The sequence below is a fragment of the Lactuca virosa genome, chromosome 3, assembly GCF_052849685.1.
Source record: "Lactuca virosa cultivar CGN04683 chromosome 3, Lactuca_virosa_CGN04683_v6, whole genome shotgun sequence".
In the NCBI taxonomy this organism is placed as follows: domain Eukaryota; kingdom Viridiplantae; phylum Streptophyta; class Magnoliopsida; order Asterales; family Asteraceae; genus Lactuca; species Lactuca virosa.
The window spans coordinates 50,807,796-50,879,884 of NC_136428.1; the positions used below are offsets into that span (position 1 = coordinate 50,807,796).

The 72,089-nt window shown below is 38.4% G+C and overlaps 4 protein-coding genes across 7 annotated transcripts in view; 2 read left to right on the plus strand and 2 right to left on the minus strand.

The window, feature by feature from the left end:
• Positions 1-7,284: 7,284 nt before the first annotated feature.
• Positions 7,285-15,093, minus strand: LOC145163501 (mitochondrial inner membrane protein OXA1-like). Its single transcript, XM_079082340.1, has 9 exons — positions 14,702-15,093; positions 14,156-14,246; positions 13,915-13,962; positions 13,489-13,547; positions 13,303-13,378; positions 13,057-13,188; positions 12,871-12,966; positions 7,721-7,775; positions 7,285-7,570 (listed from the first exon to the last, which is right to left on the minus strand). The coding sequence occupies exons 1-9, from the start codon at positions 15,091-15,093 to the stop codon at positions 7,314-7,316; spliced, it is 1,206 nt and encodes a 401-aa protein (XP_078938466.1). The 3' UTR covers positions 7,285-7,313.
• A 4,431-nt stretch (positions 15,094-19,524) lies between these two features.
• Positions 19,525-24,843, minus strand: LOC145165658 (serine/threonine protein phosphatase 2A 55 kDa regulatory subunit B beta isoform-like). 4 transcript variants are annotated; one of them, XM_079084442.1, is made up of 15 exons: positions 24,528-24,843; positions 22,727-22,834; positions 22,146-22,249; positions 21,959-22,057; positions 21,768-21,887; positions 21,594-21,680; positions 21,381-21,472; positions 21,182-21,300; positions 20,981-21,104; positions 20,778-20,901; positions 20,618-20,686; positions 20,431-20,522; positions 20,224-20,301; positions 20,045-20,118; positions 19,525-19,959 (listed from the first exon to the last, which is right to left on the minus strand). In XM_079084442.1, the coding sequence occupies exons 1-15, from the start codon at positions 24,682-24,684 to the stop codon at positions 19,790-19,792; spliced, it is 1,617 nt and encodes a 538-aa protein (XP_078940568.1). In that variant the 5' UTR covers positions 24,685-24,843; the 3' UTR covers positions 19,525-19,789. The 4 variants fall into 4 exon arrangements, with proteins under 4 accessions (XP_078940568.1, XP_078940567.1, XP_078940566.1 ...); XM_079084441.1 differs by having other exon boundaries at positions 19,525-19,944; positions 21,567-21,680; XM_079084440.1 differs by having other exon boundaries at positions 21,567-21,680.
• A 40,527-nt stretch (positions 24,844-65,370) lies between these two features.
• On the plus strand, positions 65,371-67,841 carry LOC145165660 (SNF2 domain protein). Its single transcript, XM_079084444.1, has 5 exons — positions 65,371-66,348; positions 66,529-66,581; positions 66,665-66,828; positions 66,949-67,094; positions 67,339-67,841. The coding sequence occupies exons 1-5, from the start codon at positions 65,577-65,579 to the stop codon at positions 67,656-67,658; spliced, it is 1,455 nt and encodes a 484-aa protein (XP_078940570.1). The 5' UTR covers positions 65,371-65,576; the 3' UTR covers positions 67,659-67,841.
• Positions 67,842-69,980: 2,139 nt separating this feature from the next.
• The window catches only part of LOC145165661 (protein NDL2-like), a 3,667-nt gene continuing 1,558 nt past the window's right edge, over positions 69,981-72,089 (plus strand). Inside the window, exons 1-4 of the mRNA XM_079084446.1 lie at positions 69,981-70,112; positions 71,687-71,786; positions 71,882-71,985; positions 72,068-72,089. The exon at positions 72,068-72,089 is cut by the window's right edge and continues 76 nt beyond it. Coding sequence (XP_078940572.1) covers positions 70,044-70,112; positions 71,687-71,786; positions 71,882-71,985; positions 72,068-72,089 — 295 coding nt within the window. The 5' untranslated portion in view covers positions 69,981-70,043. The remainder of the gene's footprint in view (positions 70,113-71,686; positions 71,787-71,881; positions 71,986-72,067) is intronic.

Here is a 72,089-nt window from a genome sequence, read left to right on the forward strand (position 1 = left end):
GGAGCTCGTATGCGAAAGTTATGGATTTTAGAAGTTTTGGCGCGAAAAACGAGAAAAATCCCCAAAACCGAGGAATTTCGCACACGTGGACTTCGGCCACGTGTCCTCGCTTCGCAATCCGACGCGTGTCCGGAACCTGCTGAGTCACCGAAGCCACCTGGCAAGGCGTGTCATGCTCTTCGCGAGTCCGAGGTTCGGTCCAGTAGAAATGCGACGCGTGCCTCTTCCCTCGTGCGTCCGAACCCTCGCAGGTGCCACGAACCATCCCTACTTCGGACTAGACTGCGGTCCACTAAGGAGCTGCCAACAGCCACTTCGCACGCGCATCCCATGTGCGAGCCCTCCCTGCGAGCCCTCGGATCTGCGACGCGTGGCTTCTTCTCAACCGTTGGATCAGGAGGCTCGGCCCTATAAATAGGAGGGTGCGAGACCTCCCGGATATATTTCAGAAAATTGCCACTTTTAGCCCCTCTTTCCATATTTCTTTCATTTTAACGTCCCCCGAAGCCCCGGTACTTATTCCAAAGCCCGGAATACGCCACGAAGTGCCCGAGGAGCCCGGAAAATTTATCTTTTAAGTTTTGAAGCCCGACCTTTCGCAGAGCCCGGTTTCTCAATAAAACTCCCGGTTTTATTAGAAACGATCGTTTTAGGAAACGAATTGCTGCCCGATTTTCATTAAATCAGGTGAGTGTATAGTCACTTTCACGTTACACATAGATATGAAGTATTTACCTTAAAATACGTGCTATGTGTAAATATATTAATTGTTTATTTGAGGTGACTGTTGAATTGATGTTTTATACAAGTTTTTAACTGTATATATATTTTTATCTACAAATATGTTGGGTAAAACATGGGTAGATGAATTAGATGATGTGTGATGAAATAAAAGTGATGAGAGGTATCGATGTTTAAGATGATCTAGTCATCTAGCAGAGTATAGACAACGGCCACAGACTATTTTAGATAGCCCAGTGGAACGTTAGTAGACTTGTAATCGGTACGTATGTTTGAACTATATGTTCATTAGGTGTTTTTGAACAATGTGTTCATCCATTAGTTCTTCCTTTTGACACTATTACTGTAACGCCCCATTTCTGGTATGTGATTTAAATAAAGTAATTTTCATTTTCTTAAGGGATACTCGACGAGTCTGTAGCCCAACTCGTCGAGTAGAGACGGGATGATCACGCATTTTAAGTTGGCTACTCGGCGAGTCCATATGAAGGGACTCGGCGAGTCTGCCTGTCTGGATGAAGCCCTAATTTCAAGGGTTTGTAACCTATATAAACGTCATTATAGCCTCCCACCCCAGCCTCCAGCACCTTTAGAGCATTTCCCCTGTAAACCCTATCCCCCATTGTTGAGCTTGAGTGTGTTTGTGCTAGTTTGGAGGTTTTGGAAGAGAAAGAAAGAAGGAAGGATCCAAAGGAGAAGAAGAAGATCCAGAGTCTCTTGATCATCAGCCTCACATTCTGGTACTAAAGCTTGTACCTTGCTTGTTATTTCCATTTGATAGTCTTGTATGCTTAGATGTGCTTCTTTTTGGGACTTTTTGGATCGAAACTCGAGATTGGGACTCCTATAAGGAAATGGATCTTAGATCTGAGTATATTTGAGCTATAGGAGCTCAAAGTAGCTGCCTTTATGCACCCAAGGTCGAGTTCCAAACCCTAAGACCCCATTGTTAGCTTATTTTGATGTTCTAGCCTCATTTCTTCATGCATGCACGTAAAGTTGGAAACTTTACGTGTAAAACCAACCCTAAGAGCCTAGATCTATGATTTGGAAGCACTGAAATCGATTAGAATCGACTGTATAGTAATAGCATGCTTGGGACTCAGCGAGTTGTTCTTCAACTCGGCGAGTTGTTCTTCAGGCTCGACGAGTTGTTCTTACGACTCGGCGAGTCGCAGACTGGACGTGTTCATATGATGAAGGAGAACTCGACGAGTTGTTCATACAACTCGGCGAGTCGGATGAAGTTAGACTCGATCTATGTATCGAAGAAGAACTCGTCGAGTCTTCGCCAAACTCGACGAGTAGAAGCGAGTAGACGACTAGAACGGATGAAAGGGACTCGGCGAGTTGGCGGCCCAACTCGGCGAGTCCGGTCAACTGGAAGTTGACTTTGACCAGGAAGTTGACTTTGACCGGGGGTAAAATAGTCATTTCACCCTCAGTTTAGTTATCAGTATTTGATTGAGTATATTTATGGGAATTGTAGCCGGGGAGATACCGGAGCAGCAGCAGACAGTTCCCGAGTAGCTTTTTCAGCATCCAGCTTACGAGGTGAGTTTCCTTCCAGTAGGAACGGGTCTACGGCCACAATGCCGGCCCGTTTAGTTAGCAGTAGTTCCGGACTTCGGTCCGATGCAGTAGTCCAGTGTGCTTGATGTCTTTGTGATTCAAGCATGTCTTTATGTTATGTGTTCCGGACTTCGGTCTGATGCAGTATGCAATATATGTCCTATGTTAGTAGTTATGATTATGCTATGCTATGTTCAGTCAGTTTCCGGACTTCGGTCCGATGCAGAGGGCAAGGCCCTGGTTAGTTCCGGACTTCGGTCCGATGCAGTTTCCGGACTTCGGTCTGATGCAGTTTCCGGACTTCGGTCTGATGCAAAGGGCAAGGCCCTGGTTAGTTCCGGACTTCGGTCCGATGCAGTTTTCGGATTTCGGTCCGATGCAGTGGGCAAGGCCCAGTAGTTGTTTTATATGTTATTGTATGGTATGTGGTATATTGGGGGAACTCACTAATCTTTGTGCTTACAGTTTCAGTTTTTGATTTCAGGTACTTCCGCAAGTAAAGGGAAGAGCTCGGGATGATGGCATGGCACACACCACAGTTTCAGTTTTATCCTGGGAGTTTTATTCAGATATTTCGATATGATTGATACTGTATTTGTTTTGACACAGTTACTTGACTTTTGAGTTACTCACTCTATGGTTCTTAGTATGTATGACATTCGATGATGTGATTTTAGTAATATTAAAACAAAAATTTTTGGGTCGTATTTTGGGATGTTTCAATTACGTGTCGGGGTATGGGAGCGTACGGGAGTACTTTATCAGTATTTTCCCTATACTTTTATTTGGAAGAGCTTTGGAGTCTTTGTTCTTTTATGAAGTGATCGGACGAGCTTCATGAGTTAGTGATATAGATCATGAGTTAAATAGTGGGTGTGTGATGAAAAGTGAGTTGGATAGATGAGATGATCAGTTATATAGATCATGAGTTAAAAGTGAGTGGTGAAATATGGGAAAAGCTTTTACCCAAATGTTGGCGTGAGTGGTGCAATATGAGAAAAGCCCTTACCCAACGTTGACCCCTGTCATTCAGTAGAGTAGGGATAACAACCATGGACTGTTCTAGACGGTCTGCGGAACACTAGCAGGCTCGCAACCTATAGGTGTTAATGGACTTGAGTGTTCATTCGCTGTACTCTAAGACCCCCGTCATTCAGCAAAGTATGGATGACAACCATGGACTGTTTTGACGGTCTGTGGAACACTAGCAGGCTCGTAACCTGTAGGTGTTAATGGACTTAAGTGTTCATTCGCTGTACTCTATTCCCCTCATGAGTGCCTTTAGGGCAAGTAAGGCTGGGGAAAACCCCTTAAGTATGTTCATCAGTTGTATGGAAAACTCATTGACATGTATTGCGAGGGGGGGGGGAACTCCCGTGGGAAATACCGTCGATGAATAAGAGCTATGGACTTAGTATATGGAAAACTCATTGACATGTATTGCGGGGGGAAACTCCCGTGGGAAATACCGTCGATGAATAAGAGCTATGGACTAGCACATGGCGACGATGTGACTTCGTGCCTATTTGACATAAATTGTTGAAGGAAAGCAATGTTGTCACCTTGTTGGTTGTTTTATGTTAGGATGTCTTGTTTGACATAACTTGCTGAGGGAAAGCAATGTTGTCACCCCGATGTTTGTTTTATTTGACATAACTTGCTGAGGAACCCCCAAAGCAATGTTGTCACCCCTAGTGATAATCCTTAGGCTAGGTCCCTTATGATAGTTGTTTTAGGGACGTAAAGTGAGGATAATGAGAATGGGTAATTAGGGTTATTTTGGTTGATGGAATTAATAAATTTATTGTTGATTGAGAACTTAATAAGTTTATTATTTATTGTGGGTTGAAAACCCTATATGTTCACCAGGCTCCCAAGCCTGACCCACTCAGTTTAATTATATCACAGGTATCGATACGAAGTTGCTTTACACTGAGAGATTAAAAGAGAAGTAGATCACTAGTGTAAATGAATGTAAGTTTTGTTTATGCTTATGTTTTTGTATTGACAATGACATCCCAATGGTTTAAGTGAATAAAATACATTTCTTCGGAAATGATTTGATAACATATTTATCATGTTTTTTTGGGAACAAATTCCGCAACATTTTTAATCAAATGATTACTCTGAAATTATTTTAAAAGCATAAATTAAACCGGTCTTTTCTGGCCGTGAAATTGGGGATGTCACACTGACATATATTGTCGAGGAATCCCCGAAGCATTATTTTCAATCCTAAAGATAATCCTTAGGCTAAGTCCTTTAAATTAGATGTTTTAGGGACAGAAAGTGAGGATAACGAGAACGGGTAATCGGGTTGAATGATTTGGTGAAATTAAAGAACTTAATTATTGTGGATTGAAAACCCTATGTGCTCACCAGACTCCCAAGTCTGACCCACTCAGTTTCTTGTATTACAGGTAGTGGCACAAGAGCACCGGTGTGATGAACAGATGAGAGAATTATGGATTATTATCCAGTAGAATAATAGATTTCGTAAGGCCTATGTTATTTTCCGTTTATGCTTATGTATTGTATTGACGATGACATCCCAACGTTTTTAATATAATTAAAATACATTTCTTCGGAAATATTTTGATAATATCTTTATCATATTTTTGGGAACAAATTCCGCAATATTATTCTTCAAAAGGATACTCTGATTTTAAATAAAGCATAAACAAATCGGTCTTTTTTTGCCATGAAATTGGGGATGTCCCGTAAGTTATATCTATTTAGTAACAGTTGGTTTTGCAGGGTTGATAATTAAGGAATATTATCATAATATTAATATGGGATTGAAATCCCTATGTATCTCACCAGGTTTTCCAACCTGACCCACTTAGTTTGTATGCATCACAAGTATCAAGACCTAAGCCGTTGGAACTTGATTCGGATGTTGAGTGATAAAGGGAAAGTCTGTCATGGTGTTCAGGACGATTAGGTCTTTACGCTGTAACTTAGGTATCTGTATTGATTATGACATCCTTAGGGTTTTAATAATTTGAGGCAATCACTTACACTCAAAATGTTTAAATATACTGGGATCTTCCGCAACAACGATAAATGATTTTAAAAGCATAACGAAAAGTATTAATTGGTTCTGAAAATTAGAGGATGTCACAACTAGTGTTTTTATCTTTAAGATCTTCATCATACCCAAGATCTTCAACATATTCCAACATCTTAAAACTATTCACAACTCTTCATCTAAAAATCTTTTGTCAACACATAACACCACACATACTAACTTGGTTGCAAAGCTATCAAAATTATTTTTGACAAAAATAATCACCATCACCGCAAATTTGCACCACACCAGCAACCCTTCTTAACCACCACCTCATTTCCCTTCCTCTATTCACGCCTGACGAGTACTATCATATGTTTTTTTTTCTGAAAAATAGCACCACTTTCGTTGTAGATGTGGAGGCTACATATCTACAAGTTAGATACCACCATCGTTGGAGCACCACCTATCTCTAAATAACCATCCTCCGTAACAACACCACCATCACCTGCCTAGGTTTCGAACAACCACCCTCCGCTGAAACCCTAGCAGTTGTGCATATCTTCCTTGATCATCACTTGAAACCCTAGCACCATGATAAAAGCACTTGAAATCATCGATTTTCATTCATACCCTAGAGTTGTCTGAAAATAGATATGAGGTGGTAGTTATGTAGATATGGTGAGGAGATGGACATAAAGAGAGGGAGAGAATACAGGTGCTACATTCCCATGTTCCACATTACTGACGGCGACTTAACAGATTTGGTAATAGTGTTGCTCGTCGAAGATTAGGGTTTTAACGAATTTGGTGATGTTGTTAGTCATATGTGAGAGAAGGGAGAGAGAGAAGTGGTGGCTTCCGGTGGTAGTCGATGGTGGGCAGTGGTAGCCAACGACGGTGAACAGTGGTTTCCGATGGAGAGGTGGTGATCGGTGGTTTCTGATGGAAAGAAGAGAGAAAGGGTCTTTAGGTTTTATGGTTTTGAGAAGAGAGAGTATTCATTCAAAGGGGGTGGGTGTATGTGGTGGGGCCCATTGCCTTTTCTAAAAAAAATTAATAATAATAAACAAATTAGATTAAAATATTTTGTAATATTTAAAATGAATCAGAGACATTAAAAATAACTGAAAAAGAACTTGAAAAGGGCAATAACGTCATTTTATGTTGTTAGGGAATAAGCGTGCAACTTTTTAAGATTCAAGGGACCATCCGAATTAATTTTGAAAATAATATTCAATGTGTCTTTTGGCACCGGTACGAGATAAATTAATCTATATTAAATATAAAATCATTAAATATAAAATGTTGATGTGTTAATTCGTTAAACTTTATAAGGTTATATATGCATTAAAGAATCTTTTAAGAGAAAGTTATATTAGATTGTACAATGATGACGTGATAGTTCTTTAAACTCTAGTGAAATGGTATGCACCGGAGTCCTGAGATGCTCTAAGAATTGCATGGTAGAAAGAGAGGGTGAGCAAAAGCTTCTTTAATAAAATCATGCATTTTTTTTTCTTTAAATATGACTATGTGGATCAATGGATCATACACAAATATTGACCTTAAATCTTTTATATTACTTTTTGTTTGTCCACAATGATCTATAGATCAATCCAGCTGTTTCAGGATTCTTTATATATATAATGATATAAGACAATTTCATAACATTTTTATATACAAAGAACATTCTTTTTGACTTTTTTGTTTTGTTTATTCTACAAGTGTTGTAAGTTAAATACAAAACCAGTTGAATTTTTTTATATATTTGGTTGGATGCGATCGGTTCAGAAAAAGTCTTTGCACTAGTTTGATCCAATAATACCAAATAAAATATGGGTTTCATCAATATACCCCCAGTGAATATATGAAGCCCTAAACAAAGACGGCAGGAAAATTTAATAAATTACAAATATTGCAAAATACACTGATATAGTGTTTAAAAAAAAATGCAACATTTGGTAGATGAAAAGTCAAAACAATAAACTTAGCGGCACCTCTTCTTCCTCTTGTTCTTGTTTCTTCCCTTGAGTTGTTTCTCTAGATTTTTGATCCTATGGTTGAGGAGTAATGATGATGATAGTCTTTGAGTTGTAGATTTACGTTCTTCTGAAGTCGGCTTCTGACATGGAAGTGATGAGCAAGTTACACTCTGGTTCGTGTTGGTGATTGTGCCAGGAGACGGCGGTGGAGGCACTATTATGGGTATATTCAGAAACTTCTTCACAGAAGGTTTCTTTATTGCTGAATCAACAAGGAAGAAGATGAAGAAAATTGTCCGATCAAAAACTAGTATAAAATGAAATACTATAATATTAACCATATATATATATATATACATATATATATATATATATATATATATATATATATATATATAGTGGAGTAACTTACTGAGTCCGAATAAAAGGGAGAACAAGTTGGAGGTGATCCAATAACAGAAGAGAGCCTGCAAAAATATGAATGGGGTGTTTAATGTTGGAATCCTAATTCCTCATTTCACTCCATTCATGTCTTCCACCCACAAATAAAGTAGGGGACAACAACAAGTTGGTTGGGTCTCATGTTTATTATTATAGGATTGGAAATGATTTAGTCCATCTTATAAATACAGTGCATTATCAAGAGGGTAATACACACCAACACAGAGAAACAAAAACACACTGTAAACTAATTTGGTTTTTGAGTTATATTTCCAAATTAATCAAAGAGTAGTTTGATACATATTGTGTGCTATTACATTTCTGTAAAGCGTGAATTGGTATCAGAGCTCAAGAACAGGGGCCTTGAATTCAATACATGGTGATCAAGAAGGACACCAGTAAAAGAAGATGTCAGACGTTGAAGATGCTGGAGGTACCGGTGCTGCTACACCTCCGGTCAGAATCAAAGAAATTGGAACCACATCAGTGGCTTGCCCAATGCTAAACCAGACCAATTACATGGTCTGGTCCCTCCGTATGAAAGTTGTCCTACGAATTCATAAAAGCTGGTCAGTAATTGATCCAGGAGAAGAAAATGAAGAAAAGAATTACCTTGCCATGGGATTGTTGTATCAGCAATCCCTGAGAGCTTGATAATGCAGATAGGGGACGTCGATAAAGCGATGGTCCTCTGGGAGTCGATTAGGGCTCGACATGTTGGAGCCGACAGAGTAAAAGAGGCCCGACTTCAAACACTCACCGCCGATCTAGACCGACTGAAGATGCAGGAGACAGAGACGATAGACGCTTTCGCCAGAAAGCTCGCTGGAATCGCCTCGAAGTCAGCGTCACTGGGAGAACCCATCGGAGAAACGAAACTCTTGACGGTGGTACCTCACTGGTTCATTCAGATCGTCGCCTCCCTCGAGCAAGTGCTCGATTTGAAGACGGTATCCTTCAACGACGTTGTAGGACGTCTGAAAGCATATGAAGAAAGAATCAAAGCAGATGAGGACGGAGACGGGCAACAAAAGGTGTTGATGGCTAGAACGAGTGGTGGTGGCGGATGGAGAAACGATGGCGGAGGAGGTTCTGGATCGTCGGGGAAGACGAATTGGGGAAAACGGGGGAAGGGTTCTAATGGCACCGAGTCGGGAAGCTTTAATCGAAACGGCTCAAGCGGGTCGGGTAGCGGATCCGGGTCAACCATTGGATCCGGGTCAAAATCGACCCAACCCAATAATAAGCCCAAACAGCCCAATAACCGGCCCAATTCCAATTCGGACTCAAACCGAAACCCGAAAAAAGATCTGTCGAAGATTATATGTTACAGATGTTATAAGTCGGGCCATTACGCATCCAAATGTCCGGAACGAATTCAAAAATTCCAAGAAAGCAATTTCACCGAGCAAGACGACGCTGGTGAAACTGTATTTTTTCATGAAAAAGTGTTTCTAAATGAAGAAAAGGTGATGCCATCCAAAGACAACTCACAAGACAACGATGTGTGGTATTTGGACAACGGGGCGAGTAATCACATGACGGGAAATCGTTTATTTTTCTCCGAACTCGACGAAGGAATAACCGGAAAGGTCAAATTCGGTGATAATTCGTGTGTCGAAATAAAAGGGAAAGGCTCAATTGTTTTCCAAGGAAAATCGGGGCAACAACGATTGATAACGGAGATTTATTTTATTCCGGATTTGAAAAATAATATTTTCAGTCTCGGACAAGCAACCGAAGCCGAGTGCGATATTCGGATGAAAGACAACTATTTGACAATGCATGATGCCGACAACTGCTTATTAATGAAGGTACAAAGAACTCCAAACCGTCTTTATAAAATACAATTGCCCATTGGAGTACCTATTTGCCTTCATTCAAGACTAAGTGAAGACACGTGGCGCTGGCATGCAAGACTTGGGCACATCAATTTCGAGTCTATGAAGAAGATGTCCAAGAATGGTCTAGTTAAAGGGTTACCACATTTTGACAATGAAAATCAATTATGTGAGTCTTGTTTGGTGGGCAAGCAAACAAGAAAGTCATTTCCATTAATGACGACGTACAAAGCAACACGGCCATTGGAGCTAGTTCACGGTGATTTATGCGGTCCGATAACACCGTCAGCGAAGGGTCAAAATCGGTACATTTTCACACTAATTGACGATTTTTCACGGTATATGTGGATTTTTCTCTTAAAAGAGAAAAGTGAGGCGTTTTCACACTTCAAAAAGTTCAAAGCTTTGGCGGAGAATGAGCTTGGAAAGTCTTTGAAGGTGTTTCGAAGTGAACGAGGGGGTGAGTTTACCTCACTCCAGTTCAATTCATTTTGTGATCTAAATGGAATCAAACGTCATCTTACCGCCCCATATTCACCACAACAAAAAGGTATTGTGGAACGAAGAAACAGAACACTTATGGACATGACACGAAGTATCATGAAGGCGATGCATGTTCCAAACTATCTATGGGGAGAAGCGGTAAAACACTCCACAAACCTGATCAACCGTGTTTACACAAGAGTACTTGGTAATACAACTCCGTACGAGAAGTTGTATAAAAGAAAACCTAATTTGGAGAACGTACGCATCTTTGGGTGTCTAGCGTATGCAAAAGTTGAACCGGTAAACGTGAAGAAGTTGGATGATAGATCAAGACCACTGGTGCATCTTGGTTCCGAACCGGGTACGAAAGCTTATCGTCTTTTTAACCCGGTTACACAAAAAATAATCGTAAGTCAAGACGTTATTTTTAATGAAACCAAAGGGTGGAATTGGGTTAACGAAGCTACACCCGACAATGAAGAACCAGGATCATTCATAGTACCATGGGATTTACCGGAAGATAAGGCGAACAACAACCAAGGAAACGATGTAAACAACGAACCAATTGAACCAAACGAATCGGATCACGAGATTGAAGACGGAGTGGAAGTACAAGAAAATGAGCAACCAAGTCCGGTCAACAACAACGTAAACAATGTTCAAAACCAAAGGCCCACAAGACCAAAGGTGCTTCCAATTCGATTACGAGATTATATACTTTATGTTGATGATATTGAAGAACTTCTCCTAGCAACCAATGACGAGCCGGTATCGGTTGAAGAGGCAAAGAAAGAACCACAATGGGTCAAAGCCATGAATACAGAGATCAATTCGATCAACAAGAACAATACTTGGTCTCTCGTAAACAAGCCTATGGGGGTGAAGCCCATTGGACTCAAATGGGTGTTCAAGCTGAAGAAAAATGCAGATGGCACCATAAACAAACACAAGGCAAGATTGGTTGCTAAAGGGTACGTACAACAACCTGGTATTGACTTTCAAGAAGTATTTGCTCCGGTATCTCGCATCGAAACCATACGGTTTCTCATTGCCTTAGCCGCTACCAATGGATGGGAGCTTCACCACTTGGATGTCAAGACGGCTTTCTTACATGGAGAGTTGAGAGAAACCGTCTATGTGTATCAACCGGAAGGCTACATAAGGAAAGGCGACGAGCACAAGGTGTACCGTCTTTTAAAAGCACTATATGGTCTTAGACAAGCACCGAGAGCATGGAATACGAAACTTGATGGGATTTTGAAAGGAATGAAACTTCACAAGTGCATGAAAGAACCATCGGTGTACCGGAAGAACGAAGGATCCAACTTGCTAATTTTAGCAATCTATGTTGATGATTTGTTTGTCACAGGTACAAATTTGAGCATGATCAAAAGGTTCAAATTTGAAATGTCCAAGAACTTCGAGATGTCTGATCTTGGAAGATTAACTTACTACCTGGGCATTGAAGTCAAACAGGATGAATCGGGGATTACAATAAACCAAGAAGCGTATGCACAACACATTCTGAAGGAAGCCGGTTTACATGATTGCAATCCTACCCACATTCCCATGGATCCAGGAACCAAAATGTCGAAGGCCGAAGATGAACCCGAAATCGACCCGACACAATACCAAAAGTTGGTAGGATGCCTTAGATATCTCTTGCAGACAAGACCCGATATGGCATATGCGGTTGGAGTTGTTAGTCGATACATGCAAGATCCAAGAGAATCACATGGTGTTGCAATCAAACACATCCTAAGGTATTTACGAGGAACAACGGGATACGGAATCAAGTACGAGAGGATGGGACAAAATCGAATAATTGGTTACAGTGATAGTAGTCATAATGTTGATCCAGATGGCGGAAGAAGCACAACTGGTCATATTTTCTACTATGGGTTGTCTCCAATAACATGGTGTTCGCAAAAGCAAGATACTGTTGCTTTATCATCTTGCGAGGCAGAGTTCATGGCAGCCACTGCGGCTGCATGTAAAGCAATATGGCTTCAAGATTTGCTGGGAGAAATCTTGAACAAAACGCAAGAGAAGGTGGTTCTTAGAGTTGATAACAAGTCGGCTATCGAACTAACAAAGAATCCCGTTTTTCACGGAAGAAGTAAACACATTCACACTAGGTTTCACTTCATTCGTAATTGCGTTGAAAAGGAACAAGTGGAGGTGGAGTACATTCCAGGTGAAGAACAAAAGGCAGACATTCTCACAAAACCGTTGGCTCGAACCAAGTTCAAGATAATGCGGGACTTGATCGGGATTGAAGACATCTCTAGAAGGACTTAGAGATTCGGGGGTGATTGTTGGAATCCTAATTCCTCATTTCACTTCACTCATGTCTTCCACCCACAAATAAAGTAGGGGACACCAACAAGTTGGTTGGGTCTCATGTTTATTATTATAGGATTGGAAATTATTTAGTCCATCTTATAAATACAGTGCATTATCAAGAGGGTAATACACACCAACACAGAGAAACAAAAACACACTGTAAACTAATTTGGTTTTTGAGTTATATTTCCAAATTAATCAAAGAGTAGTTTGATATATATTGTGTGCTATTACATTTCTGTGAAGCGTGAATACGTAATTTTAGAAATCAATAGAGATATAACTTCCTCTGTTTCATTCAGACGAGTATCAACTATCAACCAATTGTTTCATTCCTACAAAGCCACTTCTAAATCATTCTCAGCCATATTTAGCTAACTGAAAAGTTTCAACAAGTGAGAACGTTGGAATTTTCATAATTAAGAAAGAGTTGTGATGTGATAGATACGTTTGGGAAACTTGCTGTAAGAGGAAGTGTAAGAGCAGCACCACCCCTTGCAATGTTTTTCCAGACACCACCACGCTTACCTTCCTGCATGGTAAACTGAGGAACACAACATATATACAATAAGGACAAAGGAAATCCAAAAGGTGACATGGCAACTGAAACAATATTCAACAACAATGTTTTTACCTCGACAGTTTTCCAGCATGAAATGGCAGTCAATAAAGGAAGAATATAGAAAGCATCAGCAGTGGTAAGGTCGATGAACCAAGATGCCCCACCAGTTTGAAAAGATGGAACCTTTTCCACCATCTTCTCAATCTGCACATTACACCTTACTCAAAACTTACAACACATTCCAAAAATGTAGTATTATTATTATTATTAAAAGATTGAAGCTGCCATTTGGGATATACTAATATATATTTGACTTACAGCAAGGAAAAAGCTGACAAAAACAGGGGCTTGGATGAAAAGCCTGGTCAATTGAGTATACATAGCAGCAGAATACCTGCACAAATATTCAGTTCCAATTATAACATTATTATTATCATGCAAAAACAACGGCTTAAAATCATGTCAAGCAGAAGCTCACACTAAGGAACAAGGGAAAGTGCTTACTCCATATATACTCTCTTCTTTTGTGCCTCAACTTCAGCTGCTGCTGTCGGACTCATGCTCTGAAAAGGTTATTAATAATTTTTAATAATAAAATTAAGCAAGGGCCAAACAGTTTCACCTTCTTAAAAGGATAAGCATGTCTAACTCAATAAACAAACATTAAGAGCACTGCACATGGAGGAAGTCCCCCAGCCTTCTATTTGCATCAACAATTAATTATTCGTGACCAAAAGTTATGTGGTAGCATTAAAGGATATTGATTCACAAGCATGTTATTCAATAGCTTTAACTTCCGTTTTGAAACAATATATTATAATTTAGACAAAGGTGGCTCTTTATACATAGTGAACCAGCATAAAGATGAACTTTTCATCTATGTAACATGTAACATGACAGATGACAGAAGAAGTTTGATGATGGACATACCTTATCTTGCATCTTTTGCTGAATCTGCTCCAATTCTGGCCCCAAAATCTGTATGCAAAATGTCAAGAGATCAATGCTACCTCTGAACAAGATAACTCAATATACTATTATACTCAGGACTCAGGACACACACCCAGAGAGAGATGGGGAGAGAAGTTGACTGATGTTTTACATATATTAATGGCTTTCAACTCCAAATGTATGAACTAATAAATATGTTAGGCAAATGAGTAGAGCTCACAGTTAACTTTGAGGCAACCTTGTGCTGATTAATCGTGATTGGAGCCAACAAGGTTCTAATAGCAACAGTTGCTATTACTATGCTTGACCACCTGAAAGTGAAGAAAATGAATTAATTAATGTTAATTCTTTCAATAATCAATATACATATGCATCGGAAGCATAGCACATAACATGATCGATCATGGAACTGTAACAACTTCAACTAGGCATTCACACTTCATTGTTATACATGAGTCATGACATACAAACTACGAGCCAGCAGATGCCTCTGTCATTAAAAGGCCTATTAATTATATCAGAACAGAGTATAACATGGTGTTTGAATACTTCTACACCATAAAGGCACCCATTAGAAGGTATATTGATTCTAGTTTGTTCGATCCAGTTCACAACAATAGCAAGCTATGTATGGATTTTAACTTTTAAGTCCACTATCCAAAACAAAGTGAATTTTACCTCAAATCATAAACTAAAAACAGATCACGATGCAAAGTATGATCGCAGTAGGCTTAACAGAGTCATACAAATGTATCTATCTCATTACCAATTCAGTCCCGTAAAGTTATGAATCCCATCAATGGCATGCTGCAAAACTGCAACTGGTGGCCAAGATTCCGCAGCAGCAACAGCAACTTCACTCGTGGTGGACATATTTCTAGTTAACAAGAACCCACTTGTCTTCAACGGTGCATGAAGAAACTGAGACCATCTCGGATCTCGAAAACTCACAGCGCCACCGCCTCCGCCAAACCCTAGCGAACTGTTCGTGTTGTTACCGACGCAACCATATGATCGACTTTGGAGAAAACCCTTTAATTTATCATCCGTATGTGGATTTTTACGATCATCTTCGTAATGAGCATACAAAAACGAAGGGGCAAATCGTTGTTGAGCCAAAAGTTTTGCCCTTGTAGTGAGACTACGCCTGTAAGCCATCGATTGAATTTCCCCTTGATCGAGATTTACAGAAATTTACGAGAAATATGCATGAAAATTATTGAAGGACAGGTCGTTTATAAAAACAGTGTAATTTATGATATTTTTTTATTTTCTTATTGACCAAGATATAGTAATTAATCACGCTAATATACATTATAGTCCTGGGGTAAGTATTTGGATCTAACGGACCGGTTTGACAGAAATTAATGGAACTTGGACTAGACCTATTGAGGTTGGTCAGGTCTGGGTTTTCACGTTCTTGTACCGGTTGAATCGGTGCAACTTTAAATGCATATAGTACAACTCGTTAAAGACTTACCAAAAGTTAATTTATCTATTACGACTGTAGGGATGAGCATTTGGACTGAAGCGGATCAGAACCGGATAGGACCGACTCTTGAACCAGACGTATTTTATGGATTGATGGATCTTGGACCAGACATGTTAAGGCTGGTCCAGGTCCGGTCCAGTACAGTACAGTACAGTACAGAGGTCCAAATGTTCACCCCTACGTTACACATAAATGTGACATATATGAATGTTTTAACTTTTACACAACAATAAATGGTAATAAAGCAAAAATTCATCAATAAATACAAGCCATCGTAAATTTAAAATTCATATGGTTGTTGACTTAGTCGTTATAAGCAAATAATGGTTTGAAATCAAATTTTCTAAAAACATATAAAAAAACATCACAATCTCCTAAGAGTGCTTGTTACGGCACCCCCTCAAACAAAACAAATTTTATAAGGGCGGGTATGTTAGAATTTAAGCATTTTGATGAACGATAAACGTTTTTACATACATAGAGAGTAAAAATGCAATAAGAAATAAAAACATAATATTTAACGTGGTTTACTTGATTTGAGAAATTGAGTTACCTTTATAGTCAAATGTGTGTGTGTGTGAGAGAGAGAGAGAGAGAGAGAGAGAGAGAGATTTTATTAATAGTCGTCTAATTACACTTTTTGAATAAGGTTACGTTAAGTCACAAGGGATCTATCTATAAAAGCAAGCTGATTTAAATTTTGCGAATATGGCCAATCCAAGAAAATGACCGGCGAATTTGGCGCATGACACATTTAAATTCCACTTGGACTCTACATAGCGACAATAAGGTGAAAGAGAATATCAGACTTCACAACTAAACGATCTCCCACTTGGAGGTTGAATAACCAATATGCTATCATCTAATCTAGAACTTTGTAACCCTCATCTCTCTCCCGTTTATACTTTCGCTACAAACTATTTGTAAGCTCATTTAAAGGCATACACAAATTCAACTTTTCTGTCGTCACCGCCTTGATGTCTATTGGATTCTTCGTACCACGGATTTTCATAGAATTCAGAATGATATCACCTATCAATTATCGGATAAAGTGATACCTCATATAAATGTGTTTCATCCTACTATGAAATACTATATTCTTTTTCAAGTAGACTGTGCACTAGTTGTCAAAATGTATTACACAATCTTATTGTTTCATCCTCAGTTCTAATAGGAAGATCTCCGACCATATAATTCATTGCTTGCTTTTGTAATATCAGTACTATTCTGTAATCGGGACATCCAGTTGATTTACATACCCCTGTTTGTCAACATATAATTTTGTTGTACTTTTGTAATATCAATATTATTATGTAACATAGATATGAAACTAACTGATATACCCCTAGTTTTGAGCATATAATTTGTTGTGGTTTTTCTTAAATCTACGCATCTCCTTACATCAGTATCATCAAAACATTCCAAGACTACCCTTTTTCCTTTTGAAGCATAAGGAACACTCGGAAGTTCCTTTCAAGTAGCATAATAGCCACTTGACTCATTCTCAATGTTATTTCCCCCTATTAAACATAAACCTACTTATAACTCTCACTACATGAGCAATAGATGGTTTGTTGCATATCATAATGTACATCAAGCTACCAACTATTGAGGAGTATGGAACTTTAGCCATCTCTTTTTTGTCTTATTCCTTTTTTTTGTAGACTATTTCTTTGAGAATATAAACTGACTTCCCACAGGTATACTTTTGGCCTTAGTTTCTGTCATACTTAACTTATCTAGAACTTCCATGACGTACGTTGCTTGGGAAAGCTTTAGAATATCAACAACTTTATCTTTGGCTTGGCACGTGCCCTATATTTTCTTGGCAGCCCCTAGGTCCTTCATCTTGAACTCTCTGGACAACTACTTCTTCAACCTGTTGATCTCCTGCATGCTTGATCCAACAATCAACATGCCATCAACATATAATAGCAGGTTGATGTATGAGAAGCGAACCTTATTCAAGTAACAACATTGATCCATCTCACATATCTTATACTCTCTCCTCTATATGAGGCTATCAAACTTCAAGTATAACTATCGTGGAGTTTGATTCAACCAATACAAATTTTTATTTAACTTGCACACCATATTTTCCTTGCCAACTATATGAAAACCATTTGGATATACCATATAAATGTCTTCGTCTAGATCACCATTAAGAAAACAGTTTTACATCTAGTTGCATTATAATCTAGATGAAATTTTTTTGCAACATTATACACAAGACCAACCTAATAGTATCCATCTTCATAACTAGAGAGAATATCTCATTGTAGACCATCCCCTAATCTATTGGAACCCTTTAACCACTGATCAATCCTTGTACCTCTTACTATCATCTATCTCATATTTAACTCGAGACACCCACTTATTTTGTAATACTTTCGTTCACGTTGGTAACATGACAATGTACCAAGTATAGTTATTGTCAAGTGAGATCAACTCATCTTCTATAGCATTCTTCCACTATATGGAGTCTTTCGTCCTTAATGCCTTTGGGTAGCATTCAAGTTCACCATTTTCTATTAATAACAAGTAGTTTGTTGAAGGATAATATTTTACTGGAGTTTTTATTTCTCTAGTGGATCTTTGGACATTAGGATATTCAATCTCTTCCTTATTTGTAACTTTATCCACTAGGCTCCCATTATATCAGGCACATCTAAGCTCTTACTATTTCCTACACTTTCACCAATCTTAGGAGGACTACTAATAGGTTTTAAAATGTTTTCATATGAGATTCCATCTAATTTAACTTGATTTTCTTTTCTGCTTGCTTTTCTCTGTTGGGGCTTGCTTAAATCTCATCATTGTATAAGTCACTCTTGTTGAATGCTACACCCCGACTTGTGATAACCCTTTTTATCCCAAAAGTGGTAACACACTTTCTTCCAAATTGTAGCCTATGAAGGTGAATTTCCTTGCATTTGCCTCGAACTTGTTTCTTTTTGGATCCTTTCTTTTGACATATGAGACATATCCAAAAAAAAATCAAGACTAAGTGAAATCTCCCTGAACTAACCATTCCTCTTCTAGACTTTTGTACCTTATAGGGACAAACGGTCCTGATATGTATGCGTTTGTGATGACTAGATATGTCAAGATCATCAACATTTGACCTTTTCGTAATATTTTTTCAATTTAATTCTTATAATAAACTCTAGAAGTTAAATAGATTACACACATTTCTATTTAATAAAAAGGCATGAGATGGGACCCACTCAAATATTAATTTAGCCATTGAATGGGGATACACCATTCAACCCTCCATAATGCTTTGAAGTTCTATTAAATGTCATGTTATTTATTAGGGAGGATCATGGTATGTGTGGAAGTTTAGTTCCTAACTTTCATTATCTCTAAATGACATGCATTTATTAGGTTTTATATTTGTGTTCTACTTATTATAAACCTAAAGAAATATGACTAGTATGTTGATTTTTTATGGTTTTAAAACTGACCGAATATAATAACGACTCCATACCTATTATGGTTTATAACCCGTGTCAAACCAGATAAAAACCAAACCACAAGTAAAACCGAAAATTGCACCACACACAAAAAAGGAACCATACAATTTTCTTAAACTAAGACGCGCTCTTTTTGATTTTTGGATTGGTTTAACCAAAAATCACACTAAATTACACCACGTGCACCCCTAGAAAGGGGCCATTATATCATTCCGATGTTAAAAGACCAAGTTTAATTAGTTTTCATGACATTTTGCTATAGATTTTGTTGAAAGAAATCTTTAAGATTTTGGTCCTCTAGATGTCATGTTAGTTTTTAGAGTAAATTGAAAATTTAGTCTCTATACTTTATCCAAATTTGCAATTTCATTCCAAATTTTTGTAATTGTCTCAATGTTGTCGTTCCTAAGTTTGCATTCAGTGCGGATGTAGTCTCTTTGCTTTAAACAAAATTGCAAGTTTAATTCAAACTTAAAGTCATGTCATATGGGTCAAAAATAATATTTGCAATTAAATGTAAACTTAGGGATGACACATGAGTAAATAACAAAATTTGGATGGATTTTCAACACAAACTGATATAAATATAATTAAGAGATATATAAACATGAACAAACAAAATTTTGGAGATCTAAATCAAAATTCATGCAATATTACTTTGTACAAAAGTTGTATACATTGCTCCCAACCAAAAATACATATAAAATATCTCCGAAATCACCATGTTTTTGGTTATAAGGGAGTTTATACTTTATATTGTTTTAATCTAACAATTACACCCATCAGTAATAATAATACTCAAGAACACCTTCCTCATTAACATATATTAAAGCAAACAGATATCAACATGGAAAAAGGAGGTAGGTGTTGCCAGATTTCAAGAAATTTACAAGTATGCCATTGTCCTGTCCTTCTTTAATGCATAATACATATACAAGCTGTTTGAAGCAGCACATGCGATTAAGTTCTCATTTGGATGCCATGCCAGGTGGAGCAACTTTGTTGAAAAATCATAACTGTTGTTTCCATTTATGTCAACTCCTGAGTTATCCAAACCTACCAAATTAATATTATAAATGATTCTTAAAATTATTTGAGAAAACTCATTGTCGGATTAAATGTACATTTCAATTTTACATACCTCGCCTGCTGCCAACAGCATGAGAATAGTTTGCAGGGGATCTTAAGAATCTTGGAGGGGTTTGGATTTGTCTCCTATTTTAGTTAATTACAATTTACAAACATCAAATATTATAGTATATACTTATATATTAAGTTTTTTTTTATTAAAATAAACACAAGTAAATGAATGGTGTATACCTTGTGGGATTCTTGGTTGCCTCTAAAGTTGTTGCTTCTGAGCTCCCCTCAGAACAACCAAAAACACGAAACAAATTGCTGGATTACAAATTATAGGTTAGTACAACATAAAAATATAAGAAAAATTATATAAAATAACTCATTTTTGAGGGATATAATAGAAAAAAAAAAAAAAAGGTAATCAAGTCAAGAATATGAAAGTCAAACCTGTAAGAACCACTTGCCACCCGTTGTCCATCACCACTCAGACAACACTCAAACTTATCAAATATCGAATCGTTTTCATATAAATCACACAACTGAAAAATAAATAAGTAAATAAAGAATGAGCTGACCTTATTTCATAATATGAAATTATATTTATAAAGTTGTTAAAAGGTTTATAATTAATTACCTTGGGTCTCAAATGTTCATGCACTTGGAAAGTTGCAACTGGGCCGGGACCCATATTTATATCCCACAGCTGATCACAAATAATAAAAAAGAAAATATTTTTAATAAATATTTATGGAAAAAATATATATACAAATGAAATATTTAAAAAAAAAAAGTACCTTAAGTGTCATGTAGTCGCGACTCAGTATATACCTACCCCCCTTTGCAAACTTGATATCAGAAATTGAGGAAATAATGTCTGTGAAAGAAGATCTTGAACCTTGAGGTTCATGTTCTTCAAATCTGTAACAGTAAATGAATAATAAGAAATATAAATGAAGGAAAATAGTTTAGTAAAAAATTCAAAATTGTATTTACTTACAATTTGCTATGATTGTCACATAAAGCTGATTGCCTCAAATCAAGAAGCCTTATTGACCCTTTTGAGCTACTATAGGCCAACATATTACAATGTGAAGGATGAAACTCTGCTGAAGTTATAACCTCTGTACAAACAAATTTTAACAATTGTTAAAAATATTATAAACCTAGTATTTAATTTGAAAAAAAAAAATACTATCACCAGTTAAATCATCCATGTTTGCAGGCTTCATGTCAACAATATTAAAACTCTGACTGTTGATTTCAAAGTTCCAAAGGTTTATGCGTAAATCATCAGCTGAGATAAATGTTTCACCATCACTACAAAATGGAAATAATTAATAAATAATCAGATAACATTTTAAATGTATATTAAATAAAGTAAAAGTATTGAAGCACACCTGTTATTAGAAATGGAATTAATATGATAGTCATGAGCATGGGCATATGTTCTTCTACATCTAGCTAAAAGGCTGGAGTCATGACTGGTTACCTGAACATAAAAAGTTGGAACTTTTAATGAAAATAAATAATTATTTAACTATTAGAAATAATAAATAATTAGGCTGCAATCTGCATAGAACTACCATAGGTAATCGTAGAGATGTATGTACATTTGAACTATTAATAAAACCATTGCTCAAATGATTTGAAGGGTCTATATTAAAGTTGCATATCTTCTTGATCTTCTTTTCTTGGACCTGGTAAAAATTATAAGGAAATTAGCATAGATTGAAATACAAATAATAATCCCAAAAAAGTAGTATAAAACTTTTTTATATTCATACCTTCCAGAACTTTATGGTTTTATCATTAGTGGATAGCAGAAAAAGGGAACTGTTAGCTGTTTGACACCATTTAATCTTGTTGATTTTCTCTTCAATTTCCAAGCTTTTTAAATAATCAAACTGAAATCACATAAATATGAGAATAAATATACATGATCTATGATAAAATTAACACAAAATGACAAACAAACCTCAGGCTCATGACTTTGGAATTCTGTTTTATAACGGAATTCAGGGTGACGGCTGCTGGAACAATCCATTCCTTCTAGAACTCTTCGAAGAACACCATGCTATATTATACATTTTCATGTTATAATGTGAATTAACAAGATAAATGAACAAATTTTAAAGAACATGATCAATGATCATGGAGCATACATCTATTTGGTCAGTTCTTTCAAATAAAACCACACGACCTCCACGATCTCCGGTTGCAAGATGATCACCAGTTTTATCAAATTCTATTGCTGAAATGACATCAACTGCAATGAAAGCATTCAAAGTGTAAATAGATGCAGATGATTTAGCATTGATTACTCAAGATAATGACATCTAATAAGTTTCCCCTCTATGTTTTGGCTTAAGTTATCAGAACTCAAAAGGTCTGTATTTTCAGTTTAATCGCTGCATTCTGTAAATAGATACATAATTTAGCATATTGGAAACCAAATTCCCTTAGCTTCAACTTTAGATGATCAAGCAGAAGGTATAGCTTCATTACGTACATGCAAAGAATTGCATTATCAATCAATTTTCAATTGGAAAAGTACAGGTTCAATTAAGAATCAAAACGTCCCTGTTTTTTTTTTTCTGCGACAGTAAGAAACAGAAGAAGCGAGAACGAACTAAATCAAAACAAAACCACAGCGAAATTGAATACACCAAATTTGATTAACAAAACCAAAGCGAAATTTACTTAGAAATAGAAAAAATACACATCGATTAAAGATTGTTTGTACCTTCTTGAACCTCTTCTCCTGCAGCACGTTCACCAAAAACCTGAGAGAATTTCCAGTCTAAGCCAGCTGGAGTCATAGCCACGTCGCCCTCGCCGTCCATTTCGCAAACTTCAAACACAAGAATCGACGACTCAAAATCAACCCGATTGTCGCTGAAATGAAATCAGAAATGCAAAGTCTGGAGTTTAATGGTTTATCGAACACCAGAAACGATTTCTATACACTAATCCGCATTTTCCTTCGTCTTGGATGAGTGAATCGGGCATGAATTTGGCCAATTGACACTGAGTAGATGTGTAAAAACCCCACGAACGCATACACTATGAACTATGAAGTAAATAATTTCTATATTTGGAATCGATTCGACGAGGATTGTAGAAAGATTTTCACACAATCTGAGTATCCTCTTTTTCTCGTTTTCTTTCTCACATTTGGTAAATGGAATCTCTCCCCTTCCCCACGAAAACACACTTTCGCAATTTAATCTCACCATTAAATAAAACAAAAAAACAATTCGTCATTAATTAATTTTTATTAATAGATTATTGTTGTATCTTAATTTTTTTGTGCAAACAAACAAACAATATCATCATCATTAAGGTAACTTATAGACTTATCGTTCGGTCAAATATGATTAACACGGTTTGGAAAATCCAAACGATCATTTTAATTAAACTCAAAATCATTTTTTTTTAAAACGGCGAATATTATAAAAACGTACCCAAATAGTTATAACAAAATTGATTACTACATGGCTGTGAAAGAAAAGTTAAAAATTCATTTTTCAACAAAACTAATTTTAATTTTCATAGGGTAGAATAACTAAATTAGAATGTTAAATTAAAAGTTATAACAAAAGTTTAATTTAAAAAACGATAAGGATTAAGATAAGTAATTGTATCTAATGTGTAACCAATATACTCCCTCCGTCCCAAAATTATAGTCCATCTTTCCTTTTTGGTTTGTCCCAAAATAATAGTCCACTTTTAAAAATAAATAACATTTTTACCAAAATACTCCCTCATTATTACTTAACCAACTAAGCATTTAATGGAACATTAAATGCAAAGTAAGGACAAAGCTGTCATTTTATTAAATAAAGTTAGTGATAATTAATGTTTTTCTTAATATGTGTGTTTTTTGTCCGTGGACAATAATATTGGGACGGAGAGACTATTAATTAATTGTTTATTACGTTTATTTTTAAAACTTAATGATCATTTTAAAACATATATGGAAAAACCTTTTAAACTTGGCTACTAAGTAATCAACGCCTAGGGAAATGATGGAAATGAAGGAAAATAAAGAAGGCTCATCTTTCCTTTTATTTTTTTCTTTTCTTCATCATTCCACATTTGAAATGATAGATTTCAACGCAAAAAATGCTCATTTGTTTTTCCTATCTTTAAATAAAAACATGTTTTCTTTTCTTTCATTCCCTTTTTTTCTTTAAAAAAAACTCAAAAACTCAGTTTTCATCCTATTTCATTCCTTAAAACAACAGGAGAACCAATTACAAACAACCATATAAAGTTAATTCAAAAATTATATATATATATATATATATATATATATATATATATATATATATATATATATATATATATATATATGTGTGTGCGCGCGCGCGCGCGCGCGTGTGTGTAATTAAGTAAATAAGTCTATTAAAAGGATTTAGGATTGTGAAGAAAAAAAAATCCTAACAAAGAAAGTAAGAATTCACTCCTTATAGTACATACACACACAATAATAACAAAGGAGTTGGAAAATGAATAAGATGAAAACGAAGTTGGAGAAGTACTTGCAAACTCTTTCATTTTTTTTCGTTTTGGATTTCTTTCGTGGAGGCAGTAGTAATGAGAGAAATTGATGTTGGTTAGGGAGTAGCGAAGGCCCATCATCGATGATTTTGATGTCTTTGTGGGTAATCTAATCGTCGGTTGTATGTGGAATTTCATGCCTTTCCATTCCCAAGAATGTCACTTTTTGTGCTTCAAACGTTTTGATGATGGTCCCTCCAATTTGGGATTTAAAATCCCAATGGTGTGTACCTGTTTGTATATATTGCATGAATTGATATTGCCGAGTGTGATGAAAATTTTGAAGTGTTGCTACTATTTATATATGTTTGCTTATATTTGTTGCGGTTTCTATATATATATCCTTATATGAGTTTTGAGCAAATGTGTTCGCGTTTAAAAATGTGTATGTGGTTGTTGGTTTTCAAGATGAAGATGACGATAATGTGTCAAGTATGATTGTGTTTAAACATGTGTATATTGTTGTTTTTCTTTTTTAAAGATATGTAGAAATATGGCGTGTCTTATGATATAGGAGGTATATTTTTTTGGTGGTTAAGTACGGTGTAAACAAATGCCAAAAGAAATATTATTTTTGTTTTTTTATAAATCACATCATTGTATGGTTAAAGTCTTGAAGAATTCAACTGATGTGAATTTTCAGATGAAATTTGGAGTTAAGACGTGTTTAATGTTTTTGGAATTTATTAACTTAATAGTTATAGTTATTCTACTATAAATTTTGAAATGTGGTAGTTATAATGTAATTAATCTTTTCTTTAATTATATCAATTACATTTTTTGGTATATTTTAATCTACTAACCGTGTGGAAAAAAAAGATAACAAATAACAAATAATAATAATAATAATAATAATAGTAATAATAATAATAATAATAATAATAATAGTTGCTACGTGTTTACATTTATTTTGAAGAATATTAAAAAAAAATATCACCCAACAATAAAAATATTGAAAAAAGCATCATCCTTTGATGTTTAAACCTCGTCAAATATTTTAGTTATACAAAAAGAAAAATTGAGTAATCTAATCTTTTTTTTGGGTTTTTTTTAAAATATAACATTTTTTTTTGCAAAATAACCACATATTCCGGAATTGGTCGTTTTGGAACGAATTCCGAATTATTTTCGGGTGGCCGGACCCATTTCATTGGATCCGAAATGTCTATTTTGGATCAACTGTATATGTTCCGGATCTGGATTTTGAATTTCAAATTCTGAAATATAATTTGAGGCAGCGATATCATTCCGGAAAATCGCATTCCGATTCCGACGTTCTGACTCGATTCCGACGTTCCAACTCGATTATGACGTTCCAACTCGATTCCAACACGCAACTTACATCTCCGACACACATAGACACTCATCTCCGACATGGAAGACGAACACTACGACCCCGTTATTTTACGGGTACGTTCTTCGTTTTCTTTTTGTTTGTTTAAGGTTCCTATTTTTCTACTGTTACTTACTGTTCCGGAATTCGTAGACCACCTTTGGACTGAACTGAAAACGTTCCGGAGTTTAAATTAAAGATGTCATTGTTGTAGGACCAACTGAAAACTAGTTTAGATGTTTAGGTATTGTTGATTTACATCGAAATGTCGTGTTCCGGATCTTAAAATTTTATTTCGGAAGCCTCCGAAACGCTAAGAACTGTTCCGGAACACGATGAACTCGTCCGGAACATGAAGAACAGGTCCGGAACTGCTCCGGAATATTGGTCATTTCCATTTATAATGAAGTGATAGCACCTTTTTTATTTGTGTAGCACGACATGGTTTTTAATGCATTAATTACACTCTCGTGTAAACCCAAAATCAACGGGAAAATTCTAGCGGGATTCATAAACAAACTCGAATGCGATACTATGTTCTGGAATACATGTTTCGAGAGGTGGTTAGACATTCCTAATGTAGATGGGGATCATTTGCTTCTACATTACGTCTTTTGCCACGAAGTTGTCACCGACCCCCGAAGCCAAGTAGTGGAAATAGTTTTTGAAATTGGGGGTTACGAGTTATCTTACGGATGAAAGAATTTTGTCTCGTCACCAGCTTCCGGTTTGTTGACTATTTTCCTTCTTCTGCATCCAGCGCCACCTTCCTCTGTTCCCGTGTCTTTCCTATGGTCCCGACGAATGTCTCAGTCAAATTACACCATGTTATGAATATGTTTCAACATTCACTTAATGAGTTATCGGGTGAGGATGCAGTTCGTGTATGTCTTCTATACCTGTTAGAGAAGGGTTTCAGTGGGTGGTTGGCTAAACAGTCTGTTACAGAAGAGTATTTCGCTTTGCAATCAAACCTTGATGAATTCAACAGGTATAATGTCATCTATTTTATAATTACTGATTAATTAAATTACCTATCGTTACTAATATTTTTTAGAAATTTAATTGTTAACTAATTTTTTATGTGGCAAATATCCATGGAGGAGGATAATTTGGGATCAATTGTACAAACAGCTCTATGTTGTATTCAATAAGGTTGACAAGCTTATACATCCAGAAGAACCGAAAGAGAACGAACCTCAAAAATTGACCTACATCCTACAGGGATTTTTATACGCTTTTAAGGTAAGTATATGATGGAAATTTTATTATTTATTTTTGTTTGCTAACATTCTAACTATTTTTTATTTATTTGTTTGCTCACATTCAGATATGGATTCTTGAAACTTTTCTGGTGAGCAGTTTGTTTGGTACCCGACAACAGAACGTGATCCCTCGGGCTGTTGCATGGTCAAAACTAAGGTCGTTACAAAAGACTCACTGCAACCAGTTTTTACAAATCGACGAGGTATGGTTACTTTATTATTTAAATATTTATTTGTTTTATAATTTATGTTTATTTATAATTTTATAATTTTGTTAGCAGGGTAATAGACTCGTACAGAAGTTGGAGCCGACAGAAGATGAGATGCGTGCTGAATGGTGGATTGTTAGCTCGGTATGGATTGATCACCCTGATTTTCCCGACACTGAAGTTCACATGGCAACTTCCCTAACACTATCAACCAAAAACTCCCCTGCCCATGAGCCTCGAGAAAAGAAGGCACGGATAGATGATCCATCTCACCGGCCACCACCACCACGGCCGCCCGCTGACCCATCAACTGACAATGGTCGAATTATTAGTGACTTGCAGAACGAGGTCGGTTAATTGAAAAATGAGGTCTGTGAATGTCGCGAGCAGTTACGGTCTCATGATGAGCGTTTAGCAGAGCTTGAAGCTACTTTAGCCATGGTTCTAAAACTCACCAATAAGACTCTCGGAGACGATGTTGATACCTCGAAGGGGGTGGAGGTACTTTTTTAATTATTTCATCATTTATGGTCGTTATGTCTTTGCATTGTTTACAAGTATACATTATTGAATCGTACATGGATACTACTGATGGGTTTTAGGCATAACAAAACAAACTTAAAACTCTTAAGTGTGAATGCAACCTAAAACAATAACTATGTTTTCTCTATTGAACCTATAACTATGAACATCAAAACAAGAACCCTAGAAACCCTAGGTAATTTTCGAAAAAACACATAAAAGGGTTTAGGATTACATACCGTATTGTTATTATAGCAAATAACAGTGATCCTTGTCTTGTTGAAGCTTTGGAAGAAAGCACCACGAGTGGCGTGCCCCTAGTGGTTCATACCCAAGCTATCAAGAAGGAGATTATGGAGAGAGGAGAGGGGAGAGGGGAGAGTATAATTTCGGCCAACCCGTGAGGAAGAAAGTGATAGCCGGAAATCAAGGGGCAAGGGGTCCTTATATAGTGCAACTAGGAAACCTTAGATAAGCCCAAAATCAATATAATAATATTATTTTGAATTGGTAATTATCCAGTTTCCTAATTATCCTCTAAGGATAATTTCGGAAACCCTAAAGGCCTCTAGAAACCATCCACCCTATGTGTGGAAGGTTTTGGAGCCTTTTTCTCAACTATTGAACAATTGCTCTTTAGACCCTACACTTTCAGTTAATTCCATTGATCCCCAAATTAATTCCAATTAATTTTTGATTAATTATTAATTAAATATTAATATTTCTAGTTAACATATTATTCTCATAATATATTAACAAATTATTTATTTCAATTTATTAATCAAATAATAAATCAACCTCTCTCTCCAAAAATCATCTTGTCCAATTGCTAGGTTTGAGGGCAACCCAAAAGGACTGTGTTGCTATCAATTCAAGTTTATACCAATTATAGTTATGGGCTTAGACACCTAATCCAACAATCTCCCTGTAACGCCCCGTTCCTGGTACGTATTAATTTATTAAAAGTCTTTTATAAAGAGCTACTCGACGAGTAGTAGTCCTAACTCGTCGAGTAGATGTCAGGTTTGGACGCGGGTCTTAAGTGATCTACTCGGCGAGTCCGCGCTTGGACTCGACGAGTAGGCCAGTTTGGATGAAACCCTAATCCTTAGGGTTTGTACCCTATTTAAACGTCCTTATAGCCCCCATCCCAGCCTCCATCACCCCTAGAGCGTTCCCCCTCAAAACCCTAGCCTCCATTGGTGAGTTTGAGTGATTCCTTCTTGATTTTGAGTGTTGTGGTGTATTCTTGGAAGTGTAGAAGAGAAGGAAAGAGAGAAGGTGCAAAGGAGAAGAAGGAGATCCAGAAGCTAGCTTCCATCTGCTTCATATTCTGGTAATAAAGTTATTACCTTACTCATTCTTCCATTAAACCCTCTTTTATGCTTGTTTATGTCTCTTTTGGAGCTTTATATGATTCAAAATCGAGATTTGAGCTCTCCTTGGGATGGAGACCATAGATCTGGATATTATTGAGCTCTAGGAGCTCAAAGTAGCTACCTTTATGCAAAGCAAGGCCTTGTTCCAAACCCTAAGTGTTTAGTGTTGGATGACTTTGGTATTTTAGCCCATTCTCGTGTGCATGCACGTAAAGTTGGAAACTTTACGTGCAAAACCAGTCCTAGAAGCCCAGATCTATGAATTAGATGCGCTGAAATCGACTAGAATCGACTGTACAGTATTGGCATGCAGGAGACTCGGCGAGTCCACGCCGTGACTCGGCGAGTCCAAGGCAATCTTCTTGCCTCAAGAACAGACTCGACGAGTTGTTCATACAACTCGGCGAGTCACAGTCAGGACGTGTTCATATGATGAAGGAGAACCTGACGAGTTGTTCATACAACTCGGCGAGTCGGATGAAGTTAGATTCGACGTAAGTACGAAAGAAGAACTCGTCGAGTAGTTGCCAAAATCGACGAGTTGAAACGAGTAGAGAGTTAGAAAACGTGTTAGGGACTCGGCGAGTTGGCGGCCCAACTCGGCGAGTCCGGTCAACTGAAAGTTGACTTCGACCAGGAAGTTGACTTTGACCAGGGGTAAACTAGTCTTTTTACCCTGAGATTAGTTATCAGTATTTGATTTAGTGTTTATGGGATTTGTAGCCGGGGAGTTCCGGAGCAGCAGTCAGACAGTTTCAGATTTAGCACCTCAGCAGCCAGCGTTACGAGGTGAGTTTCCTTCCAGTAGGAACGGGTCTACGGCCACAATGTCGGCCCGTTTAGTTAGCAGAAGTTTCGGATTCGGTTCGATGCAGTAGTTCAGTGTGCTTGATGTCTTTGTGATTCAAGCATGTATTTGTGTTATGTGTTCCGGACTTCGGTCTGATGCAGTATGCAGTGTATGTGTTTATGCTAGTAGTTATGATTATGTTATGTTATGTTCAGTCAGTTCCGTACTTCGGTCCGATGCAGAGGGCAAGGCCCTGGTTAGTTCCGGACTTCGGTCCGATGCAGAGGGCAAGGCCCTGGTTAGTTCCAGACTTCGGTCCGATGCAGTTTCCGGACTTCGGTCTGATGCAGTGGGCAAGGCCCAGTAGTTGCTTTATATGTTATTGTATGATATGTGGTAGTTCGGGGGAGCTCACTAAGCTTTGTGCTTACAGTTTCAGTTTTTGGTTTCAGGTACTTCCGCTAGTAAGGGTAAGAGCTCGGAATGATGGCATGGCATACACCACAGCTTCAGTTTATCCTAGGAGTTTTATTCGGATATTTTTGATATGTTTTGACACCAGTTGATTTGATACATTTACTATGGCAGTTTGAGACATACGGTTCATGGTTTTATTGTATGAAATATGATATTGTGGGTTTTTAGTATTATTAAAACAAAAATGTTTGGGTTGTATTTTCGGAGCGTTACAAGTTGGTATCAGAGCTTTGGTTTGAGGGATTCAGGTACACTCTCGGGTGTGACTGGACTCAAACTAAGGAAATGGTAAAAAAGATTTTCAAAAGAAAAATGTTTTCGAAGGAATTTTTGAAAAAGAAAACTTAAAAAGAAAAGAGTTTTTGAAAAAGAGAAAAAGGGTGTGGTGCATGCGATCAGCCGAGCTCAAGTAAGTACTCCCGAATTACCCATACAAGTTTATGTTATGATTATCAGTTTCAGTTTCAGTAGAACAACATGCTAGAATAGGACTAAGGATCTAGGAGGATGCCTTATGTGCTTGCTATATGTGTTTCAGCTATATGAAAATTGCATGCTAGTATTGAGTAGACAGTAGTAGGATAGCCTGTTTAGGTTATGCCTAATAGTATGAGCTTAGCATTGTATGCTAGTACAGTTTCTTGTTATGAGGATAGAATTGCTTGAGTAGTTTCCTGTGTCTGAATGCTGCTTGCTTCGTGCTTTGTGGGACTCTGAGTGATGGGAGTTAGCCATTAGGTGAATACGTCAGGTCACATGTGATCAGGGTTGAATAATCTCAGAGTGTTGGATTTGGCCCTATTCCGCAGCTCTTGTCTGAGTCTAACCGTTGTAGGGACGAGTCTTTTACTCGAAGGATTATCTGAGCCTCGTCACATGTGATGGTATTCAGGTGATGGCTAAGTGGCATTACAAGGAGGCCTTCAGCAGCTGAGGACTGGATTGGGTGGAGTCAGAGATTTCCCTAGGGCAAGCCTAGGATGAGAGTAGCAGAGATCAGTAGCAGTAGAAGTGACTTGGTGGAGTCAAGGCAGTTCTTGAGGAAAGTACGGATAGATGTGGAAGGTAGTATGGGCCCGTACTACTGAAAGTAGAGGATCCGTACTTGAATCGAGGAAGGCTTAGATGAGACCAGTAAACTTGTAGTAGTAGCGACCCCTCGAGATATATCAGTGTTTCTGACGTTTGTCATGATGTGTTTTCAGAATGGTGGTTTTACGCCCTAGGCCAGCAGTCGGCAGTTCAGGAGCCAGCGAGGGATCAGGATCAGGCTCGGGGGCCGAGCATCTAGATGAGCAGACTAGGTAGTTCCTCTCTTCAGAGGTTACTCGCACCATACTTGAGCAGACTCCTGTGATCTTCGGTTCGATCAAGGAGGGTATTTTAGAGCTGATGGACGAGAGGTTGAGCACATTCCGTGCTGAGGTGGCGGCCATGATGGGGTCGCGTACACTTACCTTTAGGGAGTTCCAGGCTTGTGGAGCTCCAGACTACCATGGGGCATGGGATCCCATTGCGAGTACCAGGTGGTTGGCGGATGTCGCCAATGCGTTCCGTACCAGCAGATGTGCCGAGGGGGACAAGGTCATACTAGCATCCTGTATTCTGAAGGACAGGGCACGAGATTGGTGGGAGGAGATCGGGCATGTTATCGGAGATGACGCAGCTCTTGATGCGATGACCTGGGCTGATTTTACTACCATGTTCAGAGCCGAGTTTGCACCGGTTATTGAGGTGCAGCAGTTAGCTAGGGAGTTTCAGGATCTCACTCAGACTACAGAGACAGTGGCGGAGATTACCGCCAAGTTCAGGGAGAGGGCTCTTCTCGTTCCTCAGTACGCAGCTGATGAGGAAATGAAGAAGGCCCGTTATCATGAGATGTTGCAGAGTGATATCCGCCGGTTTGTGAGCCGGTCCGGCTGTAAAACGCTGGATGATATGATTGTGAGGGCTCGAGAGAGAGAGAGATAGATTTGGAGATGGAGAAGAAGAGGAAGCCAGAGGCGGCATCTGGTACAGGGAGTTCGGGCAAAAAGCCCAAGGTATCGGATCACAAATCTAGAGGACAGCAGAGCCACAGTCGGTGTGGCAAGTGTGGGAGATTGCACGATGGGGCGTGCAAGGCAGGGAGTCCCGGTTGCTACAAGTGCGGCCGGACAGGGCATATGAGCAGAGACTGTACAGCTACTCCCACCACTACCGCAACATCTAATCTGATTTGCTTCCATTGCAATCAGAGGGGACATAAAAAGTCCCATTGTCCGAGTTTGGCAGCAGCAGGGAAGGTGGCGGCACCTGCCCCTGCTACATTGAGGATTACAGACGGCCGTCAGGGCCGGGGTGAGGCGCCAGTGGCGAAGAGTAGAGCTTTCCAGATGACAGCAGAAGAGGCGCGAGCGACTCCTGATGTGGTGACGGGTATGTATTTCCTCTTGTCTCTTTATTGATATTGATTGTTTCTCATGGTTATATGTTTTCGTATAGGGTCGTTCTTAGTGAACGGCATTTCAGCTACAGTATTGTTTGACTCGGGGGCTACCCGATCATTTGTTTCACTTGCGCTTAGCAAGAGGTTTAGCAGAGCTCCGGGGGAGCTGGATTGTCCACTTGAGGTTGAGATAGCGGATGACAGGACCGTCAAGGTCGCGAGAGTACATAGGGGGTGTTCGCTGCAGTTATTTGATGAGCAGTTTTCAGTAGACTTGGTTCCTATTCCCCTGCGAGGGAATAAGGTTATAGTGGGTATGGATTGGCTGAGCCCCAATGGGGCAGTGATTGATTGTAAGCTGCAGTTAGTGAGGGTTCGCACTCCCAGTGAGGGAGAGTTAGTGATTCAGGGCGAGAGGCCACAACGCGGACCAGTCCTTTGTTCAGCAACGAGAGCGAGGCGCTACGTTCAGCAGGGTTGCGCGGGGTACATCGCCTATGTTATAGATGCCCGGGAGAAGGGTAAGGCAACAGTTGACGATGTACCAGTAGTGCGAGAGTATCCGGACGTATTCCCAGAGGACTTACCTGGGATACCTCCGGAAAGACAGGTTGAGTTTCGGATTGACCTGGTTCCGGGTGCGGCTCCGATAGCCAAAGCACCGTATCGGTTGGCTCCTCCAGAGATGCAGGAGTTGTCTACGCAGCTGCAGGAGCTGCTAGACAAGGGTTTCATCAGGCCGAGTAGTTCACCATGGGGAGCCCCGATCCTGTTCGTGAGGAAGAAGGATGGGTCGCACCGTATGTGCATAGATTACCGGGAGCTGAACAAGGTAACGGTGAAGAACCGTTACCCACTCCCGAGGATAGACGATTTGTTTGACCAGCTTCAGGGAGCATCTTGGTTCTCCAAGATTGATCTACGGTCAGGATATCACCAGATGCGCTTCAGGGATGAAGATGTGCAGAAGACCGCTTTTAGGACCCGTTATGGTCATTATGAGTTTGTGGTGATGCCGTTCGGGCTCACCAACGCTCCAGCCGCGTTCATGGATCTTATGAACCGCGTATGCAGACCGATGCTGGATCGGTCTGTGATAGTGTTCATTGATGACATCTTGGTTTATTCCAAGACTCAGGAGCAGCATGAGGAGCACCTGAGAGAGGTGCTAGAGACGCTGAGGAGGGAGAGACTGTTCGCGAAGTTCTCCAAGTACGAGTTCTGGTTGCGTGAGGTGCAGTTCCTTGGACACCTCGTCAACCAGAATGTTATACTAGTAGATCTGGCCAAGATAAAGGTCGTGATACAGTGGGAGGTCCCGAGATCTCCATCTGATATTCGAAGCTTCCTAGGACTGGCAGGGTACTATAGGAGATTCATCCAAGATTTCTCCAAGATAGCAGTTCCACTCACCCGACTGACCAAGAAGTCGGTGGTGTTTCGTTGGGGGCCTGAGCAGCAGGCAACATTTGAGACCCTCAGACAGAGATTGTGCGAGGCACTGATTCTTACCCTGCCAGAGGGAGTAGAGGATTTTGTAGTTTACTGTGATGCTTCGATCACAGGTATGGGAGCAGTGTTGATGCAGCGAGGGCATGTGATAGCTTATGCCTCTAGATAGTTGAAGCCTCACGAGGCTAAGTATCCGACGCACGATTTAGAGCTGGGGGCAGTGGTGTTCGCCCTCAAGATTTGGAGACATTACCTCTATGGGGTCCGCTGTATCATTTACACGGATCACAAGAGTTTGAGGTACCTCATGGATCAGCCGAATCTGAACATGAGGCAGCGCCGATGGTTAGACGTGGTAAAGGATTACGACTGTGAGATCCTTTATCATCCGGGCAAGGCCAACGTAGTGGCCGACGCCCTAAGCCGCAAGGCGGTAGCAGCCCCGATCAGGGATATATGTTTTGAGGATGACAATGATTACTCCATTGTTGGAGCATATTAGAGAGGCACAGGTTGAGGGCCTGAAGGAGGAGAGGCAGAAGTGTGAGAGGATTGTGGACCGAGTAGCTTGCTTTGTCTATGACAGTCGAGGATTGTTGACCCTTCATGGGAGAGTTTGGGTACCGTACTGGGGCGGAGTACGACAGGTGTTTATGAACGAGGCTCACAAGTCTCGGTTCTCCATCCACCCAGGGGCGACGAAGATGTACAGAGATCTTCGACCCGATTATTGGTGGCCATGCATGAAGCGGGACGTAGCTTGGTACGTGGAGAGATGCCTGACCTGCAGGAAGGTCAAGGCGGAGCATCAGAGACCCCACGGCAAGATGCAGCCGTTAGAAATTCCTGTGTGGAAATAGGAGGATATCACTATGGATTTCATCACTAAGCTTCTCAGGACCGCACGTGGAGTTTATTCGATTTGGGTCATAGTGGATCGGCTGACCAAGAGCGTGCATTTCATACCGATTCAGGAGAGCATATCGGCCGAAAAGCTAGCCGATATTTATGTGCGCGAGGTAGTGGCACAACATGGAGTGCCTGTATCAGTAGTATCAGATCGAGACGTCCGGTTCACTTCCAGGTTTTGGAAGCGGTTTCATGACGAGATGGGGACTCGTCTTCACTTCAGCACCGCTTTCCACCCTCAGACGGACGGGCAGAGCGAGAGGACGATTCAGACTCTCGAGGACATGCTGCGGGCATGTGTTCTATATTTTGGTGGCAATTGGGATACGTATCTTCCATTAGCGGAATTTTCGTATAACAACAGTTACCACGCCAGTATTGACCGCCCTCCTTTCGATATGCTTTACGGGAGGAAATGTAGGACCCCGATTTGTTGGGGCAAGGTCGGGCAGAGGGTCATCGGGAGCACTGAGGTGGTGCTCAAGACCACAGAGTTGATCCACCAGGTCCGTAGCAGACTACGCAGAGTCGACAGAAGAGTTACGCTGACAAAAGGCGTTCGGACTTGGAGTTTCAGGTGGGCGATATGGTCCTCCTGAAAGTGTCACCCTGGAAGGGTGTTATCAGATTTCGGAAGAGAGGCAAGCTGGGCCCCAGATTCATTCGTCCGTTTAGGGTTTTGGCTCGGGTGGGTCGGGTTGCTTATCGGTTAGACCTTCCAGCAGAGCTCAGCCAGATCCATAGCACGTTCCATGTTTCTCAGTTGCGGAAGTGCATAGTGGATGATTCAGCAATGGTACCCCTGGAGGACATTCAGGTTGACGATAGCCTGAACTATATCGAGAGACCAGTGGCGATTCTAGATCGCAAGGTGAAAAAGCTGAGGAACAAGACAATAGACTTAGTTAAGGTGCAGTGGCAGCACCGCAAGGGTTCGGAGTGGACGTGGGAGCCCGAGGAAGAGATGAGGGAGCACTACCCAGAGTTGATTCCAGAGACAGCAGACTTCGAGGACGAAGTCTAAGATAAGTAGGGGAGAATTGTAACTCCCCGTTCCTGGTACGTATTAATTTATTAAAAGTCTTTTATAAAGAGCTACTCGACGACTAGTAGTCCTAACTCGTCGAGTAGATGCCAGGTTTGGACGCGTGTTTTAAGTGATCTACTCGGGTAGTCCGCGCCTGGACTCGACGAGTAGGCCAGTCTGGATGAAACCCTAATCCTTAGGGTTTGTACCCTATTTAAACGTCCTTATATCCCCTATCCCAGCCTCCATCACCCCTAGAGCGTTCCCCCTCAAAACCCTAGCCTCCATTGGTGAGTTTGAGTGATTCCTTCTTGATTTTGAGTGTTGTGGTGTATTCTTGGAAGTTTAGAAGAGAAGGAAAGAGAGAAGGTGCAAATGAGAATAAGGAGATCCAGAAGCTAGCTTCCATCTGCTTCATATTCTGGTAATAAAGTTATTACCTTGCTCATTCTTCCATTAAACCCTCTTTTATGCTTGTTTATGTCTCTTTTGGAGCTTTATATGATTCAAACTCGAGATTTGAGCTCTCCTTGGGATGGAGACCATAGATCTGGATATTATTGAGCTCTATGAGCTCAAAGTAGCTACCTTTATGCAAAGCAAGGCCGTGTTCCAAACCCTAAGTGCTTAGTGTTGGATGACTTTGGTATTTTAGCCCATTCTCGTGTGCATGCACGTAAAGTTGGAAACTTTACGTGCAAAACCAGCCCTAGAAGCCCAGATCTATGAATTGGATGCGCTGAAATCGACTAGAATCGATTGTACAGTATTGCCATGCAGGAGACTCGGCGAGTCCACGCCGTGACTCGGCGAGTCCAAGGCAATCTTCTTGCCTCAAGAACAGACTCGACGAGTTGTTCATACAACTCGGCGAGTCACAGTCAGGACGTGTTCATATGATGAAGGAGAACCCGACGAGTTGTTCATCCAACTCGGCGAGTCGGATGAAGTTAGATTCGACGTAAGTACGAAAGAAGAACTCGTCGAGTAGTTGCCAAACTCGACGAGTTAAAGCGAGTAGATAGTTAGAAAAAGTGTTAGGGACTCGACGAGTTGGCGGCCCAACTCGGCGAGTCCGGTCAACTGAAAGTTGACTTCGACCAGGAAGTTCACTTTGACCAGGATGTTGACTTTGAACAGGGGTAAAATAGTCATTTTACCCTGAGATTAGTTATCAGTATTTGATTTAGTGCTTATGGGATTTGTAGCCGGGGAGTTCCGGAGCAGCAGTCAGACAGTTTCAGATTTAGCACCTCAGCAGCCAGCGTTACGAGGTGAGTTTCCTTCCAGTAGGAACGGGTCTACGGCCACAATGCCGGCCCTTTTAGTTAGCAGAAGTTTCGTATTCGGTTCGATGCAGTAGTTTAGTGTGCTTGATGTCTTTGTGATTCAAGCATGTCTTTGTGTTATGTGTTCCGGACTTCGGTCTAATGCAGTATGCAGTGTATGTGTTTATGGTAGTAGTTATGATTATGCTATGCTATGTTCAGTCAGTTCCGGACTTCGGTCCGATGCAGAGGGCAAGGCCCTGGTTAGTTCCGGACTTCGGTCCGATGCAGTTTCCGGACTTCGGTCCGATGCAGTTTCCGGACTTCGATCCGATGCATAGGACAAGGCCCTGGTTAGTTCCGGACTTCGGTCCGATGCAGTTTCCGGACTTCGGTCCGATACAGTGGGTAAGGCCCAGTAGTTGCTTTATATGTTATTGTATGGTATGTGGTAGTTCGGGGGAGCTCACTAAGCTTTGTGCTTACAGTTTCAGTGTCACACCCCCGAAACCAGACGGCGGAAACGTCCGAGGGCTCGCGTGACTTAAATTGAATATCATCACAATGAATATACATGAATCGTAACATAAACATCACCATGCATCAATACATTACAACTGATATTGTTTACATCCCGTACATTGTTTTAAATATTACACATTCATAACATAAATTGTTTGAGAGTTTTCAAAAACATAACATCCTAACATTACTTGATATTACCCTTCCGCTTACCTGTTACCTGAGAATACAAGTTATTTTGGAAAACGTAAACATATGAAATGTTGGTGAGTTCATAAGCAATGTTGTGATAAAAATGATTTGTGTAGTTTGTAAAACCCAGAAAATCCGATATTTTCTGAAAAGGCAATAGTTTGTCAAAGTGTGAAGATCCATAATTTGATGCATGAATGATTTTAAAACGTATATATAAAAGGGAGTTTTGTATTATAGTTATAGTGATTACAAGCGAGTGGTGTCGAATTCCCCGAAAAACCCGATGTTTTCCGATGACGAAAGATATACTTGTTTACTAATTGTTATACCTCCACAACGAATGATTTTTGATTACTCTTCCTTGATTACTCGGGTGGTGTCGGATATTATCAATTCTAGTGAGTCGTTACAACGATGTCTGGTAATGACTGGTTATAACTGCCAACTACGAACGACCCATTGAGGTGCCGTCCGTTGTTACTCACTTAATCCAAACCACCTTGATTACTATTGACTAACGACCTGAGTCTGTTTACTTTGATTACTCATAAGCCTTAGCAAATGAAGAGAAGAGGAGTACGAAGTCCTGCTACTATCGTGAGTTACCTTAGGCTGTCGGGGATGCGAATGACACGTTGGCCCATCTCGCATTTGATTACTTTGACCTTACTAGCAATACTAATGGACCACTAGGGCCCAATAGCGCATAAAAGCCATTGAAGGTCCCTTTATATGGAATTGGGTCATAGAAGGCCCAATAACATATAATCATTATCCCTTGGGCCCCAAAGATCATGTTAATGGATTTGCAAGGTCCAACAAGCATGATTTGGAACTTTCAAGCCCAAGTGTCGAATGTTTACTTGTCTTAGGTATCGCATAACTACTGGAGGGTTCGATTGAACGATTGTTGTTTTTGTATCGACTCGAGACCGGTGGATTTGTTTACAACGATATTTGGATTTAGGCGTGTATTCATCTTACAATTTTTCGTAAGTCGTAGTTTAGTATATTTGACTCAATACTCTATAAATAAATTAATTTACTTAGAATTAGTGGTTTGACCTTTTCAACCCCTTTCTTTTTATAAAAATAACAATTTTAGTCCTTTACATAAAAGAAAAGACATATTAAGCCCTTAAAACATTTTCTTGACACTTTTGCATCATAGACCTGTTTAAATGATATTTTTGACTCAAGACTTATACTTTGGCAGTTTCAGCCCTTCCAGAAATGTATTTTTCGGTTAAAGCCCAACCTTTTTGCAATTTTTACAATTTTTGCCCAAAATCTCAAAACCTTACATTTTTGATCCTTTTTGGAAATGAAAAGCATTTTTAACCCTTGAAATAGTTTTGTTACACTTTTTATCCCCTGTTTTGAAGAATTTACCATTTCAGTCCCTTTAAATGTCATATTTTCGCAATTTTGGGCTTATTGGGCCGAAAAGCCCAAAATTTAGCCCATTAAGCTAATATTTACATTTTAAGTCCTTTGAAGATCATAATGTTCATAAAAACAATTATTGTAACTGTTTTGACTCTTTTGACCTTTAAGAAACCATGATTTGGCAACTTTTAACCCAACTTTTGTATATTTGACAATTTAAGCCCAAAAATGAGTTTTATGTTGCAATATTTTTATAATAATCTTAGATATTAATATTTTTGACTTGTTTAGTGTAATATAACTTGGATCATGTTTGTTTTCCTTCTTATAGCATAGATCTCGAGTTTTCTTCCCTTCTTGGTTACATATTTTCCACAAAAACACATAACATCACACATACATGCATAAAATCATACATAGCATACACATACACATAGATCTGCACATTTTACTTGTATTCTCCCCCATAAAACTTATGAAAACCGAAAAGAGAGGGGTATGAAGCTCACCTTTGCTTGTTGTTTTCGGTTTAGAAGGAAGAAATGAAGAAGATTCGATCCTAGCAAGCCTTCTTGGAGGATCTCGAACTTAGAGGCTTCTTGGATGATGATTTTTGTGGAATACTCTCCTTGAAAAGCTCCTAAATCTCGAAAATTTGATGAAGAATGAAGAGAGTTCTTATGTGTTTGAGAGAGATTTTTGAGAGTGTGTGTGTGTTTGAGTTGGTTTCGGCCGAGAGAAAAAGAGAGAGGAGAAAGAGAAGTGAGTGAAGTGATGTGTGCATGGGAACATGAGATGAGTGCATGGAAGTCCAAAAGGTAATAAAGAGGTGGCAAATGGAAGTCAACTCTTCCTCCATTTGAGTAGTTGGGCCGAGAGAAGAGGAAGGAAGAAAGGATATTGGGCTTTTTTATGCTTAAGCCCATATTATGATCTAATTAGATGATTTTTGGCCCAAAATAAATCAAGGAATGATTTTTATGATCTACTAGGGCTATATAAATTTGTTGTGGTCCAATAAGGCCCATTAAAGTTAATCTAGTTCATTTTAGGCTTATAAGGCCCAAAATATTAAGTTTCATGTATATGGGTCCAATTAGAGTCCATTTAGGAGTTCTAAGCCCAAGATAGTTAAGTTGGAAGTTTATTGGTCCATCAGGCCCAATAAGAATATCCTTATCCAAAATGGACTTAAACCGAGATTTCTAGGGCTTCCAATACTTTGTTGACTAATTGCAGTGCTTGTATGAGGTGTTTGATGGAAGTTTTGTTGTTATTGAATAAGCATCATACATGCTTTCACATTGTTGGTTCACAATTGGTATAATTGTTGTAGTTACAAAGCATCAAAATTCCTAGTTATGACATCATCCCCCCGTTAGAGGGAATTTCGTCCCGAAATTCTTTTGAAAGCTAGATTTGAGAATGCGAGAATAGGTGAGGGTACTTCTGCTTCATTTGATCTTCGCGTTCCCACGTGAATTCTGGTCCGCGTCTCGCGTTCCATCGAACCTTCACAATCGGAATGCGGCTCTGCTTAGTACGCTTCACCTCTCTGTCCATGATTTCGACTGGTTCCTCGATGAACAAGAGATTCTCGTTGATTTCGATTTCTTCTAATGGAATGACGAGAGTCTCGTCGGATAAGCACTTTTTCAAATTGGAAACGTGGAACACGGGGTGTACACTGCTGAGCTCAGCGGGTAGCTGCAGTCTATAAGCCACTGGACCGATTCGGGCAAGAATCTCGAAGGGTCCAATGTATCGAGGGTTTAGTTTTCCCCGCTTTCCAAAATGAATCACCCCTTTCCAAGGAGAGACTTTTAATAACACCCTATCCCCGACTCTAAATTCCAAGGGCTTTTGCCGTTTGTCAGCGTAGCTCTTTTGTCTGTCTCGTGATGATTGCAGTCGGGCCCTGATCTGAATTATCTTCTCGGTCGTCTCTCGTATGATTTCCGGTCCTGTTAATGCATTGTCTGGCATTTGCCCTCTTGCTAGCTGGGTGTCTCCTACCTCAGCCCAACACAATGGTGATCTACATTTACGACCGTACAATGCCTCGAAAGGAGAGACTTTGATGCTTGAATGGTAACTGTTATTGTACGAGAATTCGATCAAAGGCAAATGGATATCCCACGACCTTCCAAAGTCTATCACACATGTGAGAAGCATATCTTCTAGCGTTTGAATGGTTTGCTCGCTTTGACCATCCGTTTGCGGGTGATAGGCAGTGCTCATGTCAAGTTGTGTTCCCATAGCTTTCTGTAGCGATTGCCAAAAACGTGAAGTAAACCTACTATCTCTATCCGAGATGATAGATACGGGCACTCCGTGGAGTCTCACGATTTCTTTGATGTAGATTCTTGTCAGGCGCTCCATCTTGTATGATTCTTTTATTGGTAGGAAATGAGTGGATTTTGTTAATCTATCAACTATTACCCATATGGTATCCAAACCATCCGTCGACTTGGGTAATTTGGTCACAAAATCCATGGTAATCCTTTCCCATTTCCACTCGGGGATTACTGGTTGCTGTAGTAATCCAGAGGGCTTCTGATATTCCACCTTTACTTTAGCACATGTGAGGCACTTGCTAACGTAAGTGGCGATCTCTGCCTTCATGTTAGGCCACCAATAATGTTGCTTAACATCCAAGTACATTTTGTCTGAACCCGGATGGATGGAGTATCGCGTCTTGTGGGCTTCGTTCATGACTACTTCTCTGAATCCCCCAAGTTTAGGGACCCAAATGCGGTTCATGAAGTAATTTGTTCCGTCTTCCTTCACTTCAAAGTTCTTCTCCATTCCACGCAACGCTTCGCTTGTTTTGTTTTCTGCCTTCATGGCATCGAGCTGGGCTGCCCTGATTTGAGAGGTTAGGTGGGATCGAATGGTTATGGAGAGAGTCTTCAAACGACGATTCGAGTATTCTTTCCGACTCAAGGCATCAGCTACCACGTTAGCCTTGCCTGGGTGGTACTTGATTTCACACTCATAGTCGTTCAGCAGCTCAATCCATCTTCGTTGCCTCATGTTCAACTCCTTTTGGTTCAAAATGTGCTGGAGACTTGTCACACCCCCATACCAAGGATGGCGGAAACGTCCGGGGGTGGAGGACTTCATGTAAAGTATCACAACGACGAGTATAATAGTGCTCAAAGTAAATACAACCATCATAAATATAATTGAAAAGGTTACACCATAGTATATGTTTACATGTTTCAAAATCAATTACATTATGATGACAAAATAAACTGTTTGACGATTTAACGTCTCATCCTCAAAGTGTTGATGTTTTCCTGTTTCACTGATTTTCTGAGAATACAAGTAGTTTTGAAAAAGTGTCAACAATTAAGTTGGTGAGTTCATAAGAGTTTTGTTTGAGAATGAAACCGTTTTCCTTGTAAAAGCGATAGAGTTTGATTTCCAGAAAATCCAATATTTTCTTTAGTAAGTGTGAAATGAATGCTTCTAAGTTATGCGATAATGAACCCTAGAGGGACCCATAGATTCCTTCTATAATCGCCCAGTGTATATAAGTTATATAAAATTTAAGTTAAATAGACCGTTGAATATAATGGGTCTGCCCTAGGTCCACAACCAAACAAGGAACAGGAGATGAGGCGGGCCCACCAATTCTTAGTCGATTGTGACTAGATTCTTATATAACTCTAGCATATACACTTAGCAATTATAGCTGAAGTCTAACAATTCTAGATGAAATATAGTTTTAATATCATAAAAAACTATTTTGTGTGAACCTGGTACTTTGTATTTGTACCCCTTTTTGGTACGAAACCGGTACTTTGTATTTGTACCCCTTTTCGTATGAAAGCCTGGTACTTTGTATTTGTACCCCTTTTTGTATAAAACCGGTACTTTGTATTTGTACCCCTTTTTGTATGAAACCGGTACTTTGTATATGTACCCCCTTTTCGTATGAAAACTGATACTTTGTATTTGTACCCCTTTTGTATGAAACCGATACTTTGTATATGTACCCCTTTTCGTATGAAAACTGGTACTTTGTATTTGTACCCCTTTTTGTATAAGACCGGTACTTTGTATTTGTACCCCTTTTTGTATGAAAACCTTTTGTAATGTAAATGAACATAAACTATACCTATTATAGCTTATCAAAATGTTTGTAATGTATATGCAACCTAACTATACCTATTACAGTTTAGTATATTTGTTTGAGGTGTATAAGAACCATTTTCTATGTAAGTCGAATGTATGGCAAAATATAACTATGTTCATCATTCTTGTTTTGTACTAATGGTAATGGTGGAGGATTCTTACACTTCAGTGAGTATTTATCTGTTATGTAATTATACCACATCAAGAAACACATGTAATATATGAAATCTTCAATATTAACACTTTGCTCAACAAGTTACAAAGTGTGATGAAAGTTATAAACTGTTATCTAGATTTTTACCTTTCTACACTGTTTTAGAAAAATCCTAGAAAAATCATACGAAGTCGAAAACTGATTCCGTAAATTCTGAGAGTTCATAAAATGTGTCTAGTTTATTCATAATTTTTATTATGATTTTTAGAAGTCTTTAACTTGTGTTAAAATGTTCATATTCACAGAATGGTCCGAATTTGTTTCTGAAATGATAGGCAGTTTTGTAAAAATCACCATAAATTGTAGAAAAATCTTATGGAGATGTGAAAATAGTCATTTTAAAGGTATGAACCTGAGCTATTTGCATCTAATACAGTTTTGAAAACTAAAATGTTTAAGTTGACCAAAACAGTCCGTGAATGGAGTTGAACTTTTCTGATGAAGGCTGTTAAATGAGTTTAGTTGTGTTCTTGGTGTTTTAACTTGTATTTCCCCCCCTTAAAACTTAAGAAAAACATGAAAAGATAGGGGTATGAACTCACCTTGAGTGATTTCAGTGGATGGATGATGGAGAAAGGTAGTGTTCAACTCAAGAACACTAAGAAGATGCCTTGAAGATTTGAAGATCTAACACAAATGTGACGATATTTGTGTAAGCAAGCTATGATTTGAGTAGAAGGAAGTGAAATAATTATATGGAGGATGAATATACTTACCAAAAGTGAAAGAAAACTTGATGATCAGCCCTTGGGTCTCGAATTTGAGAGAGAGAGAAGTGAGAGAAGAGTGTGTGTTCTTTGGAGGAAAAATGAGAGAAATGAGATAAAGTGTTAGGAGAGAGGATAGATTTCAGCCTTGACCAAGAGTATGGCTGGTCAAATGGTGGGGAAAGTACTCTTGAATGACCAGGTATGGTGGGGAGGGGTGTGGGCTGGTCATGGAGTGGGTATGGGTGGTTGCTTGTGTCATAAACTAAAGTAAAGTCAACACTCCACCTCAAATATTCACCCACTAGATTTTATTCTCTAAATAAGGATCTCCATAAAAATATGTTTAAATTATGAATATTTAGGGTCTTATATGTTAAAATATGATTTTTGGAGAAAATCCCGCGTTAAAATAATTAAAATGGGACTTAAAATGGAGTCGTGGTCGAAAACTAGGTGGAAGATGGGAAATCCGAAGTCAGGAGGTGATTCCGGTCTTGGTCGCTGAAGTGGATCCGAAGGGAGAAGGGGCTGCGGTCCGAGCTGGTACCGCAGGCGGGTTCGGCAGGTAGGACCGGAGGCATCTCGGATGCGGTGCTCTAGGTGGCTGCGGCTCGCCGGCTGCGGCTCGCTGGCTGCGGCTGCTCAAGGAGACTCTGGTCCAAGGAGGGTTTGGCTCCTATAGGGGGACTTCGGCCCTAAAAGGCTATTTTCCAAGGCATCGTCCCGTTTCGAAGGGTTTTTCACCAAGTCAAGTGTCGGGATGCCCCAAATGATTACAAAAGATCAAAAGAGGTTTTGAGAGAGATTTGGGAGAGATTTCACATTCTTGGAGAGATTTCTCATACAGAGAGAGATTTGGGAGATATTTCACATTCTTGGAGAGATTTCTCATACAGAGAGAGATTTGGGAGAGATTTCACATTCTTGGAGAGATTTCTCATACAGAGAGAGATTTGGGAGAGATTTCACATTCTTGGAGAGATTTCTCATACATAGAGAGATTTGGGAGAGATTTCACACACTTGGAGAGATTTCTCATACAGAGAGAGATTTGGGAGAGATTTCACATTCTTGGAGAGATTTCTCATATAGAGAGAGATTTGGGAGAGATTTCACACACTTGGAGAGATTTCTCATACAGAGAGATTTGAGAGAGATTTCACATACTTGGAGAGATTTGGGAGAGATTACACACACTTGTAGCGATTTCTCCTACTTAGAGAGTTTTGGGAGAGTTAGAGTGAAAGAGATTGGGAGAGACTTCTTTTGTGACCTTTTTGAGTGTTTGGCTTCGCAACGCAAGGTTTGTACACCCCGTTAAGTCTCGTTATGACTGTTATATGCCCCCGAGGGTTAAGGAATAATGTTTTATCGAGTAGTTTCATCACTTGCCCTGATTAGGGTTTAGAATTTCCGAACACGTGAAAAACTCTAAGTGATTCTTTGTATTAGGATTGCGAGCTGTTCAATAAGAACATAATGGAAACCCTAATATACAAGGGTCAGATAAGTTGACCGGTTTGACTTGTTGACTTTAGTTGACTTTGACTTGGCCAAAATTGACGGTTGTCACAAGACTCTTGTGGTCGGTGAAGATGGTGCACTTAGTACCATAAAGGTAGTGCCTCCAAATCTTCAGGGCGAAGACCACTGCTCCCAGTTCCAGATCATGAGTGGTGTAGTTTACCTCATGCGTCTTTAGCTGCCGGGACGCGTAAGCTATCACCTTTCCACGCTGCATGAGTACATAGCCTAAACCCTGATTTGACGCATCACAGTAAACTATAAAGTCTTATGTTCCTTCTGGTAGTGACAGCACCGGCGCACTGCAGAGTGCTTGTTTCAGAGTTCGGAATGCAGCTTCTTGCTTGTCCGTCCATTCGAAAGGTACGCCCTTTTGTGTAAGCGAGGTAAGTGGCTTTGCTGTTTTGGAGAAGTTTTGAATGAATCTCCTGTAGTAGCCTGCGAGGCCTAAAAATTGGCGAATTTCGGTAGGTGTTGTTGGGATCGCCCATCCTTTGATGGCTTGGATTTTAGAAGGATCCACATGTATTCCTTCCTGACTAACAACATGTCCCAAAAAGTCCACACTACGGAGCCAAAACTCGCACTTAGAGAGTTTTGCGTATAACTTTTCGGTTCGCAGGGTTTCCAGGATTTGTCGGAGATGTCGGCCGTGTTCTTCCTCGCTTCGAGAATAGACGAGGATGTCGTCGATGAAAACGATGACAAAGTTATCGAGGAATGGTCGGCAGATTCCATTCATTAGGTCCATGAATGCGGCAGGAGCATTCGTTAGACCGAAGGGCATTACGACAAATTCATAATGTCCATAACGAGTTCGGAAGGCGGTTTTAGGAATATCCTCCTCCCGGACTTTGAGTTGGTGGTATCCAGATCGCAGATCTATCTTTGAGAAGTAATTAGCTCCTTGGAGCTGGTCAAATAGATCATCGATTCGCGGAAGTGGATAGCGGTTTTTGATAGTAAGCTTATTAAGTTCCCTGTAGTCGATACACATCCTGAAGGTACCGTCTTTCTTCTTGACGAAGAGAACCGGAGCTCCCCAAGGTGAGAAACTGGGTCGGATGAATCCTTTGTCCAAAAGCTCGCTGAGTTGACTGGACAACTCTTGCATCTCCGCAGGAGCCAATCTGTAGGGCGATTTGGCGATGGGAGTAGCTCCTGGTATTAGATCAATTCGGAACTCGACTTGTCTTTCTGGGGGTATCCCCGGAAGATCCTCTGGAAAGACATCCGGGAAATCACAAGCCACAGGGATGTTTCGAATATTGATCTCTTCTTTGGACTTATCCACTATATGAGCTAGGAACGTCAAGTCCTTCTTTTGTAGGTACTTTTGTGCCTTAATGCACGAGATAAGACGAAGGTTCGTGCTGGGTTTGTCTCCGTAAATAACTAGGGTTTCGTGATTTGGGAGATGAAGGCGAACGGCCTTCTCGTGACACATAATTTCAGCATGGTGGGGGCTTAACCAGTCCATGCCGATAATCACATCAAAACTCCTAATGGAAACAGGCATTAAGTTTATTTGAAAGACGTGGTGATTTAAGGCCAGGGTACATCCGATGTAGATTTCCCCAGTGGATTCTGTTTTCCCATTAGCCATTTCCACCGTAAAGGTTTCATTAAGCTTCTGGGGTTGTTGTTTTAACAAATGCTTGAATTTATTACTCACGAAACTTCGTTCTGCCCCGGTATCAAATAGGATGCATGTATAAGTGTGGTTTAGGAGAAACGTACCGGTAACAACAGCAGGATCCTGAACCGCTTCTCCCTGACCCATAGCTAGCACCCTTCCTGTTCCTCCGTTCCCAGGGTTGTTGGTGTTTGGGCAGTTTCGACGGATATGCCCAGTCTTTCCACATCCATAACAGGCGGGGCTTGATCCTGTGTTATTGTCGCTATTGTTGGTGTTGTTGTTGTTGCTGTTGTTGCGGTTATTGTTGTTGTTGTTTCATTGCTGTTGGTTCTGGGGAGGATAGGTCCTGCAATACCTTGCCGTGTGACCCTTCCGATTGCAACTGGTGCATTGCATTTCCTTGCATTCGCCATTATGATGGAGACAACACTTGTTGCACTTTGGGAGATTTCCAGAATACTGCCTAGGAGTTTTTGTTATATCCTAGGATGTTTTTGTTATTATGTAATTTGAGTTGATGTTCTCTTCTTGGTAACAAGGGTATTTTTTTTTTGGTTTACTGACCATCGAGGTTTTTCCCGGAGCATATGATAGTTGCACTTTGGAGAAATGTAGTTGATCAGGCTACATTCACCCCTTACTACAACCATGCACAGTCCCAACTTAACCGAGATGTCAGTGTTATCTTGTTTGATTTGGTAACATGTTCTTTTTCCCTATATCACACAAGTAAAGATGTTTTTATCGTTGTGTTTTATTTGTTTTGCTCAGAGTTGTTTTAGTCCCTCTTTGGTTTATAGTTGCATATCAATGTGTGGTTAGATATGCCAGTTCACTATAAACAGAGCTCCGATACCAACCTGTCACACCCCCGAAAACAGACGGCGGAAACGTCCGAGGGCTCGCGTGACTTAAATTGAATATCATCACAATGAATATACATGAATCGTAACATAAACATCACCATGCATCAATACATTACAACTGATATTGTTTACATCCCGTACATTGTTTTAAATATTACACATTCATAACATAAATTGTTTGAGAGTTTTCAAAAACATAACATCCTAACATTACTTGATATTACCCTTCCGCTTACCTGTTACCTGAGAATACAAGTTATTTTGGAAAACGTCAACATATGAAATGTTGGTGAGTTCATAAGCAATGTTGTGATAAAAATGATTTGTGTAGTTTGTAAAACCCAGAAAATCCGATATTTTCTGAAAAGGCAATAGTTTGTCAAAGTGTGAAGATCCATAAGTTGATGCATGAATGATTTTAAAACGTATATATAAAAGGGAGTTTTGTATTATAGTTATAGTGATTACAAGCGAGTGGTGTCGAATTCCCCGAAAAACCCGATGTTTTCCGATGACGAAAGATATACTTGTTTACTAATTGTTATACCTCCACAACGAATGATTTTTGATTACTCTTCCTTGATTACTCGGGTGGTGTCGGATATTATCAATTCTAGTGAGTCGTTACAACGATGTCTGGTAATGACTGGTTATAACTGCCAACTACGAACGACCCATTGAGGTGCCGTCCGTTGTTACTCACTTAATCCAAACCACCTTGATTACTATTGACTAACGACCTGAGTCTGTTTACTTTGATTACTCATAAGCCTTAGCAAATGAAGAGAAGAGGAGTACGAAGTCCTGCTACTATCGTGAGTTACCTTAGGCTGTCGGGGATGCGAATGACACGTTGGCCCATCTTGCATTTGATTACTTTGACCTTACTAGCAATACTAATGGACCACTAGGGCCCAATAGCGCATAAAATCCATTGAAGGTCCCTTTATATGGAATTGGGTCATAGAAGGCCCAATAACATATAATCATTATCCCTTGGGCCCCAAAGATCATGTTAATGGATTTGCAAGGTCCAACAAGCATGATTTGGAACTTTCAAGCCCAAGTGTCGAATGTTTACTTGTCTTAGGTATCGCATAACTACTGGAGGGTTCGATTGAACGATTGTTGTTTTTGTATCGACTCGAGACCGGTGGATTTGTTTACAACGATATTTGGATTTAGGCGTGTATTCATCTTACAATTTTTCGTAAGTCGTAGTTTAGTATATTTGACTCAATACTCTATAAATAAATTAATTTACTTAGAATTAGTGGTTTGACCTTTTTCAACCCCTTTCTTTTTATAAAAATAACAATTTTAGTCCTTTATATAAAATAAAAGACATATTAAGCCCTTAAAACATTTTCTTGACACTTTTGCATCATAGACCTGTTTAAATGATATTTTTGACTCAAGACTTATACTTTGGCAGTTTCAGCCCTTCCAGAAATGTATTTTTCGGTTAAAGCCCAACCTTTTTGCAATTTTTACAATTTTTGCCCAAAATCTCAAAATCTTACATTTTTGATCCTTTTTGGAAATGAAAAGCATTTTTAACCCTTGAAATAGTTTTGTTACACTTTTTATCCCCTGTTTTGAAGAATTTACCATTTCAGTCCCTTTAAATGTCATATTTTCGCAATTTTGGGCTTATTGGGCCGAAAAGCCCAAAATTTAGCCCATTAAGCTAATATTTACATTTTAAGTCCTTTGAAGATCATAATGTTCATAAAAACAATTATTGTAACTGTTTTGACTCTTTTGACCTTTAAGAAACCATGATTTGGCAACTTTTAACCCAACTTTTGTATATTTGACAATTTAAGCCCAAAAATGAGTTTTATGTTGCAATATTTTTATAATAATCTTAGAGATTAATATTTTTGACTTGTTTAGTGTAATATAACTTGGATCATGTTTGTTTTCCTTCTTATAGCATAGATCTCGAGTTTTCTTCCCTTTTTGGTTACATATTTTCCACAAAAACACATAACATCACACATACATGCATAAAATCATACATAGCATACACATACACATAGATATGCACATTTTACTTGTATTCTCCCCCATAAAACTTATGAAAACCGAAAAGAGAGGGGTATGAAGCTCACCTTTGCTTGTTGTTTTCGGTTTAGAAGGAAAAAATGAAGAAGATTCGATCCTAGCAAGCCTTCTTGTAGGATCTCGAACTTAGAGGCTTCTTGGATGATGATTTTTGTGGAATACTCTCCTTGAAAAGCTCCTAAATCTCGAAAATTTGATGAAGAATGAAGAGAGTTCTTATGTGTTTGAGAGAGATTTTTGAGAGTGTGTGTGTGTTTGAGTTGGTTTCGGCCGAGAGAAAAAGAGAGAGGAGAAAGAGAAGTGAGTGAAGTGATGTGTGCATGGGAACATGAGATGAGTGCATGGAAGTCCAAAAGGTAATAAAGAGGTGGCAAATGGAAGTCAACTCTTCCTCCATTTGAGTAGTTGGGCCGAGAGAAGAGGAAGGAAGAAAAGAGATTGGGCCTTTTTATGCTTAAGCCCATATTATGATCTAATTAGATGATTTTTGGCCCAAAATAAATCAAGGAATGATTTTTATGATCTACTAGGGCTATATAAATTTGTTGTGGTCCAATAAGGCCCATTAAAGTTAATCTAGTTCATTTTAGGCTTATAAGGCCCAAAATATTAAGTTTCATGTATATGGGTCCAATTAGAGTCCATTTAGGAGTTCTAAGCCCAAGATAGTTAAGTTGGAAGCTTATTGGTCCATCAGGCCCAATAAGAAGATCCTTATCCAAAATGGACTTAAACCGGGATTTCTAGGGCTTCCAATTCTTTGTTGACTAATTGCAGTGCTTGTATGAGGTGTTTGATGGAAGTTTTGTTGTTATTGAATAAGCATCATACATGCTTTCACATTGTTGGTTCACAATTGGTATAATTGTTGTAGTTACAAAGCATCAAAATTCCTAGTTGTGACATCATCCCCCCGTTAGAGGGAATTTTGTCCCGAAATTCTTTTGAAAGCTAGATTTGAGAATGCGAGAATAGGTGAGGGTACTTCTGCTTCATTTGATCTTCGCGTTCCCACGTGAATTCTGGTCCGTGTCTCGTGTTCCATCGAACCTTCACAATCGGAATGCGGCTCTGCTTAGTACGCTTCACCTCTTTGTCCATGATTTCGACTGGTTCCTCGATGAACAGGAGATTCTCTTTGATTTTGATCTCTTCTAATGGAATGACGAGAGTCTCGTCGGATAAGCACTTTTTCAAATTGGAAACGTGGAACACGGGGTGTACACTGCTGAGCTCAGCGGGTAGCTGCAGTCTATAAGCCACTGGACCGATTCGGGCAAGAATCTCGAAGGGTCCAATGTATCGAGGGTTTAGTTTTCCCCGCTTTCCAAAACGAATCACCCCTTTCTAAGGAGAGACTTTTAATAACACCCTATCCCCGACTCTAAATTCCAAGGGCTTTTGCCGTTTGTCAGCGTAGCTCTTTTGTCTGTCTCGTGATGATTGCAGTCGGGCCCTGATCTGAATTATCTTCTCGGTCATCTCTCGCATGATTTCCGGTCCTGTTAATGCATTGTATGGCATTTGCCCTCTTGCTAGTTGGGTGTCTCCTACCTCAGCCCAACACAATGGTGATCTACATTTACGCCCGTACAATGCCTCGAAAGGAGCGACTTTGATGCTTGAATGGTAACTGTTATTATACGAGAATTCGATCAAAGGCAAATGGATATCCCACGACCTTCCAAAGTCTATCACACATGCGCGAAGCATATCTTCTAGCGTTTGAATGGTTCGCTCGCTTTGACCATCCGTTTGCGGGTGATAGGCAGTGCTCATGTCAAGTTGTGTTCCCATAGCTTTCTGTAGCGATTGCCAAAAGCGTGAAGTAAACCTACTATCTCTATCCGAGATGATAGATACGCGCACTCCGTGGAGTCTCACGATTTCTTTGATGTAGATTCTTGTCAGGCGCTCCATCTTGTATGATTCTTTTATTGGTAGGAAATGAGCGGATTTTGTTAATCTATCAACTATTACCCATATGGTATCCAAACCATCCGTCGAGTTGGGTAATTTGGTCACAAAATCTATGGTAATCCTTTCCCATTTCCACTCGGGGATTACTGGTTGCTGTAGTAATCCGGAGGGCTTCTGATATTCCACCTTTACTTTAGCACATGTGATACACTTGCTAACGTAAGTGACGATCTCTGCCTTCATGTTAGGCCACCAATAATGTTGCTTAACATCCAAGTACATTTTGTCTGAACCCGGATGGATGGAGTATCGCGTCTTGTGGGCTTCGTTCATGACTACTTCTCTGAATCCTTCAAGTTTAGGGACCCAAATGCGGTTCATGAAGTAATTTGTTCCGTCTTCCTTCACTTCAAAGTTCTTCTCCATTCCACGCAACGCTTCGCTTGTTTTGTTTTCTGCCTTCATGGCATCGAGCTGGGCTGCCCTGATTTGAGAGGTTAGGTGGGATCGAATGGTTATGGAGAGAGTCTTCAAACGACGATTCGAGTATTCTTTCCGACTCAAGGCATCAGCTACCACGTTAGCCTTGCCTGGGTGGTACTTGATTTCACACTCATAGTCGTTCAGCAGCTCAATCCATCTTCGTTGCCTCATGTTCAACTCCTTTTGGTTCAAAATGTGCTGGAGACTCTTGTGGTCGGTGAAGATGGTGCACTTAGTACCATAAAGGTAGTGCCTCTAAATCTTCAGGGCGAAGACCACTGCTCCCAGTTCCAGATCATGAGTGGTGTAGTTTACCTCATGCGTCTTTAGCTGCCGGGACGCGTAAGCTATCACTTTTCCACGTTGCATGAGTACACAGCCTAAACCCTGATTTGACGCATCACAGTAAACTATAAAGTCTTCTGTTCCTTCTGGTAGTGACAGCACCGGCGCACTGCAGAGTGCTTGTTTCAGGAAGTAAAACATGCAAACATGAAACACAAGAATAAATAATTGACAAAAGGTAGTAAACAAACTCATAAATAATTCTCTATTATTTAATCACCAAAATTCAAATACATTTACTTTGTTACAAGTTTCAAAATAACTATCTAACTACTAAAACTAATATCATCTTTCAGACTAATGCTCCTCGCATATTGAATGTGGTTAGCCCTACACAGACCCTTTGTGAGTGGGTCTGTAAGATTCTCTTCAGATGATACCCACTTCACTACGAGGTGACCTTCTTCTAATCTATGTCTGATGAAATGGTATTTTCTGTCGATATGTCTTGATCTGCCATGATCTCTTGGTTCCTTTGTCAAGGCAAACGCTCCTTCATTATCACAGAAAATTTCCATTGGCTCCTTGATGGTTGACACAAGTCCAAGATCTTCGATGAAGTTCTTCAACCAAATTTCCTCCTTTTATGCTTCGCTCGCCGCTATGTACTCTGACTCACAAGTAGAATCAACCACTTTCTCTTCCTTGGAACTTTTCCATGTAACTGCTCCTCCCTTTAACTTAAACATCCAGCCAGATTGAGAATGAAATTTGTCTCTGACTGTTTGAAAGTTGGCGTCCAATGTATCTCTGCCACCAAGTACTAGGACCCAGTCCTCATTCCTTCGCAGATACTTGAGAATATTCTTAACTGCTCTCCAATGAGCTTTACCTGGATTTCCCTGATTACAGTTGACCATGCTCAAAGCAAAGGACACATCACGGCGAGTACATGTCATAGCATACATGATAGATCCAACGATGGAAGCATATGGAACTCTGCTCATTTCTGCTTTCTCTACATCGGTACTCGGACTCTGAGTCTTACTCAGTTTGGTATTACTCTGGATGGGCAGTTCTCCTTTCCTAGAATTTTCCATACTAAAATGTTTTAGCACCTTTTCCAAGTACGTATTCTGACTAAGTTCAGTTAGTCTTTTACTTCTATCTCTTAGAATTCTTATCCCCAGAATATAAGCAGCCTCTCCTAGACCCTTCATAGCGAAATACTTTCCAAGCCAAGACTTAACTTCTTACAAAGTTGGAATGTCGTTTCCTATAAGAAGTATGTCATCAACATACAACACTAGGAAGGTTACTATATTCCCACTAGCTTTGACATATACACATGACTCATCTTCACTTTTAGAGAAGCCAAACTCTTTGACCTTCTCATCAAAACAAAGATTCCATCTGCGAGAAGCTTGTTTTAACCCATAGATGGATTTCTCAAGCTTGCACACTCTATTGGGAAACTTTGCATCAACAAAACCCTCTGGTTAATTCATGTAAACATCCTCAACCAACTTCCCATTATTGAAAGCGGTTTTGACATCCATCTGCCAAATTTCATAGTCATGAAAGGCAGATATGGCTAGCATTATCCTAATAGATTTTATCTTAGCCACTGGTGAGAAGTTCTCATCATAGTCAACCCCTGGGGTTTGAGTAAAGCCCTTTGCAACCAGTCGTGTTTTGAATGTGTGCACATTTATGATTTTTATCAGTGTTACAACTGAGCCTAAATTTGAGGCAGAAATGAATGAAATAATAAAATTGACCCTTTGGCGTATGAACACCTCATTGAAAGGGACCCAAAAAGTTGGTGCAAGGCATTCTTTGAAGTGGGCAGGGCTTGTGATGCTTATGAGAATGTCATATCAGAAAGTTTCAACTATGTTATTGATCTTGCTAGGAAGAGACCACTCCTCGCCATGTTGGAAGAGATTCGAATTTATGCAATGGAGAGGATGTATAAAATGTTGCTAGAGGGACAGAGTTGGGGTAATTTAAAAATATGCCCATCTATAAGATTAAAGATATCAAATTTAAATAGAAATCAAAGGTATGCAATAACTTCTATTTTATAAGTATTATTAACAAATGTGAAATTAATAGAACTTGTTATTTTTGTGGACATATTTTGGGGAGTTGTACCTTCTGGTATACAAAAATATGAGGTTAGGCTTGGAAATGATGGATGTGTTGTGGACCTTACCAACAGAACATGTGGATGTAGATCTTTTCAAGTATCAGGTATCCCATGTGTGCATGCAGTGGCAACCATTTCATACCTCAACAGGGATGTAGAGGATTATGTTGCACCATGGTTTACTACATCTATATTCTTAACTTGTTACAACCATACCATTAATCCACTTAATGGTAGTTCCATGTGGCATGAAGTTCCCTACATGAAGCCATTGCCTCCCCAAAAAAGAAGGTTACCAGGAAGGCCAACCCTTAAAAGGAAAAGGGATCAATCTGAGAGGGAAAGTAAGGGAAAAACAAGGCATACTATCTCAAAAGCATGTACAGTTATGAGATGCACCATTTGTAGAGAAAGGGGCCACAATAGATCAACATGTCCTACAAGACCAGAAGATGTAGCATCCACTTCAAGGCCAAAAAACAAGAAAGCTAAAAATGTAAAAAAGATAAAGGTATGCTATTAAAACAATTTAATTACACTACAACATCCAACTCATTAACTACACCTTTGTATAGCAGGTATTGTGGAACCAGTTCAAGTGGATGATCCTGCTCCACCTGTTAATGATGTTCAAATGGATCCAGTTCAAGTGGACGATCTTGATCAACCTGTTAATGATGTTCAAGTGGATGATCCTGTTCAACCTGTTAATGATGTTCAAGTGGATCCAATTCAAGTGGATGATCATGCTCAACTTATTAATGATGTTCCTGCTCAACCTGTTGCAACTGGGAAGAGGATTCGAAAATACTCAGAAAGAATTACCGAGATAGGGTTGAGGATGAAGGTTTTGAAGAAAGAAGGAAGCATTGATCACCACCCAATGGTGTTGGAATGATTTCATGTTTTAATATTTTTGGGAAGACAAACTTTTAGTCTTTTAATTATGTAATTAGGAAGACTTTTAGTCATAGCACATCTTTTGACATATTAGGACAAATATGGGCACAACTTTTGTAATGGTGCACATACTGATGGAATCTTACAAGTTTGTCTTTTATCTATATTATATGCTTTGGTGTTTGGTTATTTACCCATGGATTGTTTCAAATAAGTCAAAGCACATTAATAAATGTTTGATGTTGTTATTGTGGTTAATCTGGACCATTTTACCCATGGATCATATTTATTTCACTAACGTAATTAAGACATTAACAATTGATTGTTGTTATGCTTAATCTGGACCATTTTACCCTTGGATCATGTTCAATTCACTAACCTATATAACACATTAATATTTCTTTGAAACTAGTCAAAACATAAAACTATCATTAATCAACAAGATTTAGTCTTAATGCATCAAAAAAAATACAACATTAAGCCAAATTTTCCTGTCTAACAAAATTTAGTCTTTGAATACAGCTTCACTAACTACTTTTTAAACACAAACAACAGAAACAACACGGTCATCAGAACTTTATGAGTAAATAGCTTCCATTTGAATTTTTCAAACTCATATCTAACAACCAAATTTTCTTGTCCCATTTTCATCTTGCATATGTTGATCTCGTTTTCCAATGTAGAAACTTTAAGGGTTAAATTGCACAATTCTTTTTGGTCCTTCCCATAACTGACTTCATTTTCAAGGGCTTTAGGCTCCACCCATTCCCAGAACTTGCATTTTGGTCCTTCATTCTTGAAAAAAGAAACAAATTGGTTAAAGGAAGAAGATTAAACCAAAAAGTAAAAACATTTGATTTAACCTTAAGTGATTATGTCCTTAATGGGTTAAGTGTTCTTAATTAACCCTAATCATCATTTTATGTGAAACCCTAATCGTTATTTCATGTGAGATGGTCACTATTGAAAGTGACTATGACCTGTGATCGGGTATTAACTCGAGTATCTTCGTGTAGGTGATTGGAAGTGAATTAAATCTGGTAGAGTCCTTCATTGCTACAGTGGTTATCTACGCGTACATCGATGCGAGTTTTGCCTCACTATACCCGTGGGTCGAAGGCACCAATGCCGTCCCACTAGCTTTGGTTATCTGCTAGTAGAGGGATTCCCTAGGGACTGTATATAGTCATGTAGGATAGACTAAGGACTCTTGATCTAAGTTCTCTTACCTGTTCCTTGTTTGGTTGTGGTTCTAGAGTATGATCACTTGTCCGGGTGACTATCTCATTTCTGAATATATATGGCCATGCATTTCTTGGATTGTTGATATTTAGTATGTTGCTATGCTGTAGTGATCTGTAAGATCTGTATTCTGGCACTGAATGTGACAACCCGATATTCCAAGTCAATGTAATGTTCAAAAAGTCAAATATTATAATTTATTTTTGGAATCAATAAAAATAGCGTCAAAAATGAAATGTTCAAAAGTCTCAATTGGGATACATAAAATGTTAGATATCATGTCAAGGTTTTCAGAAATATAAAGAGCACTCAAATCCGAGTTATAACGAAGAAGTTATGACCAATCAAAGATCCGCGACAAAACTGGTAAAACACTGTTAAGCGTAAAAAGTGAAATTTCAATAAAATACTTTTTAGACTTAAGTATCTAAACGAAAGTCGTAGATAATAACAAACCATGAGCGTACATAAAAAGAACGTCCAAATATGGCTTCGTATGAGAAAGTTATGATTTTTCTAAGTTTCAGAACGATAGTAGACAGCTAAAAACTCGAAATAAAGATCGAACGATTTTAAACCGACACAACCTAAACGAGAATTGAAGGTCTCGGCAATAGTAGTACAACGGTAAAAAGACAGACGAAAACGGACATCGGATGAAGAAGTTATGAATTTTTAATAGATTTTTCCTGTCCCGACCTATTAAAATTATATAATTAAAAATAAATTCAAAATTTGCTGACAAAGTCTAAACGAGAGTTGTAGATTATATTCTCACCTACGCGTGGATATGAAGAACGTCAAAAACGGAGCTTATATGCGAAAGTTACGGATTTTCAAAGATTTAGGCACACACTTCGAGGCTTATCCGAAGGATTACGCCCCGCGTACGAGGGTACGCCCAGCGTACGCAAATGCAAGGCTTCGGATCGGCCACGTCTCCCCTATGCTACTCTACTCCCGTCCCATCCGAAGACCGGCGACCGATGATGTCGTCATCGCTGACGTACGCCTCGCGTACTTCGGTGTACGCCCAGCGTACGAGGCCTGGCAGCCCTCCTATAAATAGCATGCGAGACTTCCGGGATTTAATTTCTCATTCACCATTTTCTCTCACGAGTCCCATACTTCTACTATCTCGAGACTACCCCGACACCCCGGTTTCATATCCAAGCTCCGAAAAAGGTCCGAAGCTCCGAGATTTCTGAGAAATCGACTTCTTTCCTGTCGAAGTGCCGCCCGAGCAAAATCTCGTTTTCTTCAAATCACCACACTTTCCAGGTGAGTTCATACTCCCTTTATTTTCACGTTTTTACTATACTTTAGGGGGGGGGGGGGGGGAATACAAGTGAAACACAAGAAAAACTTATGCGAAAATACAAATCGTTACATAGGGTTCAAATGCTTCGTCCACATTTTTGTTATAAATGTTAAAAAATATTACTACTAATGTCACACTTTACATGCGAAGTTAGTAATACACCAAGTTTTATCATTTTAATGGAACGCATTTTCGAAAAACTATAATAGGTATAGTTTACAAGTTATTCATGACATTTTACATACTATAAACACTATAAAGAGGAAATACTTACATTTACAAGGAAAATGGACTTTTCATTTCGTAAATCTATTGATACTAAATTTTGTGAGACATTTGGCTTCACCGTACTTTCAAGTACGCATTTCAAGTCTTGTATTATAAACCATAATCTTTTATAGGGAGAGCGTGATACTTATGTATAGATCTATATGGGATTGACAATCCCGCACCTAAACTGTTAGCTACAGTTAGACCGGCAGATCTGGGGTGACAAACGTCATAACACTTCAACGCCTGAAGAACGTTGTTACAGGCAGTCTGGGTCAATAGCATGGTTATAAAACTCACATGGGGTATCAAAACATTTTGATTTACGGGGCTATCAAATGCATTAGTGATTATATATATACATATATATAAACCTATTTACACTATTTTAGGTATGAAAAATACTTATGCATTTCAGTCTTTGGAACTTTTCAAACTACGACACATACATGGAAAATATTGGATTTTCTAGAAACAAGCTCAGTTATTTTATACAGAAAGACATACAATTCTAGTACAAAAACGCTTATGAACTCACCAACTTAATTGTTGACATTTTTTCAAAACTACTTGTATTTCTCAGGGATTCAGTAATACAGGTAAAACATCAGCTTTTGGAGAAGGGACGCTAAGGCGTCAGTTTTCAAACTTGTTAAATCATCATATTGTAATTTATTTTGAGACATGTATCACATGCAACAATGCAACTTTTTAAATTATATTTATGATGGTTGTGTTTACTTTCTTTACAAATATTCAACTATTATGATACTACATGAAGTCACCCACCCCCGAATGTTTCCGCCATTCTGGTTTGGGGGTGTGACACTGAATATGCTGTTATGCTGTAGTGGTCTGTTAGATCTGTGTTCTGGTATTGAGTATGCTGCTATGCTGTAATGAATTGTAGAACTGTCTGTTATATGTGCTTGTTGGTTATCATCTATGGAGTGCCCTTAGGGACTGTCTGTGGTTATGTAGGATAGTCTGAGAACTCTTGGTCTAGGCTTTCTTGCCTTTTCCTTGTTTGTATGTGGCTTGAGAGTAGGATCATCTTTTCGGGTGGCTATTTCACCTTTGGTTACTTATGGTTACGCATTCTATGGGGGTTAGCTGGCAGCGGGACTGTATGCTGTGAGAGGATTAGTAGGCAGTAGTGAGCTGTATGATTGTTGTTTGCCTGTATTATGTGCCTACTTGATCTTGATTGTTTATATGTCGACATATTGTGTTTGGTTTGGGTTGAGGCGGTCCTGTTTTGTGCGGTAGGCCAAGACACCCGGTGCGGGTCGTCTGTAAGTCGTAGGCATGAAGGCTCGGGAAGAGCGGTAGTGTAACATACACATTCAGTTATCATGTTTTGTAACTTTAAAAAATGAATAATATTATGAAATATTATGTGATTTTTAAGCGTTGAGTTCTAACAGATAGTTTTTACTAGAAATGAAGTAAAACTATGTTTAGAATCACTCGGAAAATATTGGAAGTCTTATGAGATTCCAATCTAATGTCAAATATTGAAATTTAACGAAAATATAAAATTTTAAATAAGCAAAATTTTATTATTGAAAGTTGTAGATAATTTCGTTAGAAACATTTAGGCGAAAACTTCATCGAAATCCGAGTTATAACGAAAAAGTTATGACCAATCGAAGATCCGCGACAGAACCGGCACGACGCCATATGACGTAAAAAGTGAGTTTTTGATAAACTACTTTTTAGCCTTTATGATCTAAATGAAAGTCGTAGTATTCGTTAAACCGAGAACTTTCATAAAAAGAACGTCAAAATCTGACTTCGTATGAGGAAGTTATGGTTTTTCTAAGATTCGGTATAGCAGTAGACAGCTAAAAACTCGAAATAAAGATCGAGTGATTTTTAGCCGAAACAACCTAAATGAGAATTGAAGGTCTCGTTAATAGTAGTACAACGGTAAAAATACAGACGAAAACGGACGTTAGATGAAGAAGTTATGAATTTTTAACGGATTTTCCTCTCCCGGACCGTTAAAAATATAATATTAAAAATGAAATCAAAATTAGCCGACCGAGTCTAAATGAAAGTTGTAGAGTATAATCTCACCTACGCGTGGATATAAAGAACGTAAAAAACGGAGCTCGTATGCAAACTATATGAATTTTTGAAGTTCTGGGCACAAACTTCGAAGCTTATCCGAAGGGAACGCGCTGCGTTCGGAGGAACGCCCCGCGTTCGTATGAAGTGGACACGTATCTCGCATCTTGACACGTCTGAAGCCACGCACCCACCGTAACGTGCTGCGTTCCTCCGAGGAACGCGCTAAAACCCTACTATAAATAGAAACCGAAGACCTCCGGGTTTTTGTTTACAAACCCTACTTTCTCTCACTCTAAAATCCTTCTTTAGACCACTTTTAACCCCCCAAAGTCCCGGTATCATCCCCGACAACCGAAGCAAGTCCTGACGGTCCGAAGTTCCAGAGAAAATCATATTTTCAAGTCGAAACTCTGCCCCAGTAAGGCCCGGTTTTCAACTAAAATCCCCGGTTTCGCCACGGAAAGTCATTTTTAGAGGCGAAGTGCTGCCCAAATTATCATTTATTCCTCTGGTTATTTCACGGTGAGTTCAATATAGGGACAATTGTATGTTATGTGTTATATATTCAATGTACTTTCCTATGTTATATCGGATTTATGCCTTTGGCCATGTAGAGCATGACTCGTATAATTTTCTGGTATTGGCTTTGTGCCTTTGGCCATGTAGAGCATGACTCGTATAACTTCTGGTATTAGCATAGGGCTATGTAGGGCTGAAAGCCTGTATATTCTAGCAAAATGATAATCCGAAATTGTATTTTCTGTGCCATTTGGGCTGAACCTTTATTGATGTATATCAAGTTGAAATTGATTGTTGGTTGATATGGAAAGTCTGTTACATGATACACATATGCCTTTGTTGTTCTTTGTCCCTCTTTGCTTTTGTCATATTGATATGTATATGGCATAACGTTATATTGTAACTGTTATTGAACTCACTAAGCGTCACCCGCTTATCCCTCTCAATGTTTAAACTATTGCAGGTGATAAGCATCCAGTATAGTCATGTACTGGTAGAAGATGTAGAATAGATAATATTATATCTTTTGTATTTAGTGTTTAATTTCCTGGGAAGTTATGTATATATATATATATATATATATATATATATATATATATATATAATTTTGTAAAAATCTTAATAGTCGGTTTGTATCCAGTCTATGTAATTAAATTATCAATGTAAAATATTATTTTATGAATATGCATGTAGCATGTTTTGGAGTATTATGATGTACTTTTTATGAAAGTTTGGGTCTTTCAGGTAGGGTTGAGGCAGTATGCCAACAAACCCTGGGTATTCCAACCCGATGGCTGAATGGACCTGTTGTATATTGGCATTTCAACCTGGGGTATTCCATCCCGAGGATGACTGGACCCGAAGGTTGACTGGGCCTGGGGTATTCCAACCCGATGTTTGACTGGGCCCGACATGTTTGATTGTATATGTGATATGTTTATATGGTGGTATTTTGGGGGAAACTAACTAAGCTTTATGTTTACCCAGTTGTTTATGGTCTCAGGTATCATCGGTTATTGTTGGAAGGCGAAGGCGAGACTGTACACACTTATCAGCAACATTGAATATTTCGCGTTTCTACAATACTCTGGTTTTTAATAAATGTAATTCGGAATAACAGTTTAAACTAATTAATGGATTAATAAATGGGAAGTTTTACCCTAATAAAGATTTAAAAAAAATGGTTCTGAAAATGGGATGTTACAGTCATCAGACCACCACCACCATCTATCGGATCTGACTTGGAAAGTCCAAAAAAACCCACATCTTTCTCTCTCTGGTAATCCAAGGTTACCACCGGCAATCCATACCAAGAAACACATACAATGACTTTGTTACCCTAACTCTGACGGCAAGAAGAGGCCCGGTGGTTTCATATCAAGGCATAAAGAGGTCGATGATGGTAGTGATCTGATACTAAAGTGTAGATCCATTGGTTTCGGTGGAGGTAAAACGACGTCGCATCCTTCCCCCTTCGTCTCCACCAACACCGCCTGCCACTGTCGGACGAACCACCACCCAAGTGTCCGTCTGAACCTCCCGCCAAAACCACCTTCGGCTGCCTCCTTCCCCGACAAGCCGTCATCGCTTGTAGATCCCTTAGTGTCGCTTCCCTTCTGCATCGTCGTCGAGCACTCTAAAGATGCATATCTACAATATCGACCATTAACACGGACGAGCTGCATCTTCGATCGTTTTAAGACTTCGTCGAAAACCTTCAGACGTCATCAATATGCGCTCTAACTCTGTCGATCTTCACTGCCATCGATCTTCATCATCAAACGTCGACTCCATCACCGCCATCGATCCGCAGTCGTTTGTCCTTACCAGACTCTTTCCGTCACTTCCACACCCACAAACATAAACACACTTTATTTTCTTGGATTTCTAGAATGAATTTTGGTTTGGAGGTTTCGATTTTATTATTGGTTTGAATGCATTTATGGGTATAAATGGTTTTGAAGAGTATGTTTTCCGGTGGGGATGTGGTGCTGCTCCGGTGACAGAGGTGGTGGTTTTCCGATTAGTTTAGGAGTGGGTGGTTCTCGATGACAGTGGTTTAGGTAGGAGAGCGAGGACAATGATAAATATGGTGGGTGGGCCTGACTTTTTTTTTAAAAAAATAATTTATGTATTATAAAAATTAAATAAAATAGAAAATAAAATTCATAAGGGCATAAAAGTCATTTTAATACCAAATTCACTGAAAATATCTTAAATTAGACCATTTATTCACCACCAAATTTTTTTTAGACCAAATATATTTTTGACCACCGGACCATTTTTGCAATATTTAAGGGGTGTTTGGGAAAACTTTTTAAGGTTAAAAGTCCTTTTTGTAAAACGACTTTTTGGTTAGTGACTTTTTCCAAAACAAAATCTTTAAAAAATATTTGTATTTGCTTTTAAGGTAAAAGTTAACTTTTCAGGTTAAAAAGTCCAAAAAGTCACAAAAAGATAGAATTTTGTGACTTGTGAAACATTATCTTTTCCTTCTATATAAAAAGTCATTTTAAAAGATCTTTTTTAATACCCAAACATCTTTTGAATCTTTTTTAACTTTTTGAAAAAGTTAAAAGCCAAAAGTTGTTTTAAAAGCAATCCCAAATAGGGGTGTTCGTTTGGAAGGATCGGTTTGATCCGATCCAATCAAGAGAATCCAAATTGATTTCGGTTTTCAAAACATGAATCCGAATAGTCCAAACTAAATTCAAATCTGATTCGATCCAATACAATTAAAATTCGGTTGGATCGGTTTTTATAATTCGGTTTTCAAAAACCGAAACATTTGAAAACAACATATAATTATAATATTACCCAATTTTACACAAGAAGCGAAAACAAATTTAGTTGTGATTTGAAATTTATAAACAATTACTAAGAATATATATTATAGTTAAATATTTTATAGATAGAAAACTTTTGAGAGAAAATGCATATTAATGTTTTTTTATCGGGTGAAACGATTTGAACCTATTTGAAAAAATAAATTACAAAATTAATAAATAACTATAGATATATATTATAAATAAATAAATAATAAATGTTTATTCGGTTTTTTTGGACTATTCAGTTCTTATTTTTTAAACCAAAACCAATCCGAAATGCAAAATAATAATTCGTTTTTGTTAAAACCAATCCAAAAATCCGAATCAAATAGTCCAATCCAAATTGTTCGGTTTTATCCAAATAGTAAACGGCCCTAATCCAAAAATCCGAATATCCGAATCAAATAGTCCAATCCAAAAATCCGAATATCCGAATCAAATAGTCCAATCCAAAACACCGTCTTACTCTAGGAATTAATGCAACAAAGAACTTTGTAAACAATTCAAATTCCGTCCGTTGGGGAAAAGCCCCAAAACTTCCCTCGTTCCTGGTTCTTGCCATATTAGGGTTTTAGCAACTTCGTTTTGCCATAACTATCGAGCTCAAACTTCTGCAATTTTCACAATTTAGTTGTAGTTACATACTTAAAGTCCAGTTCTTACAGATTTTACTTCGTCGCTGACTGATCCTTCTATTTATAGCATGAAGTTGCAAACCCTCAATTCACCATTGCTTGAAAATTTAGAACCAATGTTAAACGAATCAATCTACCACTTTCTAGTTGAGTTTCAGAAAGGTAGAACCGATTTTTCAGAACTCGGTTCCATTTTCTTCCGTTTGACCCAGACGATGACAGACCCACCGCTTGAATTCATCTGGTTTTACTCTGCACTCACATTTCAAACCGCTAAATCATCCAATTTAAGAGATCCACATAATTTTTTGCTGTCTCTTAAGGACTTGTTTCACTCCCTTGTTTCCTTTCCTACTCCCTCTGATAGCTGTTACTTGACGCAAGTGTCTCTTCTCGCCCCAGTTCTATACCAATTAGTTAACTTAAAATTTCTGATTTCTAGCTTTAAGGCCGAGATCGAGGGTTTAGTGGATGCAGTAGTTAGTCACATAATTTTGTGTTGCAATAATGATTTGGTAGAACAAGAGGTTAGGGTTTATAAATCAAGTGTGAGTTGGGTTAGTCTAGTGCCAATCTGGATCGCTGATCAGGTTAATGAGAATCAAGGTCGCGTAGATGGTTTGCAGTTGTTTTTCCCTCTTTCAACTGAAGATATTCGTCAGGGAATTAATGAGGATAGTGGAATGGCTTACCTTGCTGGGGTTGTTATGATCGAGTCCTTTCTGTTGAGGTTGTGTCTAATGTTTGGTTCAGAAGATTCCCGGAAGGAATTGCACAAGGATGTCAAAAGTTACGCTGCTCAGATTATCAAGGGGTTCAAGAAGAATCCAACCTTTTTAGGTGAGATTTTACATGATCCTTTACAAGATTTATGAGAACATATGCACAAACTTGCAAACAACTGTTACCTTGTTATTTATTAATTTCTTCAAATTAAGTTCAATATGATTAATGGGTTCCAAAGTTTTACAAATCATTCCCATGGTAACAGTTTTTTTCATCTTTTCTATCTGCTATCAGTTATGCTTTTCAAACTGCTATTGGAACCAAGTTTGCCTGTAGCCGAGCTATTGGTTAGTTTTTTTTATACCATCAACTTATACAGTCATACTGATACTATACTCTAAAAGATAAGTATCCTGACATGTTCTTACAGTCTTCAACAGATGAACTCCTCCTCAAGAAACTGCTTTTTGATGTTGCATTGGATTTAGGGTCTTTTCTCAATTATGATACTTCCTCATGGCTCTCAGATGTTCAGTACAAAGACATAGCCATCCTTTGGTTGTTTCTCACAAACTCTGCATTGCAGTTTATAAGGTGAGCCATAGTTGTTGTATTTGTAGAACAGCAAAAACAGTGATCATGTTGTTCCATCATCGCATATAGATATATTTGGAAGATGTACCTTTTTTTTTTTTGTGTGTTTTTTGGTTGCAGTGAAAATGGTGACCATGCTGGAGTCGGTTGTTATATGAATGGCTTTTCAGCATCTCAGCTCCCACGACAGATAATTTCATGGGTCACTAGTGGGACAAATATGAAACCAACCACACCTGATATTTCCTCCCCCAAGGACCTTATTGGTATATTACTTTTTATAACTTGCATTCCCACATAAAGACGAGGGCATTCACGTCTTTTGTACAAATGAGAGATTAAGAGCGAGAAAATTTGCAATTTTGTCCCATTGACATTGGTTTCAAATCCATTCCAATGCACGCCAAACTAAAAACAAAAAACTAAAAAGTCGTTTGTCTTGTCATGTCATGTCCTGTAATTTTGTCTCATTGACATTAGTCTCAATGGCAGTCTGATTCACAAATGCAGGTTGGCTGCTGGTATTGGAAAAGCAAGGGCTTAAAATATGCGATTACAGCATCTCGGGGTTACATGAGAAAACTTTAAAGGACAAAAAGTCAATGGGAATCAACAATGGAGTCAAAGATGGAGATAGTATGATTGAGGATGCACCCATACAGATCAATGGGAGAAGAAAACGTGATACCATGGGGTTCGAGTGTGAGGTACAAAAGCAGATTAAGGTCATAAAGTGTTGTCATGAGAATCAGGGCGATGGCGGATTCCGTGGTAAAAATGAAGTCGGAAACGCGGTTTCCGATCAGGAGATGGTGGATATGGTCAGGTGAGGTGACCACTGCATTGGTAGTTGTACAATGTGCTGCTAAAAATGTTTATTAATTCAGAATTTTTAGTTCAAGTAAAATTAATAGGTTCAGTTAGTAGTTCCTGACTTTGTGAGTGATGAAAAAAAGCAACCCAATTGAATTGGAGCGTTCATATTATATGATATTGAAATTTTGATGGTAGAATGGCTGTTCTTGTGACTACACCAAAGAAGTTAAGAGCAATGATGTTATTATTCAACCATGCTTGGATAACATTAATGAAGCAAAAAAAATTGGTACGTTTTTTTTTTTTTTTTTTTTCAATTAATTAAATCAAATTACTTAAATATCTAATATAGGGTGAACTTTTTTCATCTTGAAAGTGCTTTTCGGTGATTAAGTTAAACGTTATTGTTGAGAGAATCATTGTGCATTGTCTAGTTTGCAATTGCATACATGTATATAAAGTAGGAAATCAGATGTCGATACTATTGTGAAGAAGAATCATATTGTATTAATAAAGAAATCATTCTCTTTTAATAAATTTTATTTTACGAAATATGTTTTTAAATTCAACGTTTAAGGATATATATTAAAATTTATGACTGTAAAGTAACCCAATTACCGACAAATAAATATTTTTAAGGCAACTAGATCCTTATCGATTGTATATATAATGATAAAAACCAATAAACTCATAAAAATATATTTTATATAAAATAATAAAATGATCAAATATCTGAAATTGGAGCTATTAAGAGTAAATTGGGGAAAAAGAAATGAAAAAAAATTGTCGGTATCTAACTCTGGTTAGATTATTAACCATGCTATTTGGTTAATTATTAAATTAGAAGATAGAGAGAGGAGGTGTGGGCCAGTCCCCACTCGTGATCTGTACATAAATACAAGAGCGTCGGTCGCACAATGGGCTCTTGAGGTTATTTACACTTTCTAACCTCATTGTTTTCCTTTTTCATTTTGCTCACTATAGTTTAAATCTATTTTTTTGCCATTATCTCGTTTTTTTTTTTTGGCAAAATCGATAAAATGATCACTCTGATTTCATATTATACAGTTAGATAATCGAGTAAAAATTTTAAACAATCTTTTACTTATACTATTATTTCATATCAAGCATTTCATTTTTTTATAATATTAATCTATTTATATTAACATTATATAACTAATTTGTAGCGAAAGAATAAAAACAAGAACACGGGGAAAATCTTCAAATACATGTGGTATTATGTTAAATTCCTTTCATTTGAGATTGACGAAAGACTACTGACACATGATTGTCCGATAATAAGAACACATGAACATAATGACCTAAAGAAGAAATGACGTGACCCTTCATGAAGTTTCATCACCCCCTTTTTCATGTTAAGACTCTTCATTATCAAATGAGTACATATTTTATGTTTTAAAATTCCGGATGCAACAATATGGTAAGTACAATGATTAACTTGATATTCTTGTAGCGTTCAACTATTTTAACATTATTCCCCTCTAAAATATTCTCTATGTTCATGCAACAAACATAAAGTTTAACAAGTTCAATATTTATATTTAAGATTTAAAAAAACTAGTTAAACAATAACAAATTGATTTTGTGAGTACTCATGAGGTGACTTGTAGAAAAGCTTGGTGTGTAAAAATTAGTTCATTAATAACCACCCAAGCTAAGTTTAAATCTACTGTGTTTGGCAAACTCGAGTCGAGCCAACTCAATTTGTTTGACTATTCGACTTTCACCAGAACCTCATATACATTATACATAGAAGGTCTAGGGTTCAAACCATGTCATACCAAAATACTGCTAATGTTCTGTGATTTTTCTCCCATTTGGACCTTGAAGCGGGTTGATGTGCGCTCGAATGGTGCGGTTTACCATTTTGTTCTACACTTCACATTATAATTTAAATAAGTTGGCCCATTATTCTTAACATTTTTTTCGAGTTTTTAGCAAATTTCATAGTGATAATCAATTTAAAGTGTTTGTTTTTAAAATTGTATGAGTTCTGATCCCTATAAAATTAAGTTATGAAAACTAAATTAGAACCTACATATTTTTTTATAATCAAGCCATTTGATATTATCGGTAGAGTAATTCTTTCATATACCGATTAATTTTTGCATCCCCTCTCTCTATCTCTCTCTTCAAGGATGAACTTCACATGTACTTTGAAAATTTTGGAACAACATATATTGATGGAAAGAATACAATTGTGGGCATAATGAAAATATATACAAACTATATGGGCCAAAATTGCCATTTGGGTATGATACGCATACATACACATAACGAGGCTCGCTCCCTATATATAGATAGAGAGAGAGAAAATCACACACTTCGCTACTCAGATATAGAGAGCCAAAAACGTAGATTCGTATATAAACAAATCGATGCCAATAATGGCGGATTCAAGCGATTCTGTCGCCATTGACATGGACACAAGCTCTCCTGGTGGAAAGGTTAGAAGATACATTTCACCGTTTACATGTATATATCGAGGAATTGCCACATTTATGTATGTGTATTCTGATTTTATGGTAGTTTAATTGTTAAGGTTTTTATTTGTTTACTTATCCAGCAATTATTATTGAATGATCTTCAGCCATGGTTTTCATTGATTGATTGCAAAAATTGGATACTACATTTCAAGGCATCTGTTCAATCTGTTGGGATTTGATCTTGAAATCAATTAGTTATGACTTATGATCCGTTATTTGTATAGGACGAGTTTTTCCAAAGTGATACAGAATTGTTGCAAATATGATTCATGTCGAATAGCTACTTGAAAGGAACTGGAGATGAGTGGATAATTTAGGTTTAAAACATGATGGAACAATGAGCTCAAATCTTTTGAATTAAGAAGTAAGATATAGGTGTGAAACGAGTGCCGGATGCATGAATTCTACAAATATTTATCATACAGGGTGCGTATATGTGTGTATACAAGTCTATATATATGACTATATCCACAAGAGTAGCAAAATAACTGATCTTATAGTACAGATAATGAGTTAATAAAATAAATGCATCTTATAATTAACCCGTGATATTCTAATTTATGTGTCAATATCACCAAACTATAAAAAGAAAAGAGTTTGTTGCCTTTGTGTTGTCTTATTTTTTTCTTTACAGCTCTACTGGCATGAGGCTTAAGTTTTACTTGTAATTAATATTTGATATAGCTGTCTCCTCTTTATACAATGTAATTAGAATTATGGAGAGGCGTTAAAACTTAAAACTTAATTAATTGTGTTTCCTTCTTGTTAATTACTTTCTGTTCTTAACATCTGTTTATTTACACGATGATTCCCCTTCCCTTTTTTTGTAATTGACGACCAACTGTACAGAAGTATTTTGGATTCTTTATCCCTTTTTGTGGGGGTGATATAATTTTTTATTGGGAGGGAGGTACTATCAGAAGCTTTAATTTCACTTCAAACATTTGCGCTCTTTTTGGTTATTTTATTAGAAAAGGTTCAGTAACTTTTAAGTGTTTGGTAATTGGTATGGTAGGTATTGTCTAATCAAGCAAGATCTAAACAGCTTCTTACTTTATCTGTAAACTTGTTAAATATGAACCAAATCACAGTGTAGATTTTTTGGAAATAAAACATATTGAAGGGAGGATTCTCTTATAAAGAAACTGGTTTTGAATACTGTAAGGAATCAAAGAAACATTCTTGTAAACATTGACATGAAGCAACTAAATGGGAATGTGTCAGAAAATTGTAGATCAAATGATCATTCTTTATATCAATTTCTTGAAAAAAAACATCATTGTCTACTCTCATATTCCCATTCATCTTTATGAGAGCTTTTGTCTATTAAATAGTAATTGTTACCCTTGTGTGAGTGTGCTTAAAAGTTAAATCTACACTCATGGAATCAATTACTTAGTATAAAAGTAGGATGATCCTTATAAAGTGTTGCACCTTAAAAAGTTGAGTGGTAAAATCTTTCCTTTTTGACCAAAATAGTTAGTTGTCTTTATGTAAATTAATAGTTTCCTTAATTAATGCATCCACCACACCAGGAGCACATTGTCGAAACTGCCACTGGATTTATTTCTGTTGCCATCTTGGGGGACCCTGATAAGCCAGCTCTGATTACATATCCTGATTTAGCTTTAAATTGTAAGTGAAGTACTTAAATCAATAAAAATGTTTTTTTTAAAGAATTTTAGCATTTAATTAATAAGAGTATGCGTTATGTTTATAATTGTGTGCAGATATGTCCTGTTTCCAAGGACTGTTCCTATGCCCAGAAGCATTTTCTTTACTGCTTCATAATTTCTGCATTTACCACATCAGTCCTCCTGGCCATGGCCATGAGGTCAGTAATCCCTAACTTCACCATTTATTGTTTTATAACTTCAACTTACAATTTGATATAAACAAAGTTTTTGCTTTTGCAGTTGGGAGCTGCTTCTGCCATGT

Coding starts and splice junctions, on each gene's coding strand:
- LOC145163501 (XM_079082340.1), bottom strand. CDS start 15,093: ATGGCTTACAGGCGTAGTCTCACTACAAGGGCAAAACTTTTGGCTCAA. Junction 13,189..13,302: donor TTGTCAGCTTTTTCCTTGCT/GTAAGTCAAATA, acceptor TGTAATGTGCAG/ATTGAGAAGATGGTGGAAAA. Junction 7,571..7,720: donor CTCCCTTTTATTCGGACTCA/GTAAGTTACTCC, acceptor TTGTTGATTCAG/CAATAAAGAAACCTTCTGTG.
- LOC145165658 (XM_079084440.1), bottom strand. CDS start 24,684: ATGAAATTCCACATACAACCGACGATTAGATTACCCACAAAGACATCA. Junction 21,105..21,181: donor AAACATGGATGATTTAACTG/GTGATAGTATTT, acceptor TTGTTTGTACAG/AGGTTATAACTTCAGCAGAG. Junction 20,902..20,980: donor TGTGACAATCATAGCAAATT/GTAAGTAAATAC, acceptor TTACTGTTACAG/ATTTGAAGAACATGAACCTC.
- LOC145165660 (XM_079084444.1), top strand. CDS start 65,577: ATGAAGTTGCAAACCCTCAATTCACCATTGCTTGAAAATTTAGAACCA. Junction 66,582..66,664: donor TGCCTGTAGCCGAGCTATTG/GTTAGTTTTTTT, acceptor ATGTTCTTACAG/TCTTCAACAGATGAACTCCT. Junction 66,829..66,948: donor TCTGCATTGCAGTTTATAAG/GTGAGCCATAGT, acceptor TTTTGGTTGCAG/TGAAAATGGTGACCATGCTG.